We start from the raw sequence: 71,936 nt of genomic DNA on the forward strand, positions 1-71,936 counted from the left end.
AAAATTTCTCCTGGAATTCCACAAGGCAGACAATCAGAAACTACCTCAATAACTCCACAACAAAGTTTCTTCTGGAACTCGATGATAAGCTACTCTAGGTATTCCACCACGAATTCTTCCAAGAATTATTCCCAGAATTTCACTAGGAATTCCTCCAGGAGTTCTTCCAGGAATTCCACAAATCTTCTCTTAGGTCGTCTCTATAGGAATTTTACTAAAAATTCCTCCAAGAAATCCACCAGAAATTCCTCTGGGAATACCGTCGAATTTCAGCAGGATTTTTTTTTCAGGAACTTCACAAGGAATTCCTCCCGGAGCTCCACGAGGTATTCCTCCAGGAATATCATAAGGAATTCCTGCAGGAGTTTCATGAAGAGTTCCATAAGAAATTCCTCCAAGAATTCCACTAGGAATTCCTCCAGAATTTCTATCAGGAATTTCCCCAAGAATTCCACTGGGAATTTCTACAGGAAATCTTCCATAATTTCGCAAAGAATTTCTTCTAGAATTCCATAAAGCATTTCTCCTACCCGTCAGTTACGGTGAGGCCATCGAACATCCGGAGTGGCGAAGTGCCATGGTGGACGAAATGGACTCCCACCGTCGCAATGGAACTTGGGCCCTAGTACAGCTGCCAAAAGGATGCAAGTTGGTGGGGTCCAAGTTGGTCTTTAAACTCAAGCGCAATGAAGCTGATGAGGTGGTAAAGCTCAGGGCGACAGTTGTGGCGCAAGGACACACGCAACAGTTCGGGATCGATTATGATCAGGTGTTCGCACCGGTTACTCGTCAGACAACGCTGCGGACATTCTTGACAGTAGCTGCGAATCGTGGACATGTGGTCCGCCATCTTGACGTTAAGACGGCGTACCTTAATGGGACATTAGATGAAGAGATTTTTATGCGCCAGCCGCCCGGATTTGCTGTACCAGGACAGGCGGAGCTTGTATGTCGACTTAAGCGGAGCATCTATAGATCTATAGGTTGCGCCAATCGGCGCGATGCTGGAAAGGAGGCTGAACGATGTACTGGTCAAGTTAGGATTCAAGGCGTCGTCAGCGAATCAGTGCCTGTATGTGAAGAAAGATGAGGAAGTTACGGTGTTGCTGCTAGTATACGTCGGCGACATGCTGCTTGCCTCGTCCGATGAAGCGGAAATGGAGCGGGTTTACCAAGGACTTGCCCAGGAGTTTGAAGTAACCAGTCTTGGCGAGATCCGACATTTCCTTGGACTGGAGGTGCGTCGCCAAGACGGAACGTATTTCGTTAGGCTGAAGCAGTATATTGAGAAGCTGTTGGACAAGCACGGAATGGATCAAGTCAAGACAGCAAAGTCATGGACCCGGGTTACTTGAAGTCTCAGAAAACAAGCAAGTTGCTCGAGGATTCAACGGTCTACAGAAGCTTGGTTGGCGGATTGTTATATCTGTCAGTCATTGCCCGACCGGACATAGTAGCTTCAATGGCGATTCTCGACCGCAAGTTCGCCGCACCGTCCGAAGCGGATTGGATCGCTGTTAAGCGCGTACTACGCTATCTCAAAGCTATGAAGGACACTTACATCAGTTTGGCGGAAATAGTAATCAACCGTTGATCGGGTATTCAGAGCCGGCGATCAACATCCGGTTCGGTATTCTACTTTGGAGAAGGAGTGAAGTCCTGGACGTGCGTAAGACTCTCGACAGTGGAGGCGGAGTATCTCGCACTCCACGATGCCTACCAAGAGACCATCTGGTTGCGGCAGCTTCTGCAGGATTTCGGGGAGATTCAGTACCAGCCAACGACCATGAATGTGGACAACCAGGGATGCCTGGCGTTCGTGAAAACTGAGAAGTCGAACCGTCGATCAAAACACATCAACACGAAAGAGAAATTCCACCAGGAATTTCTCAAGAATTTTCACCAGGATTTCCTCCTGAATTTCGCAAGGATTTTTTTTCTAAGACAGCACAAATAATTTTTCCAGGTTTTTTCACCAGGAATGTCTCCAAAAACTCCATCAAAAACTGCAATAATTACAGTAGGAATTCCTCCAGGAATTCCACCAGAAATTTCTCCGAGAATGTTTTCAGAAATTCCATTCCATTACTCAAAGAATTCCACCAAAAATTTCTACGGGAATGCCTTTGGGAATTCCACCAGTATTTATTCCAAGAATTTCAGCAGCAGTTTCTTCCGGAATTTTACCAGGAATTTCACCAAGAATTTCTCCAGGTATTTCACCAAGAATTTCTCCAGGAATTTTACCAGGACTTTTTCAAGTAATTCCTCCAAAAATTTTCCCAGATAATACTTCCAGGAATTTAATCAGGAGTTTGACTAGGAATTCTACCAGGAATTTCCCCAGGAATTCCACTGAGAATTCTTCCAGGAACTCCTCCATGAATTCCACCAGGAATTCCACCAGGAGCTCTTTCAGGAATTCCACAAGGAAATTCTCGTAGAATTCCTCAAGGAATTTCACCAGGATTTCCACTGAGAATTCTTCCAGGAATTCCTCCAGGAATTCCTCCATGAATTCCACCAGGAATTCCACCAGGTGCTGTTCCAGGAATTCCACAAGGAAATTCTCGTAGAATTCCTCAAGGAATTTCCACAGAAACTTCACCAGAAATTCCTCCATGAGTTCCATCAGCAGCAATTACAGCAAGAATTCGTCCAAGAATTTCACCAGGAGCACCACCTGGAATTTCACTAAGAATTCCTTCAGGAATATCTCCAAGAATTCCACCTGGAATCCTATCAGGAGTTCCTCCAGGAATTCCACAAGGAATTTCTCCAGGTGCTCCAGCAGGAATTTCTTCAGAATTTCCACCAGAAATCCCTCCATAATTTCCATCAGGAATTTCTCCAGAAATTTCACTGGGAATGCCTCCAGGAATTCCACAAGGAATTCCACCAGGAAATTCTCGTAGAATTCCTCAAGGAATTTCTTCAGGATTTCCACCAGGAATTTCTCCATGAATTTCACCAGGAATTCCTCCAGGAGTTCCTCCAGGAATTCCACAAACAATTTTTCCTGGAATTATAATAGGAACTTATCCAGAAATCATCAAGAATTGCAGCAATTACAGCACGAATTAGAGCAGGAATTCCAGTAATTTCACCAAAAAAAATACTCCAGGAATTCCACCAGTCATTACTCGCAGAATTGCACTTCGAATTCCTCCAGAGGAATTCCACGAGGAGTTCAACAACATATTTTCAATAAACACTTGGATTTTTTTTCTTGCATTACAATTCAAAAACAAGTAGCTAAGATTAGAATGATAATTAGTTTTGCTCAAGTAAATTTGGCATTCTGTAACATCTTTCCTAATGAATTTGTTCTGCGTTAGTGGAAACACCCCAATCATCCTGCGTGGCTTCAGGAAATCCTGCAGAGCATATTTCAGTAGGTCACTAAAAAAGGACAAATTTCCAATGGCACCACCCACGAAGCCCATCTGCCTTATGATGTGGTGTTATCTTTTTTTGTTGCCGAAACATATCCCGTATCAAATGTGCCTGTATCCTTGCAATGGGTTCATTAGTGCCGACTATGAAGAAAAGGGAACATCCTTGCCGGTTTGATATGAATCAATTTGCACCACCAACCAACCCGAGTGACCTTCGACTGTGTATCCAACTGCGTGTTTATTGCTGCTGACTCTGAGTTTTTTTAGGTGACCATGTTTGCCGACAAGCAGTTCATTTGCCGACAAAGAACTGTACTGAAGATTTATTTGATTAGAAAGCTGACATGTACATACTAAAAGAAGCAGAATAATAGACATGATAAATGGGCTATATTTAAAAAAAAAAACGCACATAAGTTGGCCCATTGGAAAGAACATCAACAGTAAGCTAATGGAAATTTCCTATTCGTTCAATTCTTTTTTGTATCTTTAAACATCTTCTGAATCTTAATCTTTTGAGATGCCAAAAAAGACGAAGAGGAGACTAAAACATGTGTTCTGAGGTTTCGACTAGCAACTGTAATCTAATTTCACTACAAATTGTTTGTATCCATCTACACTGTTTATCGATAGTTTTAACATTCCCTCTAGGTGAAATTCAGCAAGAATGTAACCAACGAATACGTAATGTTCAGCAACTTCCCAACAGCTTCAACGGTAATGTCAAAAACTCCCCCACAGTTGAACTTGGCGCTGAATCGGGTACCAATTTTCATAATCATCAGCTGCGTCCGGAGGCGAATGTACTCCGAGTGCCGGGTAGCATCGTGAGGGATCATCACAATCACGTCCATAATCTTCTCCTCGATGGTGTCATTCTGAAAGTGATAATGTTCAAAATAGAAAACGTCAAAGCTATATGTAGTTGAAAGTAATCTCACAATATTTCCGAACGATTCCACCAACCAGCACCAGAGGAAGCTTTCGATGAAAAACACCGTGATCCCCAACGTAAGAATGAAGCTTCCAATCGTCAGACCGTCCGTCGTGGGAATAAAAATAAGCGATCCGATGGTAATCAATCCTCCATAGTAGACCACCAGGAAATCATACCGCACCAACGACTGCAGTTGAATCAATTGATCTAGAATTTGATTTTGCTGTCTGAGGCACACCATGAGGGACTCCTGGAACTTTTCCAAGTTGGTATGTTCGAAATTGTCACAAAGAACACTAAATCTTTGTGACATAATCGTAAGTTCCGTTTTCAGTCCCATCAACAAACAGGATATCAGTATAGTAGAGCAGTAAGTTTTCCCGACCCAGATTGGGAACAGCGCGGAGTTGAGGACGATATGTACAATTCGAGCTTTCCAGCCACTTAGGTGTCTATGAAAAAACTGCGACTGTCCAAACAGCGGGTCATCCGGCCCAATCGTAATGGCAGCCAGAACAACAACCGTTCCGATCACCCAAATCAACGTCCCCGGCAAGGTCTGTATAATTTTAAAAAGCACCTTCCTGGCCTTCGAATCCTCTTCCGAATCTCCGGACGCGGCCTGTCTCCTATTCACAAACTTCTGCGTGGCCAAAATCTCCTTCATGTGGTGTTGTATGATATTGCTCTTACAAATTGCCGTACACATCATGAAAAACTCGACAAAGTTCCAGATGATGGGCACCAGGTGCTTCCACTCGACCAGCGCCTCGACGAAATGGATCAACGTCAGGAAGTAGTGGCAAACGGAAATCGCCTGATAGCAACCCCAAGCGATGCGTTCCCAAATGTTGGCCGGAGTGTAGCAAACTCCCGAAAGCGAGAGGAAAATGTTCACCAACCGGTAGAAGTCCTTGTCCGGTTCGTAGTGCCAGTAGGTGAGCTTCAGAACGCGGTACTGGATGCGCACTTGAGTGGCCGCTTGGCGAAAGCGATCCATTTTGGGCGAGGCGAGCAGTGGAAATGTTTCCTTGGGACAAGTTCAGGCGTCTACTCTGGAGACATCTCATTAGAAATGTAACAACGTTGTTGGATGGACTATAATTTAGATCAAACGGTTAGCATTGCATTGCTTCAGTGTACTAGCATAAATGGTTGGTTCAAAGTTGATTGCTATGTTTGGAAAAGATCAATCAAGGGCTGTGCAGAGGTTTACAGAGTGTGTGCCACGGTGTATTTGGTGATTTTCTTTGGAAAATTCTCCAAAATCTCCTGGCAAACCTACAGGTAAAATTTCTTGATAAATGCAATGAAAATAATACGGAAGGAAATCCTGAAGAAATTCCAGGAAAATTGCAAAAAATAAAGGAGGAATTCCTAGAAAATCCACTGAGAACTCCTGGAGAAATCCCTTGAATAACACTAAGAAATTCTCCATGATTTTTTCTAGGAATTTATCATCAAATTCCTCTAGGAATTTTGGTCGAAATCCAGGCAAAAATTCATGGAGAAATTACTGGTGAAATTCTTGGAGGAATTCATGGAGAGATTCCTGAACGGAATCCTGGCGAAATTCCCGAAAAAAATCCTGTAAGAAATGCGAAAATCAAGGATGAATTCCTAGGAGTTCACCCGGGAAGTCCACTAGGAATTTCACCTGGAATTCTACTAGCTATTCCACTGGAGAAAATTCTGGTGTAATTCCTGAACATAACAACACTGGAGGATTTCTTGGAAAAATTGGTGGTGGAATTCTTGCTAGGATTCCTGGAGGAATTCTTGGTGGAATTCCTTAAGGAGCTCCTGGTGGAATTCCTGGAGGAAATCTTGGTGAAATTCCTGGAGGAATTCCTGGTGGAATTCCTGGAGGATTTCCTGGTGAAATTCCTGGAAGAATTCCTGGAGGAATTCATGGTGAAATTCATGGAAGAGTTCCTGGAAGAATTCATGGTGAAATTCCTAGTGGAATTCCTGAAGGAGTTCCTGGAGGAACGCCCGAAGGAATTCCTGGTGAAATTCCTGGAGGAATTCCTGGTAAAATTCTTAGAGGAATTCCTGGTGCAATTCCTGGAGAAATTCCTGGTGGACTTCCTGGTGGTTTACGGGAGGAATTCCTGGTGAAATCCTGGAAGGAATTCCTGGTGGAATTCCTGGTGAAATTCGTGGAGGAATTTCTGATGGGTTTTTAGGAGGAATTCCTGGTGGAATTCTTAGTGGAGCTCCTGGAGGAATTCCTGGTGGATATCACAAATACATTTTCAATGGAATTCCTGGAGATTTTTATCGTGGATTTATTGAGTAATTCCAGGTGGAAATTCAGGTGGAACTTCTGAAGGAATTTCAGGAAGAACTTCGAGAGAAATTCCTGGAGGAATTCTAAAAATAATTCCTGGAGGAATTCCAAGAGGAATTCCTGAAGAAATTCCAAGAGGAATTCCTGAAGAAATTCCAAGAGGAATTCCTAAAGGAATTCTTAGAGGAATTCTAAGAGGAATTCTTAGAGGAATTCTAAGAGGAATTCCAAGGGGAATTCAAAGAGAAGGAATTCCTAATGGAGTTCCTGTAGAAAGTCCTGCACGAGTTCCAGGTAAAATTTCTAAACGAAGGTTCCTGATGGAATTTCTGTAATATCGCTGGTGGAATTCCTGTTGAAACTCCTGGAGGAATTCCTAGTAGAATTCCTGAAGGAATTCCTCTTGGAGAAATCCTGGTGAAATTCCTGTTGGAACTCCTGGAGAAATTCCTGGGAGAATTCTTGGAGGAATTCCTGGAGGAATTCGTGGTGAAATTTCTGTAGGAATACCTGATGCAGTTCATGGAGATATTGCTTACGGAATTCTTTGAGAGATTCCTGACGGAATTCATTCTAGGACTTCAGGAAGATTTTCTTTCAAGACTTCAGGAATAATACCAGGACGTATTCCAGGTAGAACTCCTTCATAAAGAATTTCTGAAGGAATTCCTAGTGGAACTCCAGGAGCAACTCTTAGTGGTTCCTGTCGGAACTCCTGGAGGAATTCCTGGAGGAGTTCTTGGAGGAATTCCTGGAGGAATTCCTGGAGGAGTTCCTGGAGGAATTCTTGGAGGAGTTCCTGGAGGAGTTCCTGGATGAATTCCTGGAGGGGTTCCTGGAGGAATTCCTGGAGGAGTTCCTGGAGGGATTCCTGGAGGAATTTTTGGAGCAATTCATGGAGAAATTCCTGGAGGGATTCCTGGAGGAGTTCCTGGAGGAATTCTTGGAGGAGTTCCTGGAGGAGTTCCTGGAGGAATTCCTGGAGGAATTCCAGGAGGAGTTCCTGAAGAAAATCTTGGAGGAGTTCCTGGAAGAGTTTCTGGATGATTTCCTGGAGGGGTTCCTGGAGGAATTTCTGGAGGAGTTCCTGGAAGGATTCCTGGAGGAATTCCTGGAGGAATTCCTGGAGGAATTCCTGGAGGAGTTCCTGGAGGAATTCTTGGAGGAGTTCCTGGAGGAGTTCCTGGAGGAGTTCCTGGATGAATTCCTGGAACGGTTCCTGGAGGAGTTCCTGGAGGGATTCCTGGAGGAATTTTTGGAGCAATTCTTGGAGAAATTCCTGGAGGGATTCCTGGAGAAATTTTTGGAGGAATTTCTGGAGGGGTTCCTGGAGGAATTCCTGGAGGGATTCCTGGAGGAATTCCTGGATGAATTCCTGGAGAGATTCCTGGAGGACTTCCTGGAGGACTTCCTGGAGGGATTACTGGAGGAATTTCTGGAGGAATTCCTGGAGAAATTCCTGAAGAGATTCCTGGAGGAATTCCTGGAGGGATTCCTGAAGGACTTCCTGGAGGACTTCCTGGAGGAATTTCTGGAGGAATTCCTGGAGGGATTCCTGGAGAAATTCCTGGAGGGATTCCTGGAGGGATTCCTGGAGGAATTCCTGGAGGGATTCCTGAAAGAATTCCTGGAGGGGTTCCTGGAGAAATTCCTGGAGGGATTTTTTGTGGAGTTCCTGGAGGTATTTCTAGTGGAATTCCTTGTGGAATTCCTGGAAGAATTCCTGGAGGAATTCCCGGAAGAATTCCTATTGGAATTCCTGAAAGAATTGCCAGTGAAATTGCAGGTGGAATTCCTGTTGAAATTCCTGGAAGAATTCCTGGAGGAATTCCTGGAAGAATTCCTAGTGGGATTCCTAGAGGAATTTGAAGTGGAACTCCTGGAGTGATTTCTAGTGGAATTCCTGGAGAAACTTCTAATGGAATTCCTCGAGGAATTCCTAGTGGAATTCCTAGAGAAATTTCTAGTGGAATTGCTGGAGGAACTCCTAGTGGAATTCCCGGAGGAATCCCTAGTGGAATTCCTGGAGGAATTCCTAGTGGAATTCCTGGAGGAATTCCTGGAAAAATTCCTGGAGGAATTCCCGGAAGAATTCCTAGTGGAATTCCTGGAGGAATTCCCAGTGGAATTGCTGGTGGAATTCCTGTTGAAATTCCTGGAAGAATTCCTGGAGGTATAATAATTGGGTTGCATTGGCTTTTCTCGGTGACAGGTAATATTAAAACAGCGTTTTATACGTTACGCGTTTCGGCCTACTATTCTTTAGCCTTCCTCAGACGCCTACAATACATTTATTAGACAATTACAATTTTCGTCAAATTCTTACAAAAAGGGGGGACACTTATAACATGCTGAATGCGACCTTACAGCTTGGTCTGTCACTATTAACTAATTTTATCTTACTATACTACCAGGGCCAGGGGAACATCCTACTCAGCATGCACTTCGTTCGTTTCGTTATCGGTACTGTTCGTGTTTTGCGCCGTTCGTGTCTGCGTTCGTGTTCGTGGTTCCTCACGAAGCCGAGCCAATAGTCCGTTGTACGTGGAGTTAAAATTGCTGCATTCTCGTTGGAGGTTCACTGTTTGCTGATCGCCTTGCTTTTTTATGTGAAATACCTCCGCGATCATCCTTACCTCCGGGTGTTCGATGCGCTCCAGTACTGTCGTTTTCTCGAAGTTGAACACGTGGCCCTCTTCGATGGTGTGTACCGCCAAACCCGATTTTGGATTTCGGTTCCTGCAGTCGTTGCGGTGTTCCGCACGGACTATTGGCTCCGCTTCGTGAGGAACCACGAACACGAACGCAGACACGAACGGCGCAAAACACGAACAGTACCGATAACGAAACGAACGAAGTGCATGCTGAGTAGGATGTTCCCCTGCTAGTATAGTAAGATAAAATTAGTTAATAGTGACAGACCAAGCTGTAAGGTCGCATTCAGCATGTTGTAAGTGTCCCCCCTTTTTGTAAGAATTTCACGAAAATTGTAATTGTCTAATAAATGTATTGTAGGCGTCTGAGGAAGGCTGAAGAATAGTAGGCCGAAACGCGTAACGTATAAAACGCTGTTTTAATATTACCTGTCACCGAGAAAAGCCAATGGAATTCCTGAAGGAGTTTCTAGTGGAATTCCTGGAAGAATTCCTAGAGGAATTCCTGGAGAAATTCCTAGTGGAATTCCTGGAGGAATTCCTAGTGGAATTCCTGGAGGAATTCCTAGTGGAATTCCTGGAGGAATTCCTAGTGGAATTCCTGGAGGAATTCCTAGTGGAATTCCTGGAGGAATTCCTAGTGGAATTCCTGGAGGAATTCCTAGTGGAATTCCTGGAGGAATTCCTAGTGGAATTCCTGGAGGAATTCCTAGTGGAATTCCTGGAGGAATTCCTAGTGGAATTCCTGGAGGAATTCCTAGTGGAATTCCTGGAGGAATTCCTAGTGGAATTCCTGGAGGAATTCCTAGTGGAATTCCTGGAGGAATTCCTAGTGGAATTCCTGGAGGAATTCCTAGTGGAATTCCTGGAGGAATTCCTAGTGGAATTCCTGGAGGAATTCCTAGTGGAATTCCTGGAGGAATTCCTAGTGGAATTCCTGGAGGAGTTCCTTGTGGAATTCCTTGAGGAATTCCTAGTGGAATTCCTAGAGGAATTCCTAGTGGAATTCCTGGAGGAATTCCTAGTGGAATTCCTGGAGGAATTCCTAGTGGAATTCCTGGAGGAATTCCTAGTGGAATTCCTGGAGGAATTCCTAGTGGAATTCCTGGAGGGATTCCTAGTGGAATTCCTGGAGTTATTCCTAGTGGAATTCCTGGAGGAATTCCTAGTGGAATTCCTGGAGGAATTCCTAGTAGAATTCCTGGAGGAATTTCTAGTGGAATTCCTGGAGGAATTCCTAGTGAAATTCCTGGAGGAATTCCTAGTGGAATTCCTGGAAGAATTCCTAGTGGAATTCCTGGAGGAGTTCCTAGTGGAATTCCTGGAGGAGTTCCTAGAGGAATTCCTGGAGGTATTCCTAGTGGAATTCCTGGAGGAATTTCTGGAGGAATTTCTTTAGGAATTCCTGGAGGAATTCCTGGAGGAATTCCTGGAAGAATTCCTGGAGGAATTCCTGGAAAAATTACTGGAGGTATTCCTGGAAGAATTACTGGAGGAATTCCTGGAGGAATTACTGAAGGAATTCCTAGAAGAATTCCTGGAGGGATTCCTGAAGGAATTCCTGGAGGGATTTCTAGTGGAATTCCTGGAGGTATTTCTAGTGGAATTCCTGGAGAAACTTCTAATGGAATTCCTGGAGGAATTCCTATTGGAATTCCTGGAGGAATTCCAATAGAATTCCTGGAGGAGTTTCTAGTGGAATTCCTGGAGGAGTTTCTAGTGGAATTCCTGGAGGAGTTTCTAGTGGAATTCCTGGAGGAATTTTCAGTGGAAATCCTGGAGGAATTCCTAGTGGAATTCCTAGAGGAATTCCTAGTGGAATTCTTGGAGGAATTCCTAGTGGAATTCCTGGAGGAATTCCTAGTGCAATTCCTGGGGAAATTCCTTGTGGAATTCCTGGAGGAATTCCTAGTGGAATTCCTGGAGGAATTCCTAGTGGAATTCCTGGAGGAATTCCTAGTGGAATTCCTGGAGAAATTCCTATTGGAATTCCTGGAGGAGTTCCTAGTGGAATTCCTGGAGGAGTTCCTAGAGGAATTCCTGGAGGAATTCCTAGTGGAATTCCTGGAGGAATTACTAGAGGAATTCCTGGAGGAATTACTAGTGAAATTCCTGGAGGAATTCCTAGTGGAATTCCTGGAGGAATTCCTGGAGGAAATCCTGGAGGAATTTCTGGAGGAATTTCTTTAGGAATTCCTGGAGGAATTCCTGGAGGAATTCCTGGAAGAATTCCTGGAGGAATTCCTGGAAAAATTACTGGAGGTATTCCTGGAAAAATTACTGGAGGAATTCCTGGAGGAATTACTGAAGGAATTCCTAGAAGAATTCCTGGAGGGATTCCTGAAGGAATTCCTGGAGGGATTTCTGGAGAAATTCCTGGAGGGATTCCTGGAGGAATTCCTGGAGGGATTCCTGGAGGGATTCCTGGAATAATTCCTGGAGGGATTCCTGGAGGAATTCCTGGAGGGATTTCTAGTGGAATTCCTGGAGGTATTTCTAGTGGAATTCCTGGAGAAACTTCTAATGGAATTCCTGGAGGAATTCCTATTGGAATTCCTGGAGGAATTCCTATAGAATTCCTGGAGGAGTTTCTATTGGAATTCCTGGAGGAGTTTCTAGTGGAATTCCTGGAGGAGTTTCTAGTGGAATTCCTGGAGGAGTTTCTAGTGGAATTCCTGGAGGAATTCTTAGTGGAATTCCTGGAGGAATTCCTAGTGGAATTCCTAGAGGAATTCCTAGTGGAATTCTTGGAGGAATTCCTAGTGGAATTCCTGGAGGAATTTTTAGTGGAATTCCTGGAGGAATTCCTATTGGAATTCCTGGAGGAATTCCTATTGGAATTCCTGGAGGAATTCCTAGTGGAATTCCTGGAGGAATTCCTTGTGGAATTCCTGGGGGAATTCCTAGTGGAATTCCTGGAGGAATTCCTAGTTGAATTCCTGAAGGAATTGCTGGAGGAATTCCTAAATGAATTGCTGGAAGAATTTCTGTTAGAATTCCTGGAGAAATTCATGGAGGAATTTCTGGAGGAATTGCTAACGAAATTCCTGGGAATTCCTAGTAGAAATCCTGGAGGAATTCGTGGAGGAAGTCCTGGTGAAATTCGCCAAATCCTTAACGAAGATTCCTGATGGAATTCCTGGTGGTATTGCTGGTGGAATTCCTGGATGAATTCCGGAAGGAATTCCTGGACGAATTTCAGGTGGAATTCCTTAACAAAGAATTTCTGAAGGGATTACCCGAGCAGAGTAAAAAAGCTCAATAATAGCATATTTTGATACGGAGATCAAAAAGTGATATTTGTTTGTTTGAGATAAGAGGTAAAAGTACTGAAAATATTATCTCAATATTACTCCTGGAACATCATCATCATAGCACATTTAGCTCTTGGTAAGATCTAACCAATAGCAGTGAGCTATTTGATTGATATTCTATTATCAAATTTTGCTATTGGTTAGATGGTTCAAGAACAAATTTTTGCTATTATTTTTAGTACTTTTACCTCTTATCTCAAACAAACCAATAACAGATTTTGATCGTAAGTAATTGACCTCTGGCCGGGTACTGGTGGAATTCCAGGTGGAGCTCCTAGTTAAATTTCTGGATGAATTCCTGGTGGATTTTCCAGAGAAATTCCTGGTGGAATTCCTGAAGAAAACCCAGGTGGAACTCCTGGAGCAATTCCTGGTAGAATTCCTGGAGGAGTTTCTCTTGGAGAATCCTCTTGGAGAATTCCAAGAGAAATTCCTGGAAGAATTGCTGGAAGAATTCCTGGAAGGATTACTAGTGGAATTCCTGAAGGAATTCCTAATGGAATTCCTGGAGGAATTTCTATTGAAGTTCCTGGAGGGATAAAGTTTTGGAGAAATTCCTGCACGAATTCCAAGTGGAATTCCTTTACGAAGATTCCTGTTGGAATTCCTGGATGAATTTCTACACGAATCCCAAGTGGGATTCCTTAACAAAGAATTTCTGAACGAATTCCTGTTGGAATTCCTGGTGTAACTCCTAGTGGAGTTTCTGGATGAATTTCTGAATGAATTTCTGGATGAATTCCTGTAAGGATTCCCAGAGAAATTCCTGGTGGAATTCCTGGAGGAAATTCAGGTGGAATTCCTATTGGAACTCCTGTACGAATTCCTGGTGGATTCCCTGGAGGAATTCCAAGAGCAGTTCCTGGAGAAATTCTAAGAGGAATTCTTGGAGGAATTGCTGGAGGAGCTCCTGGTGGAATTCCTGGCGAAATTCCTGGGCGAATTCCCGAAGCATTGGTGGAGTTCTTTACGAAGAATTTATGAAGGAATTCCTGGTGGGATTCCAAGTAGAATTCCTGGTGGGATTCCAAGTGGAATTTATGTTGGAACTCCTGGAGGATTCCAAGTGGAATTCATGTTGGAACTCCTGAAGGAATTCCTGGTGGAATCCCTGGAGGAATACCTGGAGGGATTCCTAGTGGAATTCTTGGAGGAATTCCTAGTGGAATTCCTGGAGGAATTCCTAGTGGAATTCCTGGATGAATTCCTAGTGGAATTCCTAGAGGAATACCTAGTGGAATTTCTGGAGGGATACCTAGTGGAATTCATGGAGGAATTCCTGGAGGAATGGTGAAAATCCTGGTGAAATTCCTGGTGGAATTCCTGGTAAAATTCCTTGTGTAATGCCCGGATTAATTCCTCGATAAATTCCTGGTGGAATTCCTGCAGGAACTCTTGGTGGAATTCTTGGAGTATTCAATGGTTGTTTTTGGAGGAATTCGTGGTGGATTCTTCGAGGAACTCCTGGTAAAAATTGCTAATGGTATCTCTGGAGAAATTTTTTATGAAATACCTGGGAAACTAATGGAAAACCGGCTGATTATGCTTCGGCGAATTCTCAGCTGACATTTCTTGAAGAATTTCTGGTCCAATTTCTGTAAAAATACAGATATATTTTTTGGTAGAAATCTTGTGGAATTATTGGTGGAATTCCAAAGTGAATTTCGGCTGATGTTTCTGAAAAAAAAATCCATGGAAGAGCTCCTGGTGCAGTTGCCACTTGAAATTTTCGTTAAATGCTTGAAGGAAATTCCGGTAACTTGCTCCAAGGTACTTCTAGAGGCATTGCTGGTACAATATTCCGAGCAATAATTGGCGAAACTGTTAAAAAAATCCTGGTATAATGTATTCCGAAACGCGTGGATTCTCAGGTGGAATTTTGGCAGGAGTTTCCGACTGATTTCTTGGTGAAATCTTTGGTCAAATAAAAGTATCAGCTCCTTGCGTACTTCGTGGAGAAATTCTTGGAAAAATTCAAGTTAGGATTTCATGAAGAAACCCTTAAAAAATAAATTTTCGAGGAATCCCTAGGAATCTTGGAGGAATTAAAGGAACAAGTAATCTGCAAAGCGAGTTTGGTTGAGTGTCGCATGTAGGGTAATCTGCAAACCCCCAGGTAGACTGTTGAGAGGCATCAATTATGAAAAAGTATATTCAAGGGTTTACATTAAATTTTGTTTATCTACAATGTAGCAAAATGTCATAATATTTGGTGCCATCCTGTGAATCATCATCTATTCTAAATCATTGTTAATTGATCTTAAGAAATACTTGTGGCGAAAAACTACTCAAAGAAATTACATATAAGGCATTAGGTATTCTGTTTGGGTGCTTGGGAGAAAGCTAGACATGCCTAAGAAGCAATTTTCTGACAAATCCTGCTATCCAGTACTTGGACTTATCAGTCTTTATGACGTGCACGGCACCTTTTTCGCGCTTTGCATCTGTACTTCTATGTTTCTTTGTAACAGTTCCTTTTGGCATATGATAATGAAGGATGAATTCTGATATTCTGCGGAAAGAAATCCAATGTACATTCCATTTTTATAATCTACTAATCTACGTGTTCCGCAGTTATTATCTGAGAATTTTCTCTGTTAATGATCATTTTGAATGTGTGCATCGTGTGGCAGGTACGAAGATACTCTATGCCAAGTTCCATCACCTACAAAAAGTTCCTTGACCGACCGAGAATCGAACCCGTCACCTTCACCGTGGTGCGGAATACCCGTGCACTTACCATATCGGCTATATTGGAACTTGTTTTGTCCAGCTAACACAAAGTCTTATATGATGGTGAATAGGATGCAAAAGTGGAGGCCATATACGTATATGCTTTCATTTAACCGCGTGAAAAGTGTGCGTATATCGCCTCCACTTTTGCATCCTATTCAACATCATATGCCATCGTGCGTTGACTGGGCGAGGCGTTGTTCGTTAAAGCGCCACACTAGCCTGTGGTAGTCGTAGGTTCGAATCCCATCAAAACAAAAAGATTTTATTTAAGCTAATTAACCCTTTAATTCATGACACAAACTTTGCTTTCAATCAAGCCTTTACGTCCATCTAGGTTCTTTCAACCGGAAATATAGCATCGTTAGAAAATACGCTTCAAAAAACGATCCCGAATGATGACCCAAACAATCCCGATAAACCCCAATCAACGAGCACAATCCATCAGTTAAACATCAAATTGAAGCCCTTTATGTCTAATCATATTGTCCGAAGTAGTCCTTTCCAAAACTCAATCAACGTGCTTTATTATTACAACAGCACCGCCTTGGTTAGTTAGTTCTTCTATTTAATTTCAACCGTGTCGTACCTAAGATACTCCAACTACGCTGCGCTGCTGATGCCACGATGAAGAGACGATACCGATAATTAGATATAGCTGACCACCACTTGGATGTGGTTCATTGGAGTCGGTGTCATTCGACCATTAGAGAAAGAACCTTCTTAGCTAGAAGACGGAAGGTATGCGCGATTTATGGGACGACTCTACGACGATTCAAGAAGGCATCGGTAGTAATTAATTCTCGTGGCGGGAATTTAGGATGAAATTATCTCCACTTTAATGGCGATTGCTTCACGTGGGAGGGGGAAGGAGTGGACAACAAGCAAAAGGAAGGGACAAGTGTAATAAATCGGGAATTGATTCAATTGCTCTCGGTAGCAGTAAGACGGTGTGGTGGCGACAGTCGCATAAGGCGCTGCAGGAGAGAACCATTAAAATAAACTATTTATTCATTAGAGAAGATGTTTGCGCACCGATGATGGTGGAAGAGCAACGCAAGGGAAGGGATGCGATCTGTGGGACAGTGTGGACCGTAATGTGAAGATAGGTTATGAATCTTCAATAACTATTTTGAATTCTTGAAGATGCTGAAGTTACCAATCAAGTTTTCACAAAATAAAATCTGTTCTAGACCACAAATGTTATTTTTACCTAATGTTTTTGTGATACTTCTATAATTTGAAATATCAAAAATTAGTTACATCATCATAGGAGTGAAATTTCAAATTCACTTCAAAACATGTATTTAGTTTGATAATGATTCTTGAGAACTGAATTCCGAAATTTAGTATAAAGGGTCCTATAGAAATGACCCACATCACCCCACTTGACGGTAGTGTACTTACCGGTTCTTGATGCGCGGTTCTATCGAGTGTTTGTGTTTCGATTGACCAACGCCGACACACCGAGCCGACATCATCACCGTCGCGCCGTCCGTGTGGGGACAGATTGATGCACTGTTTCTCCCCATTTTCGATCTGTTTGGATGGCTTTATTGTGTTTTCGGAGAATGGGGTCGCCTCCGCTCGAGCGGTCATATTGACGGAGAATATCTTCTTATTATATCGAGCGAGCAGCGGTGAAGTGCTTTCGTGTCATTATTTCCCGATAATTGTGTCGGTGGCGATACGGTTTTTACGGCTTTTGTGAGATGTTTGATTGAGGAAGCGGACCAGTTTTATGCGTTCCCAAGGCTTATGGGAAATGGGCGGATTGCTATCAGATGGATTAAGCCAATAAAGTGATGAGATAATGTGGAACTGAAGCGTATGAGAAAGGTGAACCTCGCTTCTATGCCCAATGATTTCTTGGAATATGTATGAATTCTCGAAAACGATTTGAGATGCATGCTGCTGAGAAGCATACTTAAAATGGTCAAATCTCTTAGAATTTGTGGCAATACATTAATTCTCTACATCAAATAATCCAACTAACTTCCTTGATGGACTGAAGTAAGGCTATTGAAATGTGGAAGCAGTACTTCGATGTACACATGAATGTTACAAGTATTACTGCTAGCCGAAAAAGAAATTCCTGGAGGAGTCTGCGGAAGGAATTCTGTAGGAATCCCCGAAAAAAATACTGGAGCAATCCGTGGAGGATCCTCCGGGACATTTCCTTGAGGAATCGCAGGAGAAATCCGTGGAGCTATTCCTGAATGAATCCCCAAGAGAATTTTCCGGAAGAGTTCCTGAAGGAATCCTCGGAATAATTCCCTGACTAATTCCTGGAAGAATCCCCGGAAGAATCCTTGGACGAATCCACGAGGAAATTCCTGGAGGAACTCCTGAAGAAACCAACGGAAAAATTTCTGGAGGAATTCCCGGTGGAATTCGAGGAGGCATCCCCGGTGGAATTCCTGGAGGAATTCCTGGAGGAATTGCTGGAAGAATTCCTGGAGGATTTCCTGGAGGAATTCTTGGAGGAATTCCTGGAGGAATTTCTGGAGGAAATCCTGAAGAAATTCTCGGAGCGATTTCTGGAGGTATCCCCGAAGGAATTTCTGGAGAAATTTCTTTAGGAATGCCCGGAGGAAGATTTGGGGGACTTCTCGGAGAATTTTCTTAAAGAATTCCTGGAGAAATTGTTGAAGGAATCCATGGAGAAATTCCTCGAGGAATCTGCGGTGGAATTTCTGGAGGAATCTCCGAAACAACTTCTGTAGGAATCCCACTAGGAATACCTGAACGAATCCTCGGAGGAATTCCTGGAGGAATCCCCTCAGGATTACCTGGAGGAATCTCCGGAGGAATTCCTGGAGGAATCTCCGGAGGAATTGCTTTGGGTATCTCAGGAGGAATCCCCGGGGGAATTCCTGGAGGAATCCCCGGGGGAATTCCTGGAGGAATCCCCGGGGGAATTCCTGGAGGAATCCCCGGGGGAATTCCTGGAGGAATCCCCGGGGGAATTCCTGGAGGAATCCCCGGGGGAATTCCTGGAGGAATCCCCGGGGGAATTCCTGGAGGAATCCCCGGGGGAATTCCTGGAGGAATCCCCGGGGGAATTCCTGGAGGAATCCCCGGGGGAATTCCTGGAGGAATCCCCGGGGGAATTCCTGGAGGAATCCCCGGGGGAATTCCTGGAGGAATCCCCGGGGGAATTCCTGGAGGAATCCCCGGGGGAATTCCTGGAGGAATCCCCGGGGGAATTCCTGGAGGAATCCCCGGGGGAATTCCTGGAGGAATCCCCGGGGGAATTCCTGGAGGAATCCCCGGGGGAATTCCTGGAGGAATCCCCGGGGGAATTCCTGGAGGAATCCCCGGGGGAATTCCTGGAGGAATCTCCAGAGAAATTCCTGGAGGAATCTCCGGAGAAATTCCTGGAGGAATCTCCGGAGGAATTCCTGGAGGAATCTCCGGAGGAATTCCTGGAGGAATCTCCGGAGGAATTCCTGGAGGAATCTCCGGAGGAATTCCTGGAGGAATCTCCGGAGGAATTCCTGGAGGAATCTCCGGAGGAATTCCTGGAGGAATCTCCGGAGGAATTCCTGGAGGAATCTCCGGAGGAATTCCTGGAGGAATCTCCGGAGGAATTCCTGGAGGAATCTCCGGAGGAATTCCTGGAGGAATCTCCGGAGGAATTCCTGGAGGAATCTCCGCAGGAATTCCTGGAGGAATCTCCGGAGGAATTCCTGGAGGAATCTCCGGAGGAATTCCTGGAGGAATCTCCGGAGGAATTCCTGGAGGAATCTCCGGAGGAATTCCTGGAGGAATCTCCGGAGGAATTCCTGGAGGAATCTCCGGAGAAATTCCTGGAGGAATCTCCGGAGGAATTCCTGGAGGAATCTCCGGAGGAATTCCTGGAGGAATCTCCGGAGGAATTCCTGGAGGAATCTCCGGAGGAATTCCTGGAGGAATCTCCGGAGGAATTCCTGGAGGAATCTCCGGAGGAATTCCTGGAGAAATCTCCGGAGGAATTCCTGGAGGAATCTCCGGAGGAATTCCTGGAGGAATCTCCGGAGGAATTCCTGGAGGAATCTCCGGAAGAATTCCTGGAGGAATCTCCGGAGGAATTCCTGGAGGAATCTCCAGAGGAATTCCTAGAGGAATCTCCGGAGGAATTCCTAGAAGAATCTCCGGAGGAATTCTCAGAGGAATATGCGGAGGACTTCTCAGAGGAATCTGAGGAAATTCCTGGAGGAATCTCCGGAGGAATTCCTGGAGGAATCTCCGGAGGAATTCCTGGAGGAATCTCCGGAGGAATTCCTGGAGGAATCTCCGGAGGAATTCCTGGAGGAATCTCCGGAGGAATTCCTGGAGGAATCTCCGCAGGAATTCCTGGAGGAATCTCCGCAGGAATTCCTGGAGGAATCTCCGCAGGAATTCCTGGAGGAATCTCCGGAGGAATTCCTGGAGGAATCTCCGGAGGAATTCCTGGAGGAATCTCCGGAGGAATTCCTGGAGGAATCTCCGGAGGAATTTCTGGAGGAATCTCCGGAGGAATTCCTGGAGCAATCTCCGGAGGAATTCCTGGAGCAATCTCCGGAGGAATTCCTGGAGGAATCTCCGGAGGAATTCCTGGAGGAATCTCAGCTAGAATTCCTGGAGGAATCTTCGTAGGAATTCTTGGATGATTTTCCGGAGGAATTCCTGGAGGAATCTCAGGAGAAATTCCTGAAGGAATCTCCGGAGGAATTCCTGGAGGAATCTCCGGAGGAATTCCTGGAGGAATCTCCGGAGGAATTCCTGGAGGAATCTCCGGAGGAATTCCTGGAGGAATCTCCGCAAGAATTCCTGGAGGAATCTTCGTAGGAATTCTTGGATGATTCTCCGGAGGAATTCCTGGAGGAATCTCAGGAGAAATTTCTGAAGGAATCTCCGGAGGAATTCCTGGAAGAATCTCCGGAGGAATTCCTGGAGGAATCTCCGAAGGAATTCCTGGAGGAATCTCCGGGGGAATTCCTGGAGGAATCTCCGGGGGAATTCCTGGAGGAATCTCCGGAGGAATTCCTGGAGGAATCTCCGGAGGAATTCCTGGAGGAATCTCCGGAGGAATTCCTGGAGGAATCTCCGGAGGAATTCCTGGAGGAATCTCCGGAGGAATTCCTGGAGGAATCTCCGGAGGAATTCCTGGAGGAATCTCCGGAGGAATTCCTGGAGGAATCTCCGGAGGAATTCCTGGAGGAATCTCCGGAGGAATTCCTGGAGGAATCTCCGGAGGAATTCCTGGAGGAATCTCCGGAGGAATTCCTGGAGGAATCTCCGGAGGAATTCCTGGAGGAATCTCCGGAGGAATTCCTGGAGGAATCTCCGGAGGAATTCCTGGAGGAATCTCCGGAGGAATTCCTGGAGGAATCTCCGGAGGAATTCCTGGAGGAATCTCCGGAGGAATTCCTGGAGGAATCTCCGGAGGAATTCCTGGAGGAATCTCCGGAGGAATTCCTGGAGGAATCTCCGGAGGAATTCCTGGAGGAATCTCCGGAGGAATTCCTGGAGGAATCTCCGGAGGAATTCCTGGAGGAATCTCCGGAGGAATTCCTGGAGGAATCTCCGGAGGAATTCCTGGAGGAATCTCCGGAGGAATTCCTGGAGGAATCTCCGGAGGAATTCCTGGAGGAATCTCCGGAGGAATTCCTGGAGGAATCTCCGGAGGAATTCCTGGAGGAATCTCCGGAGGAATTCCTGGAGGAATCTCCGGAGGAATTCCTGGAGGAATCTCCGGAGGAATTCCTGGAGGAATCTCCGGAGGAATTCCTGGAGGAATCTCCGGAGGAATTCCTGGAGGAATCTCCGGAGGAATTCCTGGAGGAATCTCCGGAGGAATTCCTGGAGGAATCTCCGGAGGAATTCCTGGAGGAATCTCCGGAGGAATTCCTGGAGGAATCTCCGGAGGAATTCCTGGAGGAATCTCCGGAGGAATTCCTGGAGGAATCTCCGGAGGAATTCCTGGAGGAATCTCCGGAGGAATTCCTGGAGGAATCTCCGGAGGAATTCCTGGAGGAATCTCCGGAGGAATTCCTGGAGGAATCTCCGGAGGAATTCCTGGAGGAATCTCCGGAGGAATTCCTGGAGGAATCTCCGGAGGAATTCCTGGAGGAATCTCCGGAGGAATTCCTGGAGGAATCTCCGGAGGAATTCCTGGAGGAATCTCCGGAGGAATTCCTGGAGGAATCTCCGGAGGAATTCCTGGAGGAATCTCCGGAGGAATTCCTGGAGGAATCTCCGGAGGAATTCCTGGAGGAATCTCCGGAGGAATTCCTGGAGGAATCTCCGGAGGAATTCCTGGAGGAATCTCCGGAGGAATCTCCGGAGGAATTCCTGGAGGAATCTCCGGAGGAATTCCTGGAGGAATCTCCGGAGGAATTCCTGGAGGAATCTCCGGAGGAATTCCTGGAGGAATCTCCGGAGGAATTCCTGGAGGAATCTCCGGAGGAATTCCTGGAGGAATCTCCGGAGGAATTCCTGGAGGAATCTCCGGAGGAATTCCTGGAGGAATCTCCGGAGGAATTCCTGGAGGAATCTCCGGAGGAATTCCTGGAGGAATCTCCGGAGGAATTCCTGGAGGAATCTCCGGAGGAATTCCTGGAGGAATCTCCGGAGGAATTCCTGGAGGAATCTCCGGAGGAATTCCTGGAGGAATCTCCGGAGGAATCTCCGGAGGAATTCCTGGAGGAATCTCCGGAGGAATTCCTGGAGGAATCTCCGGAGGAATTCCTGGAGGAATCTCCGGAGGAATTCCTGGAGGAATCTCCGGAGGAATTCCTGGAGGAATCTCCGGAGGAATTCCTGGAGGAATCTCCGGAGGAATTCCTGGAGGAATCTCCGGAGGAATTCCTGGAGGAATCTCCGGAGGAATTCCTGGAGGAATCTCCGGAGGAATTCCTGGAGGAATCTCCGGAGGAATTCCTGGAGGAATCTCCGGAGGAATTCCTGGAGGAATCTCCGGAGGAATTCCTGGAGGAATCTCCGGAGGAATTCCTGGAGGAATCTCCGGAGGAATTCCTGGAGGAATCTCCGGAGGAATTCCTGGAGGAATCTCCGGAGGCATTCCTGGAGAAATCTCCGGAGGAATTCCTGGAGGAATCTCCGGAGGAATTCCTGGAGGAATCTCCGGAGGAATTCCTGGAGGAATCTCCGGAGGAATTCCTGGAGGAATCTCCAGAGGAATTCCTAGAGGAATCTCCGGAGGAATTCCTAGAAGAATCTCCGGAGGAATTCTCAGAGGAATATGCGGAGGACTTCTCAGAGGAATCTGAGGAAATTCCTGGAGGAATCTCCGGAGGAATTCCTGGAGGAATCTCCGGAGGAATTCCTGGAGGAATCTCCGGAGGAATTCCTGGAGGAATCTCCGGAGGAATTCCTGGAGGAATCTCCGGAGGAATTCCTGGAGGAATCTCCGGAGGAATTCCTGGAGGAATCTCCGCAGGAATTCCTGGAGGAATCTCCGGAGGAATTCCTGGAGGAATCTCCGGAGGAATTCCTGGAGGAATCTCCGGAGGAATTCCTGGAGGAATCTCCGGAGGAATTCCTGGAGGAATCTCCGGAGGAATTCCTGGAGGAATCTCCGGAGGAATTCCTGGAGGAATCTCCGGAGAAATTCCTGGAGGAATCTCCGGAGGAATTCCTGGAGGAATCTCCGGAGGAATTCCTGGAGGAATCTCCGGAGGAATTCCTGGAGGAATCTCCGGAGGAATTCCTGGAGGAATCTCCGCAGGAATTCCTGGAGGAATCTCCGGAGGAATTCCTGGAGGAATCTCCGGAGGAATTCCTGGAGGAATCTCCGGAGGAATTCCTGGAGGAATCTCCGGAGGAATTCCTGGAGGAATCTCCGGAGGAATTCCTGGAGGAATCTCCGGAGGAATTCCTGGAGGAATCTCCGGAGGAATTCCTGGAGGAATCTCCGGAGGAATTCCTGGAGGAATCTCCGCAGGAATTCCTGGAGGAATCTCCGGAGGAATTCCTGGAGGAATCTCCGGAGGAATTCCTGGAGGAATCTCCGGAGAAATTCCTGGAGGAATCTCCGGAGGAATTCCTGGAGGAATCTCCGGAGGAATTCCTGGAGGAATCGCCGGAGGAATTCCTGGAGGAATCTCCGGAGGAATTCCTGGAGGAATCTCCGGAGGAATTCCTGGAGGAATCTCCGGAGGAATTCCTGGAGGAATCTCCGGAGAAATTCCTGGAGGAATCTCCGGAGGAATTCCTGGAGGAATCTCCGGAGGAATTCCTGGAGGAATCTCCGGAGGAATTCCTGGAGGAATCTCCAGAGGAATTCCTAGAGGAATCTCCGGAGGAATTCCTAGAAGAATCTCCGGAGGAATTCTCAGAGGAATATGCGGAGGACTTCTCAGAGGAATCTGAGGAAATTCCTGGAGGAATCTCCGGAGGAATTCCTGGAGGAATCTCCGGAGGAATTCCTGGAGGAATCTCCGGAGGAATTCCTGGAGGAATCTCCGGAGGAATTCCTGGAGGAATCTCCGGAGGAATTCCTGGAGGAATCTCCGCAGGAATTCCTGGAGGAATCTCCGGAGGAATTCCTGGAGGAATCTCCGGAGGAATTCCTGGAGGAATCTCCGGAGGAATTCCTGGAGGAATCTCCGGAGGAATTCCTGGAGGAATCTCCGGAGGAATTCCTGGAGGAATCTCCGGAGGAATTCCTGGAGGAATCTCCGGAGGAATTCCTGGAGGAATCTCCGGAGGAATTCCTGGAGGAATCTCCGGAGGAATTCCTGGAGGAATCTCCGGAGGAATTCCTGGAGGAATCTCCGCAGGAATTCCTGGAGGAATCTCCGGAGGAATTCCTGGAGGAATCTCCGGAGGAATTCCTGGAGGAATCTCCGGAGGAATTCCTGGAGGAATCTCCGGAGGAATTCCTGGAGGAATCTCCGGAGGAATTCCTGGAGGAATCTCCGGAGAAATTCCTGGAGGAATCTCCGGAGGAATTCCTGGAGGAATCTCCGGAGGAATTCCTGGAGGAATCTCCGGAGGAATTCCTGGAGGAATCTCCGGAGGAATTCCTGGAGGAATCTCCGGAGGAATTCCAGGAGGAATCTCCGGAGGAATTCCTGGAGGAATCTCCGGAGGAATTCCTGGAGAAATCTCCGGAGGAATTCCTGGAGGAATCTCCGGAGGAATTCCTGGAGGAATCTCCGGAGGAATTCCTGGAGGAATCTCCGGAAGAATTCCTGGAGGAATCTCCGGAGGAATTCCTGGAGGAATCTCCAGAGGAATTCCTAGAGGAATCTCCGGAGGAATTCCTAGAAGAATCTCCGGAGGAATTCTCAGAGGAATATGCGGAGGACTTCTCAGAGGAATCTGAGGAAATTCCTGGAGGAATCTCCGGAGGAATTCCTGGAGGAATCTCCGGAGGAATTCCTGGAGGAATCTCCGGAGGAATTCCTGGAGGAATCTCCGGAGGAATTCCTGGAGGAATCTCCGGAGGAATTCCTGGAGGAATCTCCGGAGGAATTCCTGGAGGAATCTCCGCAGGAATTCCTGGAGGAATCTCCGCAGGAATTCCTGGAGGAATCTCCGCAGGAATTCCTGGAGGAATCTCCGGAGGAATTCCTGGAGGAATCTCCGGAGGAATTCCTGGAGGAATCTCCGGAGGAATTCCTGGAGGAATCTCCGGAGGAATTTCTGGAGGAATCTCCGGAGGAATTCCTGGAGCAATCTCCGGAGGAATTCCTGGAGGAATCTCCGGAGGAATTCCTGGAGGAATCTCAGCTAGAATTCCTGGAGGAATCTTCGTAGGAATTCTTGGATGATTTTCCGGAGGAATTCCTGGAGGAATCTCAGGAGAAATTCCTGAAGGAATCTCCGGAGGAATTCCTGGAGGAATCTCCGGAGGAATTCCTGGAGGAATCTCCGGAGGAATTCCTGGAGGAATCTCCGGAGGAATTCCTGGAGGAATCTCCGCAAGAATTCCTGGAGGAATCTTCGTAGGAATTCTTGGATGATTCTCCGGAGGAATTCCTGGAGGAATCTCAGGAGAAATTTCTGAAGGAATCTCCGGAGGAATTCCTGGAAGAATCTCCGGAGGAATTCCTGGAGGAATCTCCGAAGGAATTCCTGGAGGAATCTCCGGGGGAATTCCTGGAGGAATCTCCGGGGGAATTCCTGGAGGAATCTCCGGAGGAATTCCTGGAGGAATCTCCGGAGGAATTCCTGGAGGAATCTCCGGAGGAATTCCTGGAGGAATCTCCGGAGGAATTCCTGGAGGAATCTCCGGAGGAATTCCTGGAGGAATCTCCGGAGGAATTCCTGGAGGAATCTCCGGAGGAATTCCTGGAGGAATCTCCGGAGAAATTCCTGGAGGAATCTCCGGAGAAATTCCTGGAGGAATCTCCGGAGGAATTCCTGGAGGAATCTCCGGAGGAATTCCTGGAGGAATCTCCGGAGGAATTCCTGGAGGAATCTCCGGAGGAATTCCTGGAGGAATCTCCGGAGGAATTCCTGGAGGAATCTCCGGAGGAATTCCTGGAGGATTCTCCGGAGGAATTCCTGGAGGAATCTCCGGAGGAATTCCTGGAGGAATCTCCGGAGGATTTCCTGGAGGAATCTCCGGAGGAATTCCTGGAGGAATCTCCGGAGGAATTCCTGGAGGAATCTCCGGAGGAATTCCTGGAGGAATCTCCGGAGGAATTCCTGGAGGAATCTCCGGAGGAATTCCTGGAGGAATCTCCGGAGGAATTCCTGGAGGAATTTCCGGAGGAATTCCTGGACGAATCTCCGGAGGAATTCCTGGACGAATCTCCGGAGGAATTCCTGGACGAATCTCCGGAGGAATTCCTGGACGAATCTCCGGAGGAATTCCTGGACGAATCTCCGGAGGAATTCCTGGAGGAATCTCCGGAGGAATTCCTGGAGGAATCTCCGGCGGAATTCCTGGAGGAATCTCCGGCGGAATTCCTGGAGGAATCTCCGGCGGAATTCCTGGAGGAATCTCCGGCGGAATTCCTGGAGGAATCTCCGGCGGAATTCCTGGAGGAATCTCCGGCAGAATTCCTGGAGGAATCTCCGGAGGAATTCCTGGAGGAATCTCCGGAGGAATTCCTGGAGGAATCTCCGGAGGAATTCCTGGAGGAATCTCCGGAGGAATTCCTGGAGGAATCTCCGGAGGAATTCCTGGAGGAATCTCCGGAGGAATTCCTGGAGGAATCTCCGGAGGAATTCCTGGAGGAATCTCCGAAGGAATTCCTGGAGGAGTCTCCGGAGGAATTCCTGGAGGAGTCTCCGGAGGAATTCCTGGAGGAATCTCCGGAGGAATTTCTGGAGGAATCTCCGGAAGAATTCCTGGAGGAATCTCCGGAAGAATTCCTGGAGGAATCTCCGGAAGAATTCCTGGAGGAATCTCCGGAAGAATTCCTGGAGGAATCTCCGGAGGAATTCCTGGAGGAATCTCCGGAGGAATTCCTGGAGGAATCTCCGGAGGAATTCCTGGAGGAATCTCCGGAGGAATTCCTGGAGGAATCTCCGGCGGAATTCCTGGAGGAATCTCCGGAGGAATTCCTGGAGGAATCTCCAGAGGAATTCCTGGAGGAATCTCCGGAGGAATTCCTGGAGGAATCTCCGGAGGAATTTCTGGAGGAATCTCCGGAGGAATTCCTGGAGGAATCTCCGGAGGAATTCCTGGAGGAATCTCCGGAGGAATTCCTGGAGGAATCTCCGGAGGAATTCCTGGAGGAATCTCCGGAGGAATTCCTGGAGGAATCTCCGGAGGAATTCCTGGAGGAATCTCCGGAGGAATTCCTGGAGGAATCTCCGGAGGAATTCCTGGAGGAATCTCCGGAGGAATTCCTGGAGGAATCTCCGGAGGAATTCCTGGAGGAATCTCCGGAGGAATTCCTGGAGGAATCTCCGGAGGAATTCCTGGAGGAATCTCCGGAGGAATTCCTGGAGGAATCTCCGGAGGAATTCCTGGAGGAATCTCCGGAGGAATTCCTGGAGGAATCTCCGGAGGAATTCCTAGAGGAATCTCCGGCGGAATTCCTGGAGGAACCTCCGGAGGAATTCCTGGAGGAATCTCCGGAGGAATTCCTGGAGGAATCTCCGGAGGAATTCCTGGAGGAATCTCCGGAGGAATTCCTGGAGGAATCTCCGGAGGAATTCCTGGAGGAATCTCCGGAGGAATTCCTGGAGGAATCTCCGGAGGAATTCCTGGAGGAATCTCCGGAGGAATTCCTGGAGGAATCTCCGGAGGAATTCCTGGAGGAATCTCCGGAGGAATTCCTGGAGGAATCTCCGGAGAAATTCCTGGAGGAATCTCTGGAGGAATTCCTGGAGGAATCTCCGGAGGAATTCCTGGAGGAATCTCCGGAGGAATTCCTGGAGGAATCTCCGGAGGAATTCCTGGAGGAATCTCCGGAGGAATTCCTGGAGGAATCTCCGGAGGAATTCCTGGAGGAATCTCCGGAGGAATTCCTGGAGGAATCTCCGGAGGAATTCCTGGAGGAATCTCCGGAGGAATTCCTGGAGGAATCTCCGGAGGAATTCCTGGAGGAATCTCCGGAGGATTTCCTGGAGGAATCTCCGGAGGAATTCCTGGAGGAATCTCCGGAGGAATTCCTGGAGGAATCTCCGGAGGAATTCCTGGAGGAATCTCCGGAGGAATTCCTGGAGGAATCTCCGGAGGAATTCCTGGAGGAATCTCCGGAGGAATTCCTGGAGGAATCTCCGGAGGAATTCCTGGACGAATCTCCGGAGGAATTCCTGGAGGAATCTCCGGAGGAATTCCTGGACGAATCTCCGGAGGAATTCCTGGAGGAATCTCCGGAGGAATTCCTGGAGGAATCTCCGGAGGAATTCCTGGAGGAATCTCCGGAGGAATTCCTGGAGGAATCTCCGGAGGAATTCCTGGAGGAATCTCCGGAGGAATTCCTGGAGGAATCTCCGGAGGAATTCCTGGAGGAATCTCCGGAGGAATTCCTGGAGGAATCTCCGGAGGAATTCCTGGAGGAATCTCCGGTGGAATTCCTGGAGGAATCTCCGGAGGAATTCCTGGAGGAGTCTCCGGAGGAATTCCTGGAGGAGTCTCCGGAGGAATTCCTGGAGGAATCTCCGGAAGAATTCCTGGAGGAATCTCCGGAGGAATTCCTGGAGGAATCTCCGGAGGAATTCCTGGAGGAATCTCCGGAGGAATTCCTGGAGGAATCTCCGGAGGAATTCCTGGAGGAATCTCCGGAGGAATTCCTGGAGGAATCTCCGGAGGAATTCCTGGAGGAATCTCCGGAGGAATTCCTGGAGGAATCTCCGGAGGAATTCCTGGAGGAATCTCCGGAGGAATTCCTGGAGGAATCTCCGGAGGAATTCCTGGAGGAATCTCCGGAGGAATTCCTGGAGGAATCTCCGGAGGAATTCCTGGAGGAATCTCCGGAGGAATTCCTGGAGGAATCTCCGGAGGAATTCCTGGAGGAATCTCCGGAGGAATTCCTGGAGGAATCTCCGGCGGAATTCCTGGTGGAATCTCCGGCGGAATTCCTGGAGGAATCTCCGGCGGAATTCCTGGAGGAATCTCCGGCGGAATTCCTGGAGGAATCTCCGGCGGAATTCCTGGAGGAATCTCCGGCGGAATTCCTGGAGGAATCTCCGGCGGAATTCCTGGAGGAATCTCCGGCGGAATTCCTGGAGGAATCTCCGGCGGAATTCCTAGAGGAATCTCCGGCAGAATTCCTGGAGGAATCTCCGGCGGAATTCCTGGAGGAATCTCCGGCGGAATTCCTGGAGGAATCTCCGGCGGAATTCCTGGAGGAATCTCCGGAGGAATTCCTGGAGGAATCTCCGGAGGAATTCCTGGAGGAATCTCCGGAGGAATTCCTGGAGGAATCTCCGGAGGAATTCCTGGAGGAATCTCCGGAGGAATTCCTGGAGGAATCTCCGGAGGAATTCCTGGAGGAATCTCCGGAGGAATTCCTGGAGGAATCTCCGGAGGAATTCCTGGAGGAATCTCCGGAGGAATTCCTGGAGGAATCTCCGGAGGAATTCCTGGAGGAATCTCCGGAGGAATTCCTGGAGGAATCTCCGGAGGAATTCCTGGAGGAATCTCCGGAGGAATTCCTGGAGGAATCTCCGGAGGAATTCCTGGAGGAATCTCCGGAGGAATTCCTGGAGGAATCTCCGGAGGAATTCCTGGAGGAATCTCCGGAGGAATTCCTGGAGGAATCTCCGGAGGAATTCCTGGAGGAATCTCCGGAGGAATTCCTGGAGGAATCTCCGGAAGAATTCCTGGAGGAATCTCCGGAGGAATTCCTGGAGGAATCTCCGGAGGAATTCCTGGAGGAATCTCCGGAGGAATTCCTGGAGGAATCTCCGGAGGAATTCCTGGAGGAATCTCCGGAGGAATTCCTGGAGGAATCTCCGGAGGAATTCCTGGAGGAATCTCCGGAGGAATTCATGGAGGAATCTCTGAAGGAATTCCTGGAGGAATCTCCGGAGGAATTCCTGGAGGAATCTCCGGAGGAATTCGTGGAGGAATTCCTGGAGGAATCTCCGGAGGAATTCCTGGAGGAATCTCTGGAGGAATTCCTGGAGGAATCTCCGGAGGAATTCCTGGAGGAATCTCCGGAGGAATTCCTGGAGGAATCTCCGGAGGAATTCCTGGAGGAATCTCTGGAGGAATTCCTGGAGGAATCTCCGGAGGAATTCCTGGAGGAATCTCCGGAGGAATTCGTGGAGGAATTCCTGGAGGAATCTCCGGAGGAATTCCTGGAGGAATCTCCGGAGGAATTCCTGGAGGAATCTCCGGAGGAATTCTTGGAGGAATCTCCGGAGGAATTCCTGGAGGAATCTCCGTAGGAATTCCTGGAGGAATCTCCGGAGGAATTCCTGGAGGAATCTCCGGAGGAATTCCTGGAGGAATCTCCGTAGGAATTCCTGGAGGAATCTCCGGAGGAATTCCTGGAGGAATCTCCGGAGGAATTCCTGGAGGAATCTCCGGAGGAATTCCTGGAGGAATCTCCGGAGGAATTCCTGGAGGAATCTCCGGAGGAATTCCTGGAGGAATCTCCGGAGGAATTCCTGGAGGAATCTCCGGAGGAATTCCTGGAGGAATCTCCGGAGGAATTCCTGGAGGAATCTCCGGAGGAATTCCTGGAGGAATCTCCGGAGGAATTCCTGGAGGAATCTCCGGAGGAATTCCTGGAGGAATCTCCGGAGGAATTCCTGGAGGAATCTCCGGAGGAATTCCTGGAGGAATCTCCGGAGGAATTCCTGGAGGAATCTCCGGAGGAATTCCTGGAGGAATCTCCGGAGGAATTCCTGGAGGAATCTCCGGAGGAATTCCTGGAGGAATCTCCGGAGGAATTCCTGGAGGAATCTCCGGAGGAATTCCTGGAGGAATCTCCGGAGGAATTCCTGGAGGAATCTCCGGAGGAATTCCTGGAGGAATCTCCGGAGGAATTCCTGGAGGAATCTCCGGAGGAATTCCTGGAGGAATCTCCGGAGGAATTCCTGGAGGAATCTCCGGAGGAATTCCTGGAGGAATCTCCGGAGGAATTCCTGGAGGAATCTCCGGAAGAATTCCTGGAGGAATCTCCGGAAGAATTCCTGGAGGAATCTCCGGAAGAATTCCTGGAGGAATCTCCGGAAGAATTCCTGGAGGAATCTCCGGAGGAATTCCTGGAGGAATCTCTGGAGGAATTCCTGGAGGAATCTCCGGAGGAATTCCTGGAGGAATCTCCGGAGGAATTCCTGGAGGAATCTCCGGAGGAATTCCTGGAGGAATCTCCGGAGGAATTCCTGGAGGAATCTCCGGAGGAATTCCTGGAGGAATCTCCGGAGGAATTCCTGGAGGAATCTCCGGAGGAATTCCTGGAGGAATCTCCGGAGGAATTCCTGGAGGAATCTCCGGAGGAATTCCTGGAGGAATCTCCGGAGGAATTCCTGGAGGAATCTCCGGAGGAATTCCTGGAGGAATCTCCGGAGGAATTCCTGGAGGAATCTCCGGAGGAATTCCTGGAGGAATCTCCGGAGGAATTCCTGGAGGAATCTCCGGAGGAATTCCTGGAGGAATCTCCGGAGGAATTCCTGGAGGAATCTCCGGAGGAATTCCTGGAGGAATCTCCGGAGGAATTCCTGGAGGAATCTCCGGAAGAATTCCTGGAGGAATCTCCGGAAGAATTCCTGGAGGAATCTCCGGAAGAATTCCTGGAGGAATCTCCGGAAGAATTCCTGGAGGAATCTCCGGAGGAATTCCTGGAGGAATCTCTGGAGGAATTCCTGGAGGAATCTCCGGAGGAATTCCTGGAGGAATCTCCGGAGGAATTCCTGGAGGAATCTCCGGAGGAATTCCTGGAGGAATCTCCGGAGGAATTCCTGGAGGAATCTCTGGAGGAATTCCTGGAGGAATCTTCGGAGGAATTCCTGGAGGAATCTCCGGAGGAATTCGTGGAGGAATTCCTGGAGGAATCTCCGGAGGAATTCCTGGAGGAATCTCCGGAGGAATTCCTGGAGGAATCTCCGGAGGAATTCCTGGAGGAATCTCCGGAGGAATTTCTGGAGGAATCTCCGGAGGAATTCCTGGAGGATTCTCCGGAGGAATTCCTGGGAGAATCCCCGGAGAAGTTTTGAAAGGAATTCTCGAAAAAAAATATAGAGGAAGCCCTGGAGGAATCCCCGGAGGAATTTCCGAGGGAATTCTTTAACCCTTTGAAGCCGGAATTTTTCCAAGCGTTCTTCTGGAGTTTTTTCTACGTTTTTCTGTAGTTTTGGTATTCAATAGTATAAAAACGGTAGAATATTATGCGGAATATTTTTCTGGACATCCTAGGTCATCCAAACTATTCTTGAGTTTCGATCCTTAAGTCTATGGCTGTAACGGTAACTTCTTTCATTATACAAAGCTGCAATTTGGAATCTATCATGTCCAGTAAGTCTTCTGAAAATTTAATAGACAGTAACAGATCATTCGGGATATCCTAGATCATCCAAACTGTTCTTTAGTTTAGATCCTAGAGTCTGCGGGTGTAGCGGTAACTGATTTCATTATACAAAGCTGCGATTTGTAATCTATCATGTCCAGCAAGTCTTCTGAAAGGTAAATAGACAATATCACATCAGTCGGGATATCCTAGGTCATCCAAACTGTTCCTGAGTTTAGATCCTAAAGTCTGCGGGTGTAACGGTAACTGATTTCATTATACAAAGCTGCGATTTGCAATCTATCATGCCCAGTATGTCTTCTGGAAGGTAAATAGACAGTATCAGATCAGTAGGAATATCCTAGGTCATCCGAACTGTTCTTGGGTTTAAATTTATAAGTCTACGAGTGTAACGGTAACTTTTTTCATTATGCAAATCTACGATTTGTAATCTATCATGTCCAGTAAGTCCTTCAAAATTTCAATAGACAGTATCAGATCATTCTGGATATCCTAGATCATCCAAACTATTCTTGAGTTTAGATCCTAAAGTTTATGAGTGTAACGGTAACTTCTTACATTAAAAGCTATGATTTGTAATCTATCATGTCCAACAAGTCTTCTGAAAGTTACAGTTGTTGTTTCCATCAACTAAGCTTTATAACCGTAAGGAGCCCATAACATAACAACGCGTGTTGTTCCTCTAACTGCTTTGGTAAGTACAGTGGATTATGTAACACCTTAACGTAGTGGCAAAAACTATTATCACAAGTGTAGACCTGAAGCTATGGTCTCCATAGTAGTGATGTTGATCTGGAATATCTCAAAACTATCATTACAGATTACAGTCTAAAGTTCATTGTGAGACTAACTACTGTTACTACCAAGAGCTAAACTTCAGGATAGTTTGGACGACCCTCAATGTCCCGAAGGTTCATAAAAATATATAGTAGACTTCAGGTGGTCCAGTCATCGCTATTGATTATGCATCGTTACTCAGTATGTCAGATATAGCTGATGTTACGAGTGTAGACCTGAAGTTCTGAACTTATGGATAGTTTGGCTGACCTGGAACATTCCCATAGTGTCTCTAAATGACATTTTAGATTTCAAGAGCTTCATGGATTTCAGCAGATCCTATGCTATTATTTATGGTGAAAACACAAAGTTTTTCTTGTAGATTTGAAGGGCTTCATTATAGAACAGTTTGGACGACCGTGAATGTCTCAAAGGTGTATAATAAAAAAGTAGACTTCAGATTGTTCCAGTAACTGCGGTTGATTATGCAGCGTTACTCAGTATAACAGATATGGATACAGTTACGAGTGTAGACCTGAAGTCTTGAACTCCAAAGGAGTTTGGCTGACCTGGAATATCCCTGTAGTGTCTCTAAATGACATTTGAGATTTCAAGAGCTTCGCGGACCCCAGTAGATTATACAATAAGGTACACCGGGGCAAGTTGAAACGGGTGGGGCAAGATGAAACACGAAGTTTTGAAACAGGCTTCAATACAATTTGGTAATTTATCCTTCGTTAAAAGATTGTTTGAATCAAAAACTATGCGTTATGGCGATCAAACTGTTTATCATCATTAGAAAACATCATGTTAACCCTCTGTTTCATCTTGCCCCATCCGTTTCAACTTGCCCCGGTGTACCTTACTATTATATATGGTGAAAACACATAAAATTATTCTTTTAGATTTGAAGGACTTTATTATAGAACAGTCTGGACGACCCTAGATATCCCAAAGGTTTATAATAAGCTCTTAGACTTCAGATTGCTGCAGTATCTGCGATTGATTATGTAGCGTTTCTCAGTTTAACAGATATGGATACTGTTACAAGTGTAGACCTGAAGTCCTGAACTCCAAGGTAGTTTGGCTGGCCTGGAATATCCTTATAGCGTCTTTAAATGACATTGTGAATGTCAAGAGCTTCACGGATCCCAGTATCTTATGCAATGCTATTAGTTGTGGCGGAAAAACATAAAATTATTCTTGTAGATTTGTAGGACTTCACTGCAGGACAGTTTGGAATACCTAGAACATCCCAGAATATAAAACACCTTTTGATATTCTTGATGAAGGCTAAATGGATACATATAAACGAAACACACATCCAAGTTTAGCTTTTAGAACAACTGGTATGTCAATTATTTCGTTTTTTTTTCAAATTTCATGGTATTCAGGATGTTCTAGGTTATCAATGAAGTCCCAAATACAAATATCCCCATTTTTGCCTAATAGAGGACTCAATTTGCAACAACTTTGCCGAAGACAGTATTCTGTTTTATCGAATGGGTGAATGAATACAGCCGTTTCTATGTTGGGGTCATATATGACCCCTACGGCTCCAAAGGGTTAAGGATACCGTAACATTTCCACCTTCCGGAATATCCGTAGCACGGTTCTCCATTTCCTCGACGAAGGAAATCTATAGCAAATAGAAATTACTGTTTCCACTGTTTGAGAGTGTTTATATGAGGTCTGTGCACTAGACCCATTTAAATTAAAAATCTGAACTAAAAAAATGCTGACAATTTCTATCTGAATTATTGTAGAGCTCCCCTTCCCTCGCCCATTTATATATATATGCGTATAATCAAAACATCACTATCACGTTCCTGTAACGTGCAATGCTCTTTCGACTTATCCCGTTTATTAATTCGGTGACTGCTCCCATTTGACATGGCCGAGATCCCAATAAAAAAGTTCCTCCACTTTAACGAGCAAAACTATTATTTGGTAAAGCATTTTTACGAGCAACGAGCAATCATTCTTCGTCGTCGTCGTCGGAATATAGCAGATTTTGGTGATGTTCCAGTTCCGGAATTGCGTCGTCATCGTCCTGTCGCCCAGTCACCAGCTATGACTGTCCTAGTCATCAGGGTGAAAGCGCACTCTTCGAATTCCTCGCCGAATCAATCCGACCTGCGAGAGGGTGGGAAAATCGTTATTGTTTCGCTCGCTTGCATAATATCTATTTAGAATCAATTTCTTCTTCGGCTGTGTCGGAACCATTTCCATTGTGATGTCGGATCGGAATCGTAAGATTCCGTTTTTCCGTTGCAGCACCATAGGACATGTGAGTCAAACGAATCCGGACGGAGATTCATATGCCATGCCAGACTTATGTTTGTCATAAAATTTTACGATTATGTTGTCTCATCCTTGGCCCTTTTGGGAAGTGCCACTCGAATCAAATCGTCCACCGAGGGAGATTAAGTCGATTCTTTTGGCCGAAAGTGAATCCCCCGCCCCAGGTTTGGACGACAACCGTTCCGTGATGAGTGGTTTCAGCAGGACTTGTCTTGTGGCGACGGTCGTTGTCATCATCATCATATCGCCATCCATCGACATCGATCTGCTCTTCGAGTCGGAAAAATAAGAAACATTTTCCGCTTCCGGATGGTGTGTATGCTTGTACGACGAAGGCAAGTAGTTTGTGTCGAAAGAATGAGCATTATTTCGGATATGTTTCCTTAGCACAAGAAGAGGAGGATTCGGATCAAAATTGATACGTTCAGGATTCCGCCTTCGTTGAGGACAATACGGTTTTATGGATGCTTGGATGGTCAATTATTTGAGTGGGATTCGATCAAGTGAGATTTCGATAAATTGATTCGGAGCCAGATGAGATGTGTTCTTCGATGACTAAAAGAAGTAGTTCTAAAACTACGCAGAACTAGAGCTTCTTGATTATCTTGTACTTAATATCCCTGTAGCCCCTGAAACACTGCTAAAATCTCCCAAAACGACTTTGAAAACTCCTATACCACTCTTGAAACTCCCTGAAAACCCCTCGAATACTCAAGGCACCCCCTGAGACCCCCGGGAACATTCCTGAAAGCTCTGTAACACCACTGAAATCCCTTACAATGACCCGCAATTTTAGAGCCCCTGCCTCTGCCGCCCCTAAAAGGGACCTAAGACCCCCTGTTATACGTCCCTGAAAATCCCTCAAGCCCTTGAAACGCCCCAAGAACTCCCTATAACAACACTGAAATACCCTTGTACACCCCTGAAGCTCCCCGGAACACCTCTGAAACCCTCTTAAATCCCCTTGAACGTCCGTGAATTATCCGGTAACGCCCCTGAAACCCTCTGTAAGGTCTCTGAAGTGCCCTGGAATTCCACTGAAACCCGCCTATATTGCTTCTGAAGCTCCCCTCACGCCCCGGGAACACCACTGAAACTCTCTGGAACAATCTTTTAAACCTCTAGTAAGCCCCTGAAACGCCCCTAAACCTCTGTGATGGCCCTGAAACTTCATTAAACTCTACTGAACCTCTCTCAAACATCCCTAAAATGATGCCAAAACTCCTCGGAACACCCCTGAAACACCTTGGAACAGGCTAGAAACCATTTGAAATCACTGGAACGCCTCTAAAATTCCCTGAAACGAACTTGAAACCCCATAGAAGACCAATGAAACACTTTGAAACCTCCAGGAACACTCCCGAAACCACCAGAAACGCCCCAGAGAAGTTCTGAACCTAAAAGCTGAAACCTTTGCGTGGCAACCTTAGGCAAGAACGGGTAATCAACCCTGGAGGAAACTTTGGTTGTAGGCTGTCATGGAACAGGGAGAGGAGGGTGGTGCTATTACAAACCTGAGTGTCTGTTCTCTGCAAACCTGAGCTGGAGGAGCGGCTCACAACAGCCGTTGTTGTAAGCCATGCATGTTGGCAACTGTAGAGTTCAGTCAAATAAAATAAAAGAGTTCAATTGAGTAAGTGTTTATTATCAGTGTATAAGCTGAAATATTTCCGATGGTCTGACAAATTGTACTGCTGATAAACCACCTCCTCTGATTTTTTTCATGCCTGTATGCGTCCTTTTTAAATTATCTTTCCATTCTGTTCGCTGGAGGAATTTCTTCAGAAATTCTTGAAAAAAAATCAAATAAATTATCAGGTAATCCTGGAGAAGTTCTTGGATGCATCCCTGAAAAGATGATTGAAGGACTTCTGAAATTTCCGAAGGAATTCCTAAATGAACTTTTGAAGAAAACCTGAGAGGACTTTCTGAAGAAATCACTTGAGGAATTCCCGGAGCAATCCCAGGAAGACTTCCTGAAAAAATCCCTGAAGAAACACCTAGATGAACCCATGGAGCAATTCCTAAAGGAATTCCTAGAGGAAGCTGTGTGGAATCCCTGGAGGAATTCCCGAAGGAGACCCTGGAAGAATTTCTGGAAATATACCTGGAGGAATTCCTGGTAAATTATGGGATGAGTACCCAGTGGAACTTCAGAAAAGATCTCATGAGAAAATCCTAGATAAATTTCTGGAGGAAATTTTGGAGAAATTCCTGGATTAATTCTGCGAGGAATGCCTAGAAAAATTTCACAAGAAATCTCTTGAGGAATTCATAGAGGAAATCTTCTGAAGGAATCCTTGGAGGAATTCTTGAAAAAATTCCTGAAGGAACCCGTGAGGCAATTCCTGGGAAAATCTCTAGAGAGAATCGTGGAGGAATGCCTGGAGAAATTCCTTGAGAAATTTCTTAGATGAATTTTGGAGCAATCCATTGAAGAATTCCTGGAAAAATCCAGCGCAACTCGGGGAGGAATCGGTGGAGACTTTTCTGAAAAAATCCCTTGAGAAATTCCAGGAGGATTTTCTGGAAGAACCCCTGGAATGAATTTCTGGAGGATTCCCTGATAGAACCTCTGCGAATATCCCTGGAGAAACCACTGGAGGAATCCCTGACGCAATTCCTGGAGGAATCTTTGGAGAAATTCCTGGAGGAATGTCTGGAGGAATCACTGAAAATATTCCTGGAGAATTTCCCGGAAGAATCTCTGAAGAAATTTCCAGAGGATTTCCTGGAGAAATTCCTAGACGAATTGCTGTTATAAGTTCTAAAGGATGCCAGGAGCATTTCCTGGAGAAATTCTTGGAGGAATTCCGGAAGAAATTCCTGGAACATTTCCTAGAAGAACTCCTAGAGTCATTCCTGTGGAAGTTGCTGGAGGAATCTCTTGAAGAATCCTTGAAAGAATTACTGGATGAATATCTAGAGGAATCTCCAAAGGAATTCTGGGAATTTTTGTCACTTTTCTATTTCAAAAAAAAAATCCCTTGAAAAATTCCAGGAGGAATTTGTAGCGTTTCTGGAGAAATCCTCAAAGGAATTCCTGAATCCTTGAAGAGATTTGCGAAGAAATCCCTGGAGGAATCTCCGGAGGAATTCCTGCAGGAATACCTGATGAAATCCCTGAAAAGAATTTCTGAAGAAATCCCTAGAGAATTTCTCGAAAGAATGCTTAGAGATACTGCTGGAGGATTTCCTGGAGGAATCCCTAAGAAAATTCCTGGAGAAGTTCATGGAGAAATCTCTGGAGGAATCCCTGAATCAATTCCTGATGGAATCTCAGGAGAAATTCCTGGATAAATGCCTAAAGGAATTCCTGACATGATTTTTTGAAGGATGTCCAGGAGCAATTCCTGGAGGAATTTCTGAAGAAATTCCTGGAGTAATTCCTGGAGGAATTCCTGGAGGAGTTCCTGGAGAAATTCCTGGATAAAATCCTGGAGGTATGCCTGAAAGAATTCCTAGAGGTATTCCTGTGGGAATTGCTGGAGGAATCAATGATGGATTTCCTGGAGGAATTACTACAAGAATTATCGAAAGAATTTCTAGAGGAATTCTGGAAGATTTCTATTTCTATTATATTATTTATCTCTCTCTGGAAAAAGAAATCCTTGAGCAATTCCTGGAGGCATTCCTAGTGGAATTAATGGAGGAATTCCTGGAGAAATCCTCGAAGGAATCCCTGAAAGAATTCGTGGAGGAATCATTGAAGTCATTTGTTAAGAAGTTCTTGGAGGAATCTTGATAGAAATTCCTAGAGGAATACCCGGAGGAATCCCCGAAAAGTTCCCTAAGGTATTCCCCCTGAAATTTCTGGAAGAATTTCTGAAGAAATCCCAAGAGGATTTGCTGGATGAATCCGTAGAGGAATTGCTGGAGGAAATGCTGGAGAATTTCCTGGAAGAATCTTCGAGGGATTTCCTGGAGGAATCCCTGAAGCAATTCATGATGGAATCGCAGGAGAAATTCCTAGAGAAATCCCTGAAAAGTTCCTGAGGGTATTCCTGAAGAATTTCCTGGAAGAATTTCTGAAAAAATTCTCGGAAGATTTTCTGGAAAAATCTTCAGAATATTTTCTGGAAAAATTCCTGGATAAATCGTTGGCATATTTTCTGAAGGATGTCCAGGAGCGATTCCTTGATCAATTCCTACAGAAATTGCTGGAGGAATTCCAGAAGAAATTCTTGGAGTAATTCCTGGAGGAATTCCTGGAGCAGTTCCTTGAGAAATTTCTGGGTGAAATCCTGGAGACCCTGGAAGAATTACTGGAAATGTTCCTGGTAAATAATGGGATGAGTACCCAGTGGAATTTCTGAAGAGTTCTCATGAGGATATCCTAGATAAATTTCTGGAGGATTCCTTGGAGGAAATTTTGGAGAAATTCCTGGAAGAATTCTGCGAGGAATGCCTAGAAAAATTTCACAAGAAATCTCTTGAGGAATTCATAGAAAAAGTCTTCTGAAGAAATCCTTGGGGGAATTCTTGAAGAAATTCCTGGAAGAATCCGTGAGGCAATTCCTGGGAAAATCTCTGGATAGAATCGTGGAGGAATGCCTGAAGAAACTTCTGAACAAATTCCTGGTGTAATTTTTAGAAGAATTCTTGGATGAGATTCAGCGGGAATTCCTGGAGAAATTCCTTGAGAAATTTCTTAGATGAATTCTTGGAGCAATCCCTTGAAGAATTCCTGGAAAAAATCCAGCGCAACTCGGGGAGGAATTGGTGGAAAATTTCTGAAAAAAATCTCTTGGGAAATTCCAGGAGGATTTTCTGGAAGAACCCCTGGATTGAATTTCTGGAGGGTTCCCTGATGGAACCTCTGCTAATATCCCTGGAGAAATTCGTGGACAAACCACTGGAACAATCCCTGAAGCAATTCCTGGAGGAATCTTTGGAGAAATTCCTGGAGGAATCACTGAAAAATTCCTGAAAATATTCCTGGAGAATTTCTCGGAAGAATCTCTGAAGAAATCCCTAGAGGATTTCTTGAAGAAATTCCTAGACAAATTGCTGACATAATTTCTAAAGGATGCCAGGAGCAATTCTGTGGGAATTGCTGGAGGAATCAATGATGGATTTCCTGGAGGAATCACTACAAAAAAATATCGAAAGAATTCATATATGAATTCTGGTAGATTTCTATTTCTATTCTATTATGTATCTATTTCTGAAAAAAGAAATCCTTGAGCAATTCCTGGAGGAATTCCTAGTGGAATTTATGGAGGAGTTCCTGGAGATATCCTCGAAGGAATCCCTGAAAGAATTCGTGGGGGAATCCTTGAAGTCATTTGTAAAGGAATCTTGATAAAAATTCCTAGAGGAATATCCGGAGGAATCCCTGAAAAATTCCTTAAGGTATTCCCTCTGAAATTTCTGGAAGAATTTCTGAAGAAATCCCAAGAGGATTTGCTGGATGAATTATCCGAATTGATTAGATGAATTGATGGAGGAATTGCTGGAGGATTTCCTGGAGGAATCTTTGAGGGATTTCCTGGAGCAGTTCCTTGAGAAATTTCTGGGTGAAATCCTGGAGGAATTCCTGAAGAAATTCCTGGAGGTTTCCTTTGGAAATTGCTGGAGGAATCCTTGAAGAAATTCCTTGAGGAATATCTGGAGGAATTTTTGCAACAATTACTGGATGAATTTCTGGGGGAATCTCTAGAGCAGCTCTGGAAGAAATTTCTGAAAAAAATCCTCTGAGAAATTCCCGGAGAAATTGCTAGAGCAATTTCTGGAGGAATTCCTTGGAGAAATTCGTGGAGAAATCCCTGGAAAATCCCTGAAAAAGGAGAAATTTTTAGCTGATCTCCTGAAGCAATTCCTGGAGAAAAATCTGGAAGAAATCTTGGAAGAATTCTTGTAAAAATTCCAGAAGGTATTCCTAGAGAAATTTCGGGAAAAAAATCTGATGGAATCCCTGAAGGATTTCGAAGAAATTTTTGGATGAATTGCTGACAATAATTTATGACGAAATTCCTTGATTAATTCCTGGTGAAATTCCTTGATGAATCCCTGAAGAAATTCCTTGAGAAATCCAGGAAGAATCCCTGAATGATCGCCTGGAAAATTTCCTTGAAGAACGCCTAGGAGAATTCCTGGTGAAATTCTCGGACATTTCCCTGAAGTAATTTATGGAGAAATCTTTGGAGTAATCCGTTAAAGAAATCATGGATAAATTTTTGCAGGAATTCCTAGTGGTGCCTGAAGGAAGTCCTGAAGGAATGTATTGTGGAAACCCTGGATGCATTTTGTAGGAATTCTTGGAAGGATCCCTGGAAGGTATCCTAGAGGAATGCCTGTAGGAATTTCTGAAAGAATCATCAGAGGAAATCCTGGAGAAACCTCTAGAGGAATTTCTAGCGGAATTTCTGGAAGAATTTAATTGAATTCCTTGAGGAATTTTCAGACAAATCCCTGCAAGAATTCCCAGAGGAATCCCTAGTAAAATTCCTGAAGAAATTCGTGGATGAATCTCTTGAGGAATTCGTAATGAAATACCAGAAATAATTCTTGAAGAAATAGCAGATGGAATTCTTGGAGAAATTCTGGAGAAAAGAGTTCCTGAAGAAACTCCAGAAGCAATTTCAAGAGGAACTACTGAGGAAATCCCTGAACAGTTCCTGGAGGAAGTACTAAATTAATTCCTGCCAGAGTTCCTTAAAAAATACCAGGAGGAATTCCTGGAGGAATCCTAAGAAGAGTTCCTGGGAGAATCTTTGGAGGATTTGTTTTTAAATTAGTTGTTCCAGAAAGAATCACAGAAGGAATTCCCGAGTTAAGCCCTGCAAAAATTTTTAGAGGAATCCCTGGAGGATATCCAAATAAAATGGCTGTAGGTATTAACGAAGGAATCTCTAGAAATACTCCTGGAGGAATCTACAGAAGAATTCCTGGAGGAATATCTAGAAGCATTTCCGAAGGAAACCCTGGATGAATTTTTAGGGGAATCCCTGCAGCAATTCCCAGAGGAATCCCTGGAATAACTCCTGAAGGAATCTCTTAAGAAGTTCGTGGAGGAATCCCAGGAAGAAATTGCTGGTGGAATCCTTGGAGAAATCCTGAAGGAATTCTAAGAAGAGTTCGTGGAGGAACTCTCGAAGGAATCCCTGCTGGAGTTCCTGAAGAAACCCCTGGAAGAATCCTGGAAGCAATTCTAGAGATTTCCTGAACAGTCCCTGGAGAAGGTTATGAATTAATTTCTGGAGGAGTTCCTGAAAGAATTCCAAGAGAAGAGAACTCCTGAAGGAATTCTAATAAGTGTTCTTGGGGGAATTTTCGGAGAAATTTTTAAAATAATCCCTAGAGTTGAGCAATCCCAGAAGCAATCCCATGAGGAATTCCTTGGGAATCCCAGGAAAGTTTAAACAAATTACTGGAAGAATTTCTGTAGGGAAAAAATGAAGGAATCCATATCTGTCATGTTTAGATGAATTACACTAGTTTACAAAATAAAATGAAAGTCGTGAACTTCTGTCAACGACCAAAATTTTTGAAGCACAATTTAGTGCTGATTTCGAAACCGTGCAATCAGCACTTAAGTAGAGCAGTTTTTGAGTTTTAGCTCAATATCGAAACATTCTAAAAATTCTTTCTCAACGTTTATTTGACATATCATATGTAGGCAAGTTACAGTTAAAAATTCAGCTCAATCGGAGCATTGATACGAAGAATGAGATATGTGAAGTGAGCGACGTTGCTTAAAAATAGATCAAAAATCGATTTCAAATCATCAACCTTGTATGAAAAGTCGAAAAAATTTCCGCTCTACTGTAATTTTTTTCCTTAGCGTTTTCGAACTCAGGGCATGAATCTACACCAAAAATGATCATCAGCTTACCGAGTTCAAAAATGCTGTAAACTAGTGTTATTGTTGGAATCTTTGGATGGACTCCCAAAATAATGTGTTGTTCAAAGTTTTAAGGAACTCCTGGATTAATTTTAAGCTAATCTCTAGTAATTTTTTTTTATTAGGGTTTCTGGAAGATATTCCTGCTGAAATACTTTAAATTATTCCAGATTGAATTATAAGATCAATCTCTTTTGGAATTCTTGAAGAAATATATGGAGAAATCCCTGAAGGAAATATCGAAAAGCATTTCTCTTGACATTACTTGGGAGTCCCTGGAGAAATTCCTGGAGGAATCCTTGAAAAATGCACTGAAACTATCACTGGAGGAACCTCTAAAGATATCCCAAGAGAAACTCCCAGAGAAATGTCGGGTGAAACCCATAGAGGAATTCTTGAAAAAATCTCTGTAGCAATCCATGCTGGAATCACTGAAGAAAGCTTTGTAAAAATTCCTGGAAGAGTTCGTCGATGCATCCTTGCAGAAATTTCTGTAAAAAATTCTGAAGGAATCGTGGGAGGAGATCTTGAAGCATTTATTGGAACAAACGGTGGAGAAACACCTGGGGAAGTCCCTTGAGGAATTTCTAAAATAATCCATGGAGAAGTGCCTGAATAAATGCCTAAAGGAATTTCTGGAGATAGAATTCTTGAAGAAATCCCAGGTATTTTACTCTTAGCATGACGTGAATACGAGGAATACGATCGACCCCTGAGGTTCTGTTCGATTTCATGCTACGGATTACTGTTTCTATCTCCTGTACTGATGAAGCTTCGGTGTTGACACGGGTAATGCGTCGAACCCTTGGCGGATCATGCTGAGGTGTTGATGGTGTGACCGACACTTGAAAAAGGTTTCCAAAGTGCTCGAACAAGCATTTCTACTGGTCAGCCAGGTCGGTCAGTAACTGCCCAGACGTGTCTTTCACGGGCATCGTAGCATTCGTCTTGGTCCCACTATGGCGACGTGAGACATCGTAGAGGAGACACATGTCGCCTGTGTTTGTGGTTTTCTTGCATTCGTCGGCTAGGGAGTCCGCCACGCTCTTTTGTCCAGTCTACATGAGCGTTTCACTTCCTTCTCCAGAGCTGAATAGCGCTGACGGGCTACGGCTTTGGCTCCTCATGTTTTAGCTCGCTCTATCGCGGCTTTGGCGTTCTTTCGCTCCGCTATCTTCCTCCAGGTATCATCTGTGAATCTGTGATCCACTGCTTTCTTCGGCTTACACCCTATAGGAGAATTAAATTTGAATTGTCTATAGATCCACAAGATACATGCAGCGAAAACTATTAATCGTTGCCCTTTTGCTGCTACGAGTTGGTGCGCTACAAAATCCTACATCATTTTTCAACCTGCAGAGATCACATGCATCTCATTACCGATAATGCAGGACAAAGTTATACGATTCCATAAAAAAAAACTCTTCCAAAACGCTAAGTGTACAGCACCGATGAATAGGCAACAATTAAAATTGATGACTTTTACGGTTTTCTTTTCCCTCCGTTAGGAAGCGTCCTCTCTAAGGACCTCTGCTGCCGGTATTCCTTCACATATCCTCGGAGCGCATCTGGTTATGTTAATCCCGCAGGAGACAGGTCGCTGCCACCGATCAACCCCTACGTGTGTGCCATCACACCACCCCATGTGAACACCACCGAGCGGAAAACCTGTGTGGAAAGAAAAATGTTCGTTAATATTCAAATGCCACACCTTGTGCGAAATCTATTTCTCGATCTGAAAACAGCAGGTTTCCCACCTTGCTTCATCGGCGCGTCATCATCAGCATTCAGCAGCCTCGGCGGCGCAAGTGCTCGTCACATCACCCAGACCAGAACAAGTTTAAGTTTGTCTATTCAGTTAGAAGGACGAGAACCGTTTTCGGTTAAATCATGATCCGGATTGATGATCGTGATTCGTCATTCCGCTGCTGATGGGCTATTGTGTGACGGAATGAATTTGCATTAGAGAGAGGAAAGAAAAGGGGTCGGATTTTTCCCACCGACCGAGCGAGACCGCAGAGCCTAAGAACGATACATGCACGCAGATTGATGCACATCGGAAAGGATTCACCGCAGGTGATCTCCGCCATCAGGACTCGATTGACAACTCCGCTACAGACAGTCGATGCGACGGGACGAGACACTTTGCATAATTTCCCAGGTTCCGCTCGCTGTTGTCCTGACTCGGAATACCAACCGGTGACTAATGAGTTTGGTATTAATTTTTATTGCTGTCAATATTTATTTTCCGCAAGGTGAGGACTTTGTGATGCGTGAGAAGTTTCTCCGGTTGGCGAGGCACGCCAATACCTACAGCGCTGATGATGCACTTTACCCCGTGAATAATTGCAATAAATTATAGTTGTGTGAGCGCGTTAGGATATTGTAATCATTAAAAATTATGACCGTAGTTTTACGATTATTGCCATTCGACTTCGGGGTTCTGGGTAGCGGAGAAGAAGGCTAACGAAAGAGATTCTTGGCATTGTAAGCTACCCCCAACGGGGGGTGATGAGGTCCCCTGCTTTTCCGGTAGAAAAGCACACACAATCTGCGAAAAATTTGCTACGTGGAAAACGATTTGTGCAAACAAGAACGGCATTGGCAGTGGTCGCGGCGAGTTGTGCTGGAAGAAGGACAAACGTGCAATGATTCCTAGGAGGAACAAGCAGCAAGGGCCATAAAAGTGGCCATAAAGAGCAGTTATACAGCTGGGAGTGCACAAAGAAAGACACCTTATGAGATAGCGTTTTTTGCAAACCTGCTTTTGGGTGGCGGAGGATGGTAGAAGCAGTGGAAGGGACACTTTCCGGACACGCTGCTTCGGTGCGATATTAATAACGATGTTACACTTTAAATATGAATCTACCATTTTCAAACATTTTCATTTGGGGCCTGTCTATAAACTACGTAGACTCTTAAGGAGGGAGGGGGTTCGTTTGGGTAAAGTCTACGCTCCACACAATTTTCGAAAATTTTGTGTGGACAAATGTCTACTAGAGGGGAGGGTGGGGGAAGGTTCTGAGATGGCCAAAAATGAGCCTACGTAGTTTATGGACAGCGCCTTGTTAATTTTAATTCTTCGAGGACTAATTTCAGGATATCTTAGAAATCCACCAAGGTTTATTTACTACCGGCACATCGCTCCCAACGCTCGTCAGATCGCGCTCTCCACCTGATCCGCCCACCGTACACTCTGCGCTCCACGCCTTCTTGTTCCAATCAGATGGTTAGCAAACACCAACTTTGCAGGGTTGATGCCCGGCATTCTTGCAACATGCCCTGCCCACCGTATCCGTCCAACTCTAGCCACTTTCAGGATGCTGGGTTCACCGTAGAGTGCAGCGAGCTCGTGATTCATCCTATACGCCGCCACACACCGTTCTCCTGCACGCCGCCGATGATCGTCCTTAGCACGCGTCGGTCGAAAACTCCGAGTGCTTGCAGTTCCTCCTCGAACATGGTCAGTGTCTGGTGTCCGTAGAGGACCACCGGTCTTATTAGCGTCTTCAGCGTTCTCGAGAAGGTGGTACAATAATATCGATGATGATATCAAAAATCGATAATCTTTGCAGTATAACACGACGACTTGCTAACGGTTGTTAATTTGTTAGTGGCCATCATTGCTCATGTTCCCAGAACAAATAGGCTTCTTCCGAAGTCTTTAGCAGTTCGCAAACTCGTTAGTTGGTGCGTACAGCTTTAAGCTGCAAAATTTATGTTTTATTGTTAGCTTCAGTTTTAAGTTACAGAATTTAAGACTTACAAATTTCGGTGAGCCTAATCTCAAAGAGATTTTTACTGTCTGGCTGTAAATTCCGCCTACGCCACCTACCTGTGATATTAATTTTAAGGTTAGGTTTAGTTTCTAATAGAATACATCCAACTCACTGTGGTAACCACCAACTGTGATATACCGTTTAGACTTAAGTTCAGTTTGATTTTAAACGTTAGATTCTAAGCTCAACTGTAAATAGTTCAAAATTCATTAAATCAAACATTCTCCTACAATTTTAATTCATCACACACTTGCATGCCCTTTCACCACGTTTACAGAGAACAAAGTGACAATTTTCGCTTCGGCTTGTCATTCCGTTGCCTGACATTCCCACGGATGACATAATGGCCTGTCGGGAGCTACACCGTTCAGTTACGGTTACACCGCGGGGCAGTGCTGGCAGCAACATCCTCCCCCCCGTAACACTGGCCACTGGTCCCAGTTTTACCACCTGACTCAACCTCCAACACGGCCAATTTCGATACCGGTCTACGCAATAACCCCCTCGCAGTCTGAACAACAGCTTGCCGCACTCTTCCGTCTTCGGCAGTCATGACTTCCTTCACTCGTCCACGAGTCCATCCGTTCCTCCGGGTATCGTCCACTATGAGCACCAGATCTCCTATGGCTACGGGCTTAACTTCCCCAAACCACTTCATCCGCTTCGTTAACATCGGGAGATATTCCCGAATCCATCTCTTCCAAAAAACGTCGAGCTGGTGTTGTATTAGCGTCCAGGAATTCTTAACCGCAATTGCTGGGTCACTGAATGGAACTGCAGGTTGGCGAACACCTCTGGAACTTCCGAGGAGGAAATGATTAGGTGTAAGTGATTCTCCTTCTGCAGCATCCAAAGGCAAGTAGGTGAGTGGTCTGCTGTTCACAATTCCTTCGGCTTCGACTGCCAATGTTTCCAAACCTTCGTCGTCCAGCTTCCGGTCGCTGTTATAAGCCGATTCCATGGCAGACTTTATTGAACGCACCATCCTTTCCCAAGCACCGCCCATGTGAGGTGCTCCTGGTGGAATGAAGTGCCATTTGGTTTCTGTGTTGGTGAATGTCGCTGCCAAATCGCCGTGTAACAACTTCAATTGTTCTCTTAATAGACGCTCGGCACCAAGAAAATTAGTACCGTTATCAGTATATATCTCTGCCGGTGCTCCACGACGGCAGACGAAACGCCGAACGCACTTCACGCATGAAGGCGTAGAGAGACTATGGGCAACCTCAACATGGACGGCACGAGTAGTTAGACAGGTGAATAGGCAGATCCAACGTTTAGCAGAACTTCTCAATACTTTCACCAGAAACGGACCGAAGAAATCAATACCGGTGTATGTAAATGGGCGGGTGAACCACGACAAACGGGCAACAGGTAATGGAGCCATTCGCGGGATTTTAGGGGTCGTTTTCAATACTTTACACAACTGACAATCAGCGGCGACTTGCTTCACTACTGTCCTTAATTGGAAGATGTAGTAAAACTGACGAATCTCGTTCACCACCGTTTCTGCGTTACCGTGTCGGAATGTTCGATGAAATTCGTCCACCACAAGCTTTGTCACCGGGTGTGTTCTTGGTAGGATTACTGAAAACCTCGCATCAAACGCCGCATGTGGAGCGGCACCGATTCTTCCATCGACGCGTAGCACTCCCCACTCATCAACTGTTGGAGTCAACTGATATAACCTGCTTGTCCTGGGAAGCTCGTTCGGTCCCTTCGAAAACAAAGCCATCTCATCTGGGAACTCTTGACACTGCACGATCCGCATTAAAGAATTCTTCGCTTTCTTCAGTTCGTCCTGGCTCAAGAACAACAGCTGCAGCTGCTCTCCTCGCCATTTACGCCTACAATTATCCACAAAACGATGGACATACGCCATCGCACCTAGCAGTCGTCGCCACTTCGAGAAACGAGTGAAGTCTAATATAGTCTGCTGAGCGATCGATTCTTGGATAACGAAACAAGGCCTCAGTTCCTCCTCTGGCTGAATCGAGTGATGTATTTGCTTCGGCCAGTTTTCCTCGGAAAGTCGTAGAAACTGCGGACCTTTGAACCATTCGTCGCTTACATCAGGGCAAGCATTTTTCCCCCATTTTGTTGCGGCGTCTGCCGGGTTTAGCTTGCTGGGAACCCATCGCCATTCGGCTATGTCTGTCGCTGATAGTAGCTCTCCTATCCGACACGCTACATACTGCTTATATCGGCGATGATCAGCCCGTAGCCAGGCTAATACCGTTGCTGAATCGCTCCACAGAAATCGTTGCCTAACTTTGACACTATGATTTTCCTGCACGGAAGACAGCAAACGGCTACCCAGAACAGCAGCTTGCAACTCCAATCGGGGAATTGAAAGAGGCTTTAGAGGCGCGACCTTTGTTTTCGCGGCAACTATCGAGCATTCGGGTTCTCCTTGGTCGTTTACTACTCGGAAATACGCCACGGCAGAGAAAGCGGCTTCGCTGGCATCGACGAAAACATGCAACTGAAGTTGTTCATACTTCCGAACAGTTGCTCCCTCAAAGTAACATCGAGGAATACGTAGAGCTCCCACCTTGGGAAACTGACTGGTCCACCTTATCCAGCGATCGAAGAGCTCCTCTGATACCGTCTCATCCCACTGCAGTCCAGATCGCCACACATCCTGGAGTAGTATCTTGCCGTGCACAAGAAATACACTCAGAAGACCCAATGGATCGAAGACTCCCATCAAGCATCTTAGGATTTGCCGCTTTGTAGGTCGTTTTTGACTGTCTATAACCAGTTGCACCTCCTCCTTCATCGTCATTGAGAAACGAAGTTCATCTTCGGCAGTCTGCCACAGCATGCCCAAAACCCGATCAGAACTATCAGCTGAGCTCAAACACAGGTTCTTGTTTGCCTTCGGATCCTCCTCGTTTAACCCACGCAGAACTTTGGAACTATTCGACAGCCAATTCCTAAGTTGAAAGCCTCCTCTCCGGTGTATCGATCGGATTTCGCTCGACACCCGTTCTGCCTCTTCGTCATCCTCAAAACTGTCAAGATAATCATCCACGTAGTGGTTCTCTACGATTCCTTCGACTGCCCGTGGATAGGTGTCGGAAAATTCTTCGGCGTTTTTGTTTTTAACGTATTGCGCCGACGCCGGCGAACAGGTGGACCCGAATGTTGCGGCGTCCATAAGATAGATTCCTATTGGCTCCAACGGGTCGTTGCGGAAAAGAAAACGTTGAGAGTGGCGATCTGACTCACGAACCTGCAACTGGTGAAACATCTCTTTTATGTCTGCTGAGACGCTCACCTTAAACTGACGAAAACGTGATAGAACAGCAGGAAGCGATGCCAGTTGATCCGGACCTTTCAGCAGCATTGAGTTCAAGGACATTCCGTCCACTTTAGCGGCTGCGTCCCATATGAGCCGAACTTTGCCCGGCTTTCGTGGGTTTGTTACTACACCCATGGGCAGGTACCACACGCGTTTCGGATCTGATTGCGCCAACTCTTCTCTTGTCGCTCTATGTGCATATCCTTTCAGCTGGTATTCCGATATCTGTTTCTTCAGGTTCGCCGCCAAATCTGGATTTCGTAGCATCTTGCGTTCCAAACACTCAAACCTTTTCACCGCCATGTTGTAACTGTCTGGAAACTCGACAACGTCATACTTCCACAGTAGACCTGTTTCAAACCGTTCGCCGACACGAATAGTCGTTTCTTCTAAAATCCTTCTAGCCCACTTATCTTCTTCGGATTCCAGCATCACCTGCGACTTCACTCCCGCATCTTCCATCGTGAAATAATCTTTCACTATGTTGTGCAATTCTTGATCGCTAGAGCATTCGCAATCGTGGTAGTTCAGAGAGTGTGTTGCCTCCTTACCACAACCTCCGAAGATGCACCATCCCAGTCGGGTTTTTGCTGCAATAGGTTCGCCTTTCTTCCCTTCTCTTACTTTAAGCGGGACCGTCAGACTTGCATTGTTGACTCCTATCAACAGCCGATGAACTGTCATTGATAAACAGTATGAAGAAAGCGAGCCAAGTTAATTGTCTTGTGAAACTGCCTTTTCGCGACAGAATTTAGTGCTTCAATAAGGACGGTAACGGAATTCAGACCTTGGTCCTTCAGCCTCTTGTCATGCAACTCGGAGCCCTACCTCCGCGTGGCTCCGTCAGGGATACGAGCAACCTTAGGGAAATCAGGTAACCAACACCGATGGGAACTTTGATCGTATGCTGGCAGGAAGGGGACAAATTTTGGCTTCGACAAAGTTATTGGGTCCCCCCCGGAGAGTAAACCGGGGGATTAGTGTTAGACCCTGTTAGCCGACCGTAAAAAAACGTGCAGCGAAAAAACATGAGTATATGAACACATACGATTGGCGAAGACCCTAGCGACGAAAAGGGACTTGGAAAAAATCAACGGTGCGAACGTTTGGAGTTGATCATACCCCACACTCTGGAAGCACTGATGGTGGCAAGGACGGATTCTTCGTGCAGCAAGAATGCGACTACGATATTTGCCCAAGCAATGTCTTCAAGATCATCATAGAAGACTTCAACCTAACAGGTTAGCCAGCAGGAGGCGTAATTTTGACCGACAATTGGAAAGTTCAGAGCCCATCAGCTGACATACGAGAACGGCCTACGAGTGATTGATTTGCCGCCTCTTAGAGCATGGCTATACGTAGTCGTAATATTTACCTAATTCCAGCACATCCTCCCTTATTGTTACACTTGGAAAACACCACCACAGACGGAACCCCAAATTTACCACGTCCTGCTTGATGGACGGCATTTCTCCAGAATTGTTGACATCAGGATCTATCGAAGTGCCACACACCTAGAAAATATCATGTAATTTTAAGTGTCTTGAACCTGATATATACTAGCATCTTCAAAAACACAAATTTAGAGGTTAAAACATGTAAATTTACGTCTTTAAAGACACCCCAAAATAGAACTTATCTTTTCTTAGCGTCTAGCAATTGCTAGAACCGATTTGATAGATAAAACTAGAAGTAAAATATTGTCATGCATGGATTCGAACTCCGGGTCTGCTGATCGTAAGCCACATCTCTTACCTCTCGGCCATTTCACCGAGTTAGAGAGTGGCCGATGAACGTGATACTGATTCTACGTTTCTGGTAAATCGGATTTGTTGACATCTAACGCAACCAACAAGCACTTACATGATGCGCGTAAAACTGAGTCCAATTTGTGATTCAGTCTTGATAACGTTTACGTTTTCTGGTGATTCCGTTTCGTGCAAATTTCAGAATTTTTAAGTGTGTACCATTGACTCTGACCACTACCTGGTAATGGTAAAAATGCGCCATCAATTCTCCGTGATTAACAACGTACGGTACCGACGGCCGCCTCACTATAATCTGAAGCGACTAAGGAAACCGGATGTCGTCATCGCATATGCGCACAATTTCGAGACAGCGTTGCCGAACAGGGCGAGCTCAATGAAGCCCCTCTCTAGGACTGCAGGAGTACAATACGATAAAAGCAGCCATCAACAAAGTTGTTATGACCAACGTTGGCTATGTGGAACGGAACCGCAACAATGATTGGCTTGACGATGAGTGTTGACACATTTTGGAAGAGAAAAACGGAGCGAGGGCAGTCATGCTGCAGCATGGTACTCAGCAGAACGTGAAACGATATGAAATAACGCGGAAATAGCTAAGGGGTCATTTGTCTCATCTACAAGAATGGTGACAAGTTGTAGTGTTAGAAGTTACAAGTGATCACAAGCCGCCTGCAATGTGCTTTCCCAGATCAGTTTCCGTCGTCTGTCATCCAAAGAAAATGAGTTTGTGAGAAGTTATCAAGCCGGCTTCGTTGGCGGCCGCTCGACAACGAGCCAGATCTTCACCGTGCGTACGGTGAAAAATGCCGCGAATACCAAGTTCCAACGCATCACCTGTTCATCGACTTCAAGGCGGTTTACGAGAGTTATGGAAAATCTTGATCGAGAACGGCTCCTCAAAAAAAGCTAATAGACTGAACAAAACGACGATGAACGGTGACCAACATTGGGTAAAGGTCTCGTCTAAACTCTCTATTACATCCAAATTTCGACGGGGACTGCGACAAGGTGGTGAACTTTCTTACCTACTATTCAACATCACCCTGGAAGGTGTAGTACGACAAGTCGAGCTCAACAGCCGTTGCACGATTTTCACGAAATCTGATCATTTGGTCTGTTTCGCGGATGACATGGATATTATTGTTAGAACATTTTGAATGGTGGAAGGAAAAGTGAATACATATATGGAATCAATGAGGACTTCAACTATCGAAAAACCATGACGGAAGTCCAAGGTGGTAAAGTTTTTCTATGGGTAATGCATGAAGTACTTTGTCCAATGCTTCAGGGAAGCCAACGAAAATGGCATCGACTTGGTTACACTTTTTCAGACATTCGGACTATTGTTTATTTGACTTCATGACCTTTAGCCTAATGGACGTCGGTTGGACACCAGAGTGGGAGGGTACTCACAATAAAAGTTTGGCGTATAACTACCTTCAAACATATCAAAGGTTGTATTAGTTGAGCGCTTATAGTGCTACCTAGCGGCAAAATCCAAAACTTGAGATTCTGCAAACATTTGTTAAAAAAGACACTACACCGTCTTCAGCCGGAGGTTGCCCAGACTGAATATTACATACACGAGACAACGGACAACATACATAACACCCAGTGACCCAATGGCGAGCTTTCCGTTTGACGAAAAGATTTCCCCGACTGGAGCGGGAATCGAACCCGCACTCTGAGGCTTACGAAACGCCTAGACGACTGACGCCGCTAACCGCACGGCCACGAAGCCCACATTTGGCTAAGTTTTACCATAAGAACTTAAGCTCGCTGACTTTTTCAATCTCCCTCAAAATTTGACTTTTTAGATTTTTATTTGTTTTTATATAAGTGTGGGCAGGCCCGTGCACAGTAGTGGCGCCAAGGGAGGGTTTTTTTCCAATTTCAGCAAAAGGCGGAGGGGCACCTAGTGTATGAAGCGTCGATAATGGGGAGGGTTTACCATACCTGACCATATCTGAGCCGGTAGTTTTCCGGAATTGGCTCCGGATGTCCCGCCGGAAGCGGCAAAATTTAAAAGTGAACCAAATCCATGCATGCGACATATCGAAGCGTGCGACATATCGAGGCTTTTTGATAACTCAATAAACATGAGCAAGCAAATAGGCTCAGACTATTTAAAAGACTATGTCCGTGTAGCTGCCGGCTTAGAATAGCACTACGGACCACCTGTTCCGGGGGTAAAAGTCCACCAAACAGGTAACCCCAATCCAAGGTGTCAGGCGACCCGTGCTGAGGGATGAATGGTTGAGGGGGTTTAAAACATGCTCGATCTTTAACGGAGCCCGTAGCGTGGGTAGATCGCCTTTTTGGGTTGCGTTGCGGTGTTAGATCTACCAAACCGAAATCTAGTGTCGTCCTATTTTTCAATTTTGGAATATGTGTTCTGATAATTATAGGCATTATAGTATTTAGTCCTTGCTACTGGTGTTGTGATGACTTCCAGTCTTTGAATAAAACTAAGTTTACCAACTTTACTTTGCATATAGTTAAAAACCTCACCATCTGAGGCTAAACTCAATGCAAAGGAAATCAAATTGGGTTAGGGATCCATGTATGTACTAACTCTTCGAAGACTGGAAAGTGCTAGTACGCAAGGAACATACTAGAATCCTTATTACTGAACACATGTCCCATTATTGGAATGATATTGCTGCTAATGTTAAAACCCGGGTCCTAAACCTGGGGAGAATTTAGCAGTAAAACTAGGGTGATGTTAGGTTTCCGATGCATGGCCAATATCAGTACTCTTGTTTTGTTTTCTAAGAAAACAAAACAAAAACTGTATCAAAATCGATACTTTATTGCCCCTCAATGGCAATTGAGTAATGCGACATGCACTACACTAAGGATACGGGTAATGTCACAATAGATCTAAAAACTGGTCGCAGTGACAAACCCGAACAGGAATAAAAAATTTAAAAGACTACCGGTAGTGATCCGCAACCGGTTCCGGACCGAAAGTGAAACCAAACCCATGCATGCGATACCTCAAATCACGGCTTTTTAGGTAACATGATGAACAGAAGCAAGAAAATAGACGCAAGCCATATCAGTGTGTTACGGAACCGATTCCGGGTGTCCCGTCAGAAACGGTCAAATGTAAAAGAGAACCAATTCATGCAACATCTTCTTCTTCTTCTTCTTCTTTATGGCTTGACGTTCTCACTGGAAACTTGACCTGCTTCTCTTCAACTTAATGTTCTTTGAGTGCTTCCACAGTTATTAATTGAAGGGCTTTCTTTGCCTGCCATTGCATGAATGTGTACATTGTGAGGCAAGGGAGTCGAGAAAATTTTCCCGACCAGAACGGGAGTCGAACCCGTCGTCTCTGGATTGGCAATCCATAGCCTTAACCACTAGGCTAACTGGAGACCCCACTGACATGCGATATATCAATGACTTATTCAGTAACATGATAAACGGTTGGCCAGCAAATAATCTCAGACCATATTTTGGAGAACCGGTAGTGTTTCAGAACTGGTGACGAGACGAGTAAGGCGCCGTCCACAAATTACGTAACGCTCTAGGGGAAGGGGGGTGTACGGCCAAGCGTTACGGACCAAACAAAATTTTTAGGATTTTCATACAAAAAAGCATTACGGAGGGGGGAGAGGGGGTCTATAAATGTCGATTTCGGCGTTACGAATAAATCGATGCTACTTAACCCGCCGTAAGTGGTGAAATATAGAAGAAAACCAAACCATAGCGGAGTTTTTGATAATCTGATGAACGGTCAACAAGAAAATAGTCTCACAAGAAAATAGGCCACATCTAGAACTTGTACTTAACTAGGTCTCGCGAACTGACTGAATTTGCTCTCTCAGCGGGAGCCTGAATCAGGATCCAAACATCGCAGTTACAGGTTATGTTTAACCTGTATGATCAATTAGAAGGTATTATAATATATTTGAATTAAAAATAGTTTTTTAACTTTAACTTAATTATTTATCTCACATATGATCAAACCATTTTTCATCTCTCATTTTGGGACACATTAGCCGAGAAACAATAAAACACCAACGTGACCTTTTCGACGGTAACTGTTCACGGAGCACCACAGTGCAACTCACGTCCACGCATTCCAACAAAACAAGTCGGTACTGTAGCTGTGTAAATCGTGAATAAGCGATAAAGAATTGCAGGAAACATCTGAATTATCTTTGAATGTAAACAAATTTTGTTAAAGTCATATGTTCAGATTCAAGCTTGAACATGGATTACCTCTTTTGAGAGACCGCAGAGAGTAAAATCCGGAAAAAAAGAGAAACCCGAATGACAGATGTGACCAAGGCAATTCAACACATGAAACTTGTTTCAAGATTTGCTCACCCGTTACTCAGGTACCTAATAGTATTTCGGAACCGGTTGCGGGTGTTCCATCGGAAGTGATTAAATAGAAGTGAACCAAAATCATGCATGCGACAAATAATATCGCGGCTTCCTCAAAAATTTGTCGAACGGTTATCAAGAAAATACCCTCAGATCACATTAGTATTCGGCTTTTAGGTAACCCAATGAACAGTTGACAAGAACATAGTCTCAGACCATATTTGGGACAACCGGAATCGGTTCCAGGTGTCCCGTTGGAAGTGGTCAAACGTAAAATTGATAAAAACCCATGCAAGCTGCATACAGTCCCGATTCGTTCGTTGGCGGCTCGTTAGATGGGCTGTCTCGATGGTTGGATGTTCGCTGGTTGAGGTAAAACCCAACTAAAAAGCACTGTCAATGTCAAAATCGATGTCAAAACGAGTTTGACGTCTGACCGCCGTCGCATCCCAGCTCCTATATACAGAACGTTTGTGCAAGTATTTGAGTGTTTCGTGACGTATTTTTCGTCACTTGCGTGTGTCTAGAGCATTTTGATCAGATGTCAGTTGCCCCAACGAACGAATACGATTCGCTAGTCGGGGCGCAGTCGTGACCCAACGAGCGAATCCTCACTGTATAAAATAGCGGAATTATATAAAAGTGAACAAAATAAATGTCAAAGCGATAAATCAAAGCGTGGCTCTTTTGATAGCCTATAAACGTTGGGTAAGGTTATAAGTGAAAAAATGGTCAAAGTCTTCAGATATGAAAGAAAACAAAATTGTAACCGAAGCGGTCTCATCAAAAATTATTATTTAATCGCATCAACACCTATTAAAGTTATTTTCAATCTTTAATCTCCTTTTGCTTCTAAAATTACTGCACATAATTTGGGTGCGGCTGGTTGAGCCCTCGCTTTTCTCATTACGATTGAAATTTGAATGGAAAATTTACATTTTCTGCGTTTTAAAGTGTGCTGAAAAAAACTTTGTCGAAGATTACAAAGTGATCTGTGATTGTGAATAAAGTTAACCTTCTTCATGCATTAGCTGCCACTCACCCCGCTGCCGTAGTGCATGTAATGGGGTCATAATGACCCCAATGCACGACTAGGGTTAAAGTGGTTAAGCAGTCAACTAAGAGGTATGATATTGTTTAGCTGTGTTTTGCTGTTGAACATAACATCGGAATATGTACCATCAAAAAGTTTCGCATATTGATGATGGCTCTATTAAAATTATTGCTTTTCTATATGAAGTGTTCTCAGGATTCAGGAACATTTTGGCTAACGTCGATTAAAAATCATGAGTACATATTCGATAAGAAAGGCACTATCACCACTAGGTGGATTAATCTGGATGAAAGAATTCCTGGAGGAATTCTCAGATAAATCCCCGAAGACATTATGTATGTTATGGAAGATTTTCTGAAGGAATTTATAAAGAAATTGCCCGAAGGATTTTTGGGTGATTTTTTGGTCGATATTCATGCATGGTTTACAAATGATTTTTCTTCAATAATTTTTTGGACGAATCTCCCAAGAAGTTTTGCAAAAACTCCATTTTCTTTTTGGCAACCATTTGCATCCACTTGTGAAAACTATTTGCAGCTTGTTGCAAATTCATAGTGTACCAGAATCATCCCACTGTAATTCCTTGCGATTTTGCATTCATCTCCGGGCAGCAACTGTATTTCTCGCAAAATTAAACAATTACGCCACGTTTCCACCGAAGACAGAGAGCAACTACCGCACTGCTGCTGCTGCCGCTTAGTGAGCTTTAGCTCAAGAAATCTTCATAAAACACCTTATTCCTCATTCTTCGTCTTTGCATTACCCAACCCCACATCTAGTCCAAGTCGCAAATTTCCATAGCGTTTAATCGGTTTAATGAATTGTTACAACTGTGCAGAGCAGCAGCCGACAAGCCCGCCGAAGGAGATATGATTCTTCAGCGCCCTCCGCCGCGGCACCATAAAAGCACTTTTAGAATATCCTCTTACGAAATCGCGTTGAGACCAGAGGGAGGAAGCAGAAAAAAAACATCCACCAACAACTTTAAATAATGCGGAATGTAATAAAACCAAACGATTTTAATTTCGTTATTATCCTTTTTGAACTGCTTTTCGCGCTCTCTCTTACTCTGAGTCTCGTCACCAAGCGGTCGTCATGTCAGTCGACAAAAAAAAATGGATGGGCATTTATCCTTCACGAGCGTAGACGATTGCCCTACGATGGGCCTCATGTGAGGGTAGGCAATTCGGAGCAGCTGAGGAGGGATCGGTTTATAGACAAAAGTAACTACTTAAAGTATTTATTTAACGATTGAATTTTGTTCCCTCTCTATGTCTGATATCGGAGTAACAGGGTGTTGTGAAACAGTCAAATTCCGACAACAACGGGACACTTGCGGACTTGTTGACTGATGAGGATTGAATGACGATGATGGCTGAAATGCCGCCAGCGAAAAGGAACGGAAGTTGGAAATTCCGCGTGCAACAATCGTTTCCCTGGCTAGGCTACCGACCGTTGACCATATGGTGCGATTTGAAGAGGTGTACGCACGGTGTCCTGGGTTCGCCCTGGGAAGACTAGTATTTGCGCAGAGGCAAAAGTCGAAAAACGATTATGACTCAAGGATCGTCTTAAGTGGTCATTATAGTTATGTTCGGCGTGTATCTTGCGACAGGAGGAAAAGCGTAATTTGAACACCTGTGAACACAGGTTTTACTCTCAAGTGTGTTGAATGTGTATTTTTTGCTATGTGTATGCATGATTTGTACTACAAATTTGTCGTTCGAGGTTGAAAAAGGTATCAGAGAAAGAAAAATGTAAACCACAGGCTGTATGTTCTTGAAAGGTTCTTTAAGAACCCTGTAATGGATTCTGCATGAACTAAAAAAGTACTATAACTATAATAGGTTATTCCCAGGAACAAGGCGTAGAAGAATTCTGCAAAAAAAAAAGAATCTGAAAGGAATCTTGGTAAACATCTCCGAATCCAAGGTATCCGTGATACAAATCAATCAAACATCATTGTCATCTAGTTAATGTTCAAACCTACCCTCGCTTATTATAATCGGTGGCCCATCATGTTACTGTGTATCGTTCTCAAAGACCCTGCAAAATGATCCTTCACCGGATACAGGAGAACATTGACGCAGCTTTCCGGCGGCAGCAAGCAGGATTCCGTGCCATCAACTTGGAGTTAATCAATGAATTCCAAGAATCTCTCTATATGGAGATCATTGATAACGAAAAAGCTTTCGACCGTCTCAATCACGAAAGCATGTAGGAAGCCCTCAGGCGCAAGGGTGTCCCTGAGAAAATCATCGGCCTCATTGAAGCACAGTACAGGGCATTTTCATGCAGAGTAACTCAAACGTGAAAATTGTACTGCTGTCTGTCAGTGAAACTTGGTGTGTATCAGTGGAGAACACTCAACGGCTGCAGGTCCTCATCATTTTTTTCGTTAAAGTGAATCTAACCCCAACTATGTCTTCTCTACTATCAAACACTTCTTCTTGCAGCTTTTTGTGGAGTCGTAGTAGTAAACGCGATTCTCCTTTCTTCCAACCTTCCAAGCCTTCACATAACACATGCAAAACGGTCTTTGGCAGAGGAAGCTCTCAGTTAATAACTGGAAGTGCTCATAGAACGCCAAGCTGAGAAACAGGTTTTGTCCCAATAAAGACGTTATGTCAAGAAGAAGAAGTAGACGATTAATCCAGAATACATTCTTTGCTTTCAAGAAATTCTTCTATGAATATCTGAAGAGAGTTCTCCAGTTTTTTCAGGTTTTCTTTTTTTTTTGTATAAAAGACTCGTTCTCAAGATGTATCTATTTCATATTTATCTGCAATGTCTACAGAGCCTTCTGAAGACATTTTTCAGTTTCTTTTGGAAATTCCTCCACTGATTCCAGGATTTTCTCAAGCAATTTTCCCTTGGAATCACTTCCAGAGATCAAGCGTTCAATGATTTTTTTTTCGGATATTATGGAAGTATTTTGAAAAGTATCTTCAGGTATTCTCTCAGAGGTAACTTGAGAAGACATTTATGTTCAGGAATCCTTCCATAAAAATCCAAATTTTTTTCAAGATTCTCCAATGGTATCACCCGGAGTTTTTAAGGGATTCCCTCAGATATTCTTTTAGGCATTTCTTCAAAAACTTATTTGTGGATTTTTTATCAAGAGCTCTTCCAATAATGTGTTGTACAATTTTTGGAAGAAGTTCTGAAAATATCCCTGGAAGAATATATGAAACAGTTCTCAAAACTCTAAAGGAATATTTCTGACATAACCGGAGGAGCAATTTTCAAAAAAAATGCTTTTCGGGATTACTGCAGAAATCCCTGAAAGCATTTTGCAAGCGATTCTTGGTGGATCCCTTGAAAGAACTTCTGAAGGATTCTCTGTTGGATTTTTTTTGGAATTTTGTAGAAGAATTTCTTTTCTGAATTTTCTGAAGAACTCCTTAAAATTCTGAAGAAGTCTCAGGAGATAATTTTGAAGGAATCCATGTGGAAATTTCATTAAAAAATCCTAGCAGAAATCTATATATATATAAAAATGAGTTTGACTTTCCTTTGAGGCAACAAAAGTAACGAACGGCTGAACCGATCAGAATGAATCTTGCATGATTAGATTCGTATTCGTGGTGGCTGTGTTTATATGTAAAAAAAAGTTAGGAAAATGAACAAAAATGTAAGAAAATAGACAAAATGCTGATTTTTTATGACCTGGGAAGGAAATCAGCACAATCGAATTGAAACCAATCAAGAGTGCGGTGCTATTTTGAGCTCAACAGTTGTCAAACCACCACAAGACGGCAAGACAAAGTTTGCCGGGACAGCTAGTTAAATATAAAATACAATACAATCTGATGATGTATTTGTGGAGGAATTCCAGCAGGAATAGCTGGATAAACACCTAGAAAAGCTCCTGCTAAGATCCACAGAAAAAAAAAAACGTTTGATGTATTTCGTAAGAAATTGCTGTAGAAATTCCTGGTTTTTTTTCTTAGAGCTATTCTAAGAGTAAATTCCATATAAATTTCTGGTAAAATACTTGGAGATATATCTGGAGGAAATCCGGAAGGATTTTCTAAATGAGTAGCTGTAGAGTTTTCAATGAAGTTCCTAGTACAGTTGCCAAACAAATCACTGGAGGAATTTTTGAATCTGTGCGAATTCTGGAATCAATCTTAGGACGATTTGCAGAAGAGGCCACTGGAAGAATTTGTGAAAGTATCTTTCGAAGAATTTCTGAAAATTCTGAAGCAATTCCTGAAGAATTCCTGAAGTTATGCCTGAAGGAGTTTTTCAAGGAACCCATGGATCTACCTTAAAAATTCTAGAAGAAAATCCGGGAGATATACTAAAAAAGGATATCTGAAGAGAACTATGGAGAAATTTCTAAAAGATTCCCTCACACCATTTTTTTTTTTGAAATGCTTCCAGCATGCAAAAAATCAGCAATCGAAATTGCTGAATTTCAGCAACATTTTTGCTGAATTTCAGCACAACTTTGCTGTTCAACTGTCAAAATTGCTGGATGGTTCAGCAAGTTGAAAAATAATTGCTGATACTCAGTAATTTGTATTGCTGAATGGAGTCAGCACGCAAAAAATCAGCAAAGTTTGCTGATTACCAGCAAAAATATTTTGCAGTGCTGGAATAATTTCTGTTTCGGAAAAGTTTCGGAAAGAACATTGGCATAGCTAGATTTTTTCTGGAAGAGGCACCTGACTGGAAATGACTTAACCCTCTCATACCCAAATTTTTGATTTTGATTTAAATATCATTTTTCGTCATCTAAAATCGATTTAAACATGTTTTGGAAGATGATTCTTTTTAATTCTTGATTTCGTGAATTTCAGTTTTTGATTTTCCTAATTTTTATTTTTGAACATCCCGCACTTTTATATTTTTCCTGGAAGCCAATTTGGGGAACGGATTTTTTGAGTTGAAAACATTTTGAGATTTTATGATTATTGTTGAAATATTATTATTTTAATTTTTTTTCACAGAAAATTTTATTCTCCGTGTAATTTTAAGGAAAATACTTTTAGAGTGTATTCGATTCCCTTAAACAATTAAACAAGGATATAATGATTTGGGAAAAAAAAAATATGTTAACCTTCCAGGACGCGCGCATTCAAGCAATCGAAACTGCACCGCGCTCACGCTGTATAAGAAAAGCGAGGTTTTTTGGTAGTGTTGTACTTTTTACATCAGCGCGCGCGCTGAAGGGTTAAATATGTTTTAAATATGTTAAATATGTTTTGTTCAATACAAAATAAACAATGACTTCTAAAAGGTGACTAAAACATCAATATTTCAATGATTTTTAAAAAATATAAATACGCCTAAAAATACACCAAAAACCATTTTGAGATATACAGAACAGTCCTAAATATCAGCCAAAAATATAAAAAAAAATATTTTCCACGAAACAAAATTTACAAAAATGCTCAAACTATACCCCGTCTAAAGGCGGGATTGGGTATTAGAGGGTTAAGCATTAGTGCCCGATATGTGAATATGCAAATTGGCATTGCAGTTTTGAGGAATCAAAATGAATGTTTAAGAAAAAAGAAAATCGTGTTAAGTACTGTCCCTTTGAATTCCACTAAGAATTTGCTCTTGACTCGAGTCAATTACAAGACACTGAAGACGACCTTACAGTTGAGGTCGAAATACGTATCTGTCAAAGGATGCAAATTCTTAGTGGAATTCAAAGGAACAGTACTTAATACGATTTTCTTTTTACTTACAGATATTCCCCTAACAAACCCAGGTTAATCATCATCATCATGACTGTTTATTTAAGGTTTGTTTCTAGTTTTGTAAACTATATGAATAGGTATGAACAATTCTTCCGGAAATGTTTGCATAGCTTGCTGGAGTGATTCCATCAGAAAATCCTCCAGAGATTCCTACAAGAATTCATCAAGGCACCAGACACTTCTTCGGGGATTTTTCCTGGGATATCTTAAGAGTGATTGTTCAAGTGCTATCTTCGAGGTTTTCTTCAGGAATTTCTCCAGGGTTCTTTAAGGTATGTCTGCAGGTGGTCCTTTAGAGATTTCTTCGGGTATTTTTCCATTCATAACTTCTAGAAATCTGCTAGAGGGTGCTACAGGGTGCGTGCGATATTTAAAAGACAAGTACACCGTCTTCGGCCAGAGGCCGCACAGACTGAACATTACTAACATTAGGCAACGGACAACACATGTAACACCCAGTGGCCCAGTGGAGAATTTTCCGTTTGACGAAAAGTTTTCCCCAACTGGAGCGGGAATCGAACCCGCACTCCGAGGCTTACGAGACACCTAAACGACTGACGCCGCTAATCGCTCGGCCACGAAGCCCATAAAAATATTGTTGCACTAAATCATATCGTAATCATAAAACACGTTTTAAAAATAATTCGACAATAGATCTATACTAAATGATTTTTTCGCGAACAATTGTGATTATTTCAATGATTTAGGGAGAAAAAAGTGGTCCTAATATCGATAACCTTTTTTGAACGATCCTGAGAACCGCTGCAAGTCCGTTTTAGTGTTGTTCTCTATATTTTGGTCAACAATTGTGTTATTTTAAGTAAAACTAGAATATTTTTTGTACGAGGTGCTCCAATGGTATCATCGTTATGTGTGCCGTTCAAAAAATATCCCATAAATTTGAAAAAGAGGTTTCTAGAAGACGAAAATGCGAACAACTTTAGTATAAATATATAGAGCAGCTGCATACTATCTGCATTTGCTCAGCTGTCAAGAACGCTATGAAGCTGGTTTTTTCAGTGTAGTTGGGGGATTCCATAGGCTTGTTACCTACAAAAAAACTACATCGCTGGAATGGAAGAGAGCGGATAAATAACTGGAAGAAGTCGGAAATTCTAATTTGAGCAATGGTATTCTACTAGGGCTGCTCAAAGATTTATGAGAAAATTTAAAACTAAAATATCCTAAGTCTGACCACCTCAATTTGCTGCTTAAGACTCCCATAAGCTACAGCACAAATTTGTGCTGGATTGATAAGGTCTTAGGTATCGCTCGACTAGTCTGAAGTTTATATGGTTAAACTGGTACAAATATGTGCAGGAATGGCATAGTTTTAGTTTTCTGCCACTAGATGGCACTGGAAGCATTCAATAACCCTTTAGTATTATTATAGGGAATTCTATGCGGAACATCTTTGTTGAAGACCGCTAAGTGATCCGATGCTTGCTAAAAAAAAAGTTGTACCCTAGACTTAGTGTACCGTCAAACGGGGTTACTTGCAACAGCGGTGTAACTTGCAACACGATGACATACACTAAATGTGAAGCATTTTCTAGTAATAATAAAAACTAGTATGCCCTACTATTTCGGTTATAGAGATTATGTGTATCAAAGATCGATTTAGTATAAAAATTAGCTTTGTTTCTTTGTTTATGGTTTAGCTACACTGTTAAAACGGATTGCACATTTTATGCCATAAAAACAAGTATGAAAATCGTGCTTGACCTCTCCCATATGGTAAGTGCGATAAGTCTGATGACCTTGCTTGCAGTTAGGGTACCTAATAGTAAGCTTAGCTAAACGATAAAAGTTTGATAAACTTATCGACTAAGTAATGCAAAAAATCATTATTATATTCGACAACCACTATGGGGTAACTTGCAACAGTTGAATTTGACGAAACCTTCTATTATTTATCTTCATTTCACGACATACTTGACAGAAATAACCTAAATGGATCGTTTATTGATTACGTAACGTGTTCATTTTCAAATGACCATTCATTTTTTACATTTTGTTTTGCACGTGACCTACAAACATTGTTCGGAATTACAACATTTTGAATTTTCATTCATGTTTTATCATATTTAAAGTTCATTTTTTGTTTATGAACGCTGTAAGGCAATCACCAACATCAATTCTGAACCTAGATGGAGTAAATCATTTCAGTTTAATACCCAAATTAGCGAGTTTGACATTTACAAAGTAGAATAGGTGTATTTCAATCATGTTAATTTAGCTGAAATTGCCAAACATCACTTCAAACTGAAAACTACTTGAAGATGACTCACTCTACCTTTTCAAGAAATGACAATAATCATTGGTAACATTTTGTAATGAGTGCTAAGTCAAGAGAATCATATATATTTTGTGTTTGAGGGACGTGAGACCTGTTGCTTAACGATATACTCTCGCTTGCAATAGCTATCAATCCTTTCATGAAAAATTATATGTCAATTGGTTAGTGTACATCTTTTCATGGTATGTTTCATGCATAACATCAAAAAATTACAATACGACTAAATACTAGAATGTTAGTGCTGTTTAATGATAGCTAACTTAGCTTCATGTCCTATGTTGCAAGTTACCCCACAGATGGGGAAACTTGCAACAAGCATGTATTTCGCACCTCCTGATTAGGTGGCAACGTATTTTAGTAAACCAAGTGCTGCATAGTATTCTACTCGGGGTAATTAGCGTACACGATGCTTCACAGGATGTTTCAAATGTTTAGATTTTCAATGATATTGCTTCAAAGTCGAAAAGTGTTGCAAGTTACCCCATTTGACGGTATCGAAAAAACAACCAGTTTTCATTGATGTTATTCGATAATGTGTTAAAATCACCACATCAAAATTATTTAAATTATAATTTTTGAAGCATATCTGTATCATTACGTCTCGTGTATCATGTGGCGTCCCCTCTCCATTCTTCTGCAGGAAGCCGGAAGGTTAGGTTCCGCGTGTTCGGGGAGCTACTTACTCTGACGTCCTGTCCGTTCGATGGTCCGAGAAGTAAAGAGGCAGAGCCTACTTCGTGTGCATCTAAGTGCCTCTGTATACCAAACCGAAGAGCGAGAGAATGTGAGAGTGAGAGCCGATGATGGCTGTCTCTTGAGAGTATCATTATTCGCAGGGGTGAATAAAGGCAACAAGCGACATCCACGAGTGACACTCACATCATCAGGGCTGTATATAATAATAGGTTAGTTCATATCCCACATATCATTATCGGGCTTTTACACATTACATTTTACTGATTTCGTCTTATTTACACAACAAATATTAGAACCCGAAATGTTATTGGGCACGCTAGTGTAAAACATAGGATCTGAAAATATTTTCTCATACCACCACGTTTTTGATTACTAATGGTTTTATGTTTTTCACAGTTCACTAGAAATATGGTGCATTTGATGATGTGGGATTTATATTTTTATTGCAACCCTATGATGAAAAATATTCCTGTTTGAAGGTTAGCGCAAAATTACCGTAAGCACCCTGTATTTCTACAGGAATGGTTTCCAGAAATTCTGTAAGAATTTTTTTTAGAGATTTAAAAAAAAATATTGTTCCATGAATTGCTTGAAAATTGTGTACAAAAAATCCGTTGGGAGTTCATCCAAGTATTCCTTCAATAATTCGTCAGAAATTACTGCAGATATGGATTTCTTCATTTTTTTTATCCATGGTTTCCAACAGAAATTCCTCCAGGTATTCGCTAAGAAACCTCTCCTGAGATTCCCTAAGGAATTCTTCATGAAATTGCTTCCGGGATTCATCATGGGATTTCTCCATAAAATCCTCAAGGATTCACACGGAAATTCTTTCAAGAAAATTATTCCACAATCATTTTAAAAATGCCTCCAATAACTCTTCTTGGGATTCTTTCAGGAAATCCTCCTCAAATTGTTTCGGAAACTCTTCGAGGAATAAATCCAAGACTTCCTCTACGAGCTCTTTTCAGAACTCCTTCAGAATTTTGAAAGGGATTTCAGCGATTTCTTCAGTACTTGCTCCTGGGATTCCTTTAGAAACTTCTCCTAGAATTCCCTCAGAAATCGATCCATGGATTTCTTCAAGAATTCTTTCTTGGATTTTTCCAAGAATTCCTCAAGGGATACCTCCAGATATTCCCCCATGAATTCTTCCAGCATTCCTCTGGGAATTCCTGTATAGATTTCTCTAAAAAATTCTACGTGGATTCGTCCGGGAGTTTCTCTAGGAATCCCTCTAGAGATGTATCTAGGCATTCCTCCAGAGATTCCCACAGGTATTCCTCTAGATATACCTCAAGAAATTCCACTGGAAATTTCTCTTGGGATTCTTCAAGGAATTCCTCCAGGAATTCTTTCAGGGACTCCTCCAGAGACTCTTCCTGAAAGTGCTCCAGGAATTCCTGTAGAGATATCTCAAGGAATTTCTCTAGAGATTCCTCCAAGAATTCCTACGGGCATGTCTCCAGGAATTTCTCCAGAGGTTCCTCCAGGCATTCCTTCAGGGATTCCTCTTGGGATTGCACTGAGAATTTCTTCCTAGTAGTTCCTCCAAGATTTCATTCAGGGACTCCTCCAGGAATAGCTTTAAGAATTTCACCAGTGATTACCCTAAGAATTCCTTTAGAAATTCCTCCACGAATTTATCCAAGAATTTCTTCAGAAATTAATACTGCAATTTATCCAGAAATATCTCCAGTAAATCCTCTACAGATTCCTTCGGAAATTTTCCCAGGAATTTCTCCTGGAGTTCACCCAGGAATTATTCCAGGAATTCCTCGAAACATTTCTCCGGGGACTCCTCCAGGAATTTCTTCAGGAATTCCTCCAGGAATTTCTTCAGGAATTCCTTCAGGAATTTCTTCAGGAATTCCTCCAGGAATTTCTTCAGGAATTCCTCCAGGAATTTCTCTAAGAATTGATCTGGGAATTCCTTCGGAAATTCCTTTGACATCTCCTCCAGGAATTTCTCTAAGAATTGATCCAGAAATTCCTTCGGAAATTCCGTCGACATTTCGTCCAGGAATTTCTCCAGGAAATGCTCTATGGATTCCTTCAGAAATTCTTTCAAAATTTATTCAGGGATTCCCCCAGGACTTTTTTTCCAGGGATTCCTCCAGGAATTTCTCCTCCAAAGATTCCTTCAGGAATTCCTCTAAGAATTTCTTCAGATATTTCTGCAAGGATTTCTCTTTGGATTCTTACAGAGATTCCTCCGAAAATTCCTACAAGAATTCCTTCACGAATTCCTCTGGGATTTCCTCTAGGAATTTATCTAGGAATTCTGTCAGAAATTTCTCCAGGGATCCCTCCCAGAATTGCTCTACAGATTCTTCCAGGAATTCTTCCAGTGAGAGTTCCACGAAAATTCTCCAACAATTCCTCTAGGGGTTTTCCAGGAAATCCACCTGAGATTGCCCAGAAGTTCTTCCAGGTATTCCTCCTGATATTCCTCAAGAAATTTCTTCAGGGATTCCTCCAGGGATTTTTCCAAGAATTTCTCCAGGATTTCTTCCAAAATTTCTCAAGAAATTTCTCTGAGGATTCATCCAGGAATTTCTCAAGAGGGTACTTCAGAAATTTCGCCAGGGATTCCTTCCAGATTTTCTTTCGTGAATTCTCCAGGAATTCATCCAGAAATTCCTTCAGGGTTTCTTTCAAGGTTTGCTGCAGGAATTCAGTCAATAATTTCTTCAGGAGTCCTCCAGCAGTTTCTCCAATGAATTCCTGCAGGCTTCCCTTTAGGAATTCCTCAATGGATTTATCCAGGAATTCCTCCAGAGATTTTTCATGGAATGCTTCTAGGGATTGCTCCGAAAATTCTACCAGAGGTCCCTCCCAGAATTCCTCTAAAGATTCCACCACACATTTGTCCAACAATTTCTCCAAGGTTGCCTTCAGAAAATTCTCCGGGCGTTCCTCCAAGAACTACTATAAAGATTTCTCCGGGAATTCCTCCAGGTATACTTTCAGATATTCCTCCAGAAATGTCTCTAGGGATTTCGCAAAGATTTTGTTCAGAAATTCCTCCAGCAACTGCTCTAGGAATTGCTTCATGGATTTCTCAAGGAATTCCTTCCAGAGTTTCTCTGGAAATTCCTCCAGGAATTCATTCAGGGATAGTTCCACGGAATTTATTCAAGAACTCCTCTAGGGTTTTCTCCAGGAGTCCCTCCTGGGACTCCGCCAGGAATTCGTCCAGACTGGGACTTCTGAGATTCCTCCAGAAAATGCTGCATGGATACTAGGGTGGCTCAAGCTTGTATGGCAAAACCACATGTCAAAAAGTTCGATGGGCCCCCTTCTTATTTCGTTCTATATGACGCCACGATGCTCTGGTCAAATTTTCAGCTAAATCCGTTAACATTAGGGCGGTGCTAAACTCGTTTGAAATTTGTATGGGCGTTTATATGGGAAAACATCGTTTTTTGCAGTTTTCTTCAGAGGGGTTCAAATTTTCCTTAAAACACGTAATGGATCCCATAGAAATATAGCCTGGGATATGCCGAAAAACTTTGTCGAAGACCGCAAAGTGATCAGACACTTGCGAAAAAAGCTATAGCCTAGACAGTACGGGCTCATTCAATGAGATTTTATTGCTATTGTTATTCCTTTACATGTTAAATGTTAAGCACCACCAGATGGTCTGCATGTAATATCTTTTCTTACAAGCTTCGGATGACTTTGCGGTCTTCGACAAAGTTTTTCAGCACATGTGAGACTATAGTTCTATATAATCGGCTATATGTTTTATGTAAAAATAATGCCCCTTATGAGAAAAATGCTAAAAATGATGTTTTTCCATATAAACTCCCATACAAACTTCAAACGAGTTTAGCACCGCCCTAATGTTAACGGATTTAGCTGAAAATTTGACCAGAGCATCGTGGCGTCATATAAAACAAAATGAGAATGGGGTCCATCGAACATTTTCACATGTGGTATTTTGAGCCACGCTAATGGATACCTTTAGGAATTCCTCCAGGGATTTTCCAAGAATTTCCACAAAAGAAAATTTCCAAGAATTTCTCCAGAAATTTCTCTAAGGGAATTCCACATGAAGTTTCTTCAGAAATTTCTCCAGGGGTTCCTCCCAGATTTCCTCAAAGAAATCCTCCAGGAATTCATCCCGGATTCCTTCAGGGTTACTTCCAGGGTTTCCGTCAGATATTCGTGCAGGAGTTCCTCCTGGAATTTCTTTAGAAATTCCTCCCGGAATTTATCCAGGATTTTTTCCAGAGATTTCTCTAGGATTTGTGTTATTTCTTTGTTTCTGAAACTTCTAGCCCTGAGCACGTTCGTCTCTTTTCTCTCGGAATTCAGGATTGCTCCGGGAATTCTACAAGAGGTCTCTCCCAGAATTCCTCTAGAGATTCCACCAGGTATTGGTTTCGAAATTTATCCAGGGATTGATCCAGGCATTCCTGGATGCCGATGCCTAAAAGAAAATCCTCAAATTATTCGTTCAAAAATGCCTCAAAAGATTCGTTCTAGAATTCCTCTAGCGATTTTTCTGGGAATTGCTCCAGGGGTTTCTCCAGGAGTACCTCCAACGACTCGTCCAGAAATTTGTCAAGGAACTCCTTCAGGAATTCTTTAAGCGATTTCTTCAGAAATTTCTCCATCATCTTTTCCAGGAATTAAGCCAAGATTTTTTCCAGGATGACCTGAATTTCTTTGGAAATTTTGGAATTCATCCATAAATTCCTTTTTGAATACCCCCTGAAGCTCCTGCAAAGCAGATTCTTCAGAAATTCGTACTGCGATTCTTTCGGGAATATTTCCTATGATTCTCTCTCAGTCACTGTGAATTACTTCAAACATGTAAGTACTGACATGCTAGAAGTGATTTCAAGCATTTCTCCAAGAAATCATTCAGGAATTCACCCAGAGAAGACTCTTTCGGAATTTTCCCAGAGTTTCCTCTCGTAATTACTCTAGAAAATGTAACTGTACCACGGATTCCTGTAGGAGATGGCCTAATTTTGTTTGTACTGTTCTCACTTCGCGCTTTTGCCACCACACAAGACATCCATAAGCCAATATTGGACGAACAACAGTTGTGTAAATTCATTTGATATACTTGGGTTTAAGACCCAAAGTTGTACCATTGGTTCGCCGACATTGCCCGAAGGCCATACAAGCTTTCTTGATTCTCAACTAACATGAAGAGTCCAGGAAAGCTTGGAATCAAGAATGACTCCAACGTACTTTACCTGGGAGCGGACCTGGTGTGGTGGTTAAAACACTTGACTATCACGCCGAAGACCTGGGATCGAATCCCACTCCCGACATACTCACAAAATGTGGGTTCTTCCTTCGGAAGGGAAGTAAAACGTGGGTCCCGAGATGAACTAGCCTAGGGTTAAAAATCTCGTTAATACAGACAAAAAAACGTACTTTACCTGTTCAGTCACATTGATTTCAGAATCAAAGAGACGTAAAGGTCGAACACCATTACGGTTTCGCTTTTCCGTGAAAAGAGCAATAGATGTTTTACTCGGATTTACCGAAAGGTCATATTGGCGACACCAACCCTCAACTACCTGAAGAGCGTTTTGCATCAAGTCGAAAAGGGTGCTGATGCACAAACCAACTAACAATGTTAGGTAGTCGTCGGCAAAACCATAAGTAGGAAAATCGCTATTATTGAGTTGCCTCAATAGCGTATCTGCTACGAGATTCCACAAAGGTGGTGAGAAGACTCCCCCTTGGGCGCATCCACAAACACTCAATTTCCTAATCACCGCTTGACACAATGTCGAGAAGAGATGTCGGTTTTTTGAGCATTTGGTGAATCCAATTGGAAATCATTGGAGATATACCATGACCCCGTGTAGCATC

General features: G+C 44.0%; 2 protein-coding genes across 2 annotated transcripts; both read right to left on the reverse strand.

The window, feature by feature from the left end:
• Positions 1-3,793: 3,793 nt before the first annotated feature.
• LOC134284816 (uncharacterized) lies at positions 3,794-5,555 on the reverse strand. Its single transcript, XM_062844111.1, has 2 exons — positions 4,340-5,555; positions 3,794-4,276 (listed from the first exon to the last, which is right to left on the reverse strand). Exons 1-2 carry the CDS (start codon positions 5,333-5,335, stop codon positions 4,046-4,048), a joined length of 1,227 nt encoding a protein of 408 aa, XP_062700095.1. The 5' UTR covers positions 5,336-5,555; the 3' UTR covers positions 3,794-4,045.
• Positions 5,556-9,057: 3,502 nt separating this feature from the next.
• LOC134288292 (uncharacterized) lies at positions 9,058-50,900 on the reverse strand. The gene is made up of 2 exons (XM_062852665.1): positions 47,828-50,900; positions 9,058-9,509 (listed from the first exon to the last, which is right to left on the reverse strand). The coding sequence occupies exons 1-2, from the start codon at positions 50,898-50,900 to the stop codon at positions 9,058-9,060; spliced, it is 3,525 nt and encodes a 1,174-aa protein (XP_062708649.1).
• Positions 50,901-71,936: the final 21,036 nt, after the last annotated feature.

The sequence above is a fragment of the Aedes albopictus genome, chromosome 1 (assembly GCF_035046485.1).
Source record: "Aedes albopictus strain Foshan chromosome 1, AalbF5, whole genome shotgun sequence".
Classification (NCBI taxonomy): domain Eukaryota; kingdom Metazoa; phylum Arthropoda; class Insecta; order Diptera; family Culicidae; genus Aedes; species Aedes albopictus.

What these genes read in the sequence shown, in the direction of transcription:
- LOC134284816 (XM_062844111.1), bottom strand. Translation starts at nt 5,335, where the DNA reads ATGGATCGCTTTCGCCAAGCGGCCACTCAAGTGCGCATCCAGTACCGC. An exon ending in TGGAATCGTTCGGAAATATT is followed by an intron (nt 4,277 to 4,339) that starts GTGAGATTACTT and finishes TATCACTTTCAG; the next exon opens with AATGACACCATCGAGGAGAA.
- LOC134288292 (XM_062852665.1), bottom strand. Translation starts at nt 50,900, where the DNA reads ATGACAGTTCATCGGCTGTTGATAGGAGTCAACAATGCAAGTCTGACG. An exon ending in CCGGAAGCTGGACGACGAAG is followed by an intron (nt 9,510 to 47,827) that starts GTTTGGAAACAT and finishes CTATACTAGCAG; the next exon opens with GGGAACATCCTACTCAGCAT.